This window comes from Triturus cristatus, chromosome 8 (assembly GCF_964204655.1).
Source record: "Triturus cristatus chromosome 8, aTriCri1.1, whole genome shotgun sequence".
Taxonomy (NCBI): domain Eukaryota; kingdom Metazoa; phylum Chordata; class Amphibia; order Caudata; family Salamandridae; genus Triturus; species Triturus cristatus.
Genome location: NC_140591.1, coordinates 1,101,408,910 through 1,101,480,998, shown reverse-complemented (window position 1 = coordinate 1,101,480,998; position 72,089 = coordinate 1,101,408,910). Strand labels below are relative to the sequence as shown.

General features: G+C 45.5%; 1 protein-coding gene across 1 annotated transcript; it reads right to left on the bottom strand.

Moving 5' to 3' along the window:
* Positions 1–28,646: 28,646 nt before the first annotated feature.
* Positions 28,647–71,453, bottom strand: RS1 (retinoschisin 1). The gene is made up of 7 exons (XM_085622649.1): positions 71,347–71,453; positions 55,828–55,905; positions 48,716–48,738; positions 41,475–41,583; positions 35,645–35,786; positions 32,082–32,277; positions 28,647–29,105 (listed from the first exon to the last, which is right to left on the bottom strand). Exons 1-7 carry the CDS (start codon positions 71,396–71,398, stop codon positions 28,953–28,955), a joined length of 753 nt encoding a protein of 250 aa, XP_085478775.1. The 5' UTR covers positions 71,399–71,453; the 3' UTR covers positions 28,647–28,952.
* Positions 71,454–72,089: the final 636 nt, after the last annotated feature.

Sequence of the window (72,089 nt, the reverse complement as noted above, 5' to 3'; positions counted from 1 at the left end):
TAGGGGACCTCTTCCATTACCCCTACTTTAATCAAATCCTGAACAATGTGTGCTAATGCTTCTTCACCTTCTTGGGATATTTTGTATTGGGGCAGTCGAGGCAATGAAACACCCTCCTTTACTTGAATATGTACAGGTGGAATAACCATTTGACCCACATCAGTAACTGATTTAGCCCACAAAGTACTAGGTAAGGACGCCAGAGTGACATCCTCATTGATAAGACAAGATCTCTCAACCATTGGATAATTGTCATTCAAAGTAACACGCACACCTTCCGTAGAACAACGTATTGTGGCACGAAAATATTTAAGCATATCGATAACCACAATGTTGTCCGGTGTGGTAGGGGAAAGCAAAAATGGACATGCTGCAGTGAATTTATCAAGTCTGAATTCCAGTGGCTGTGAAAGTGGGCTAGGTGTAGGTGTCCCATCGAATCCTATTGATGTTATCATTGTGCCGGACAGGGGAGCCCTAGGAACCAATTTTTCGGATAGAGCACTATGGGTAGCCCCTGTATCAACCAGAAACCGATCAGTAGATCCCAAGACGTTTGCGTCAACATAAGGACCCATTTGATCTACTGGCAACTCAACCGGTTCCTTACCCCATCCTAGGCATCCCTATGCATAATGGGAATCTGCAAGGTCATCAGCAGAATAATCAGACATTTGATATTGATTTAATCTATCAAAAGTATTAGAGTAATTTGGTCCTTGTTCAACTGCTTCAAATCTGGGCCGAGCTCCTGTACCTCCCCTGCTTCCTGAATTCCCTGGGCGTCCTCTAATACTTCCTCTTCCCCGCTGGTACTGCTGACCTCGCAAAAGAGGGCACTCAGAACGCCAATGCCCAGTCTCTTTACAATAAGCACACTGAACAGGAGACAAATTTGCTCAAGGGAGAGGGGGCACCCCAGGTGTATACATTGCACGTCCGCCTCTTCCACATCCCCTAAATGGTGGACCATATACTTGAGCCAACATAACTTTTGTCTTTAATTCTTTAACCTTCTTATCCTCCCTGCCTTTCGCTTCCTGTTCCTGACGTTCAAAATATTGGGCCATAGTCAAAAGGGAAACTGGGGAAGACGTGATCCAAGAACTCTCGCTGGCCTTTAAGCGACTAGCTATTTCTGGTAACATACTAGCAACAAATTTGTCAACAAACGAATGCTTACCCATATTATCGGCCAATGACTGACCACTAAAATCATGGAATGTTTCTTCAAATCTTGAAAAGAAATTTATTTATTTATTTATTTTTGCAGTTTTGTATAGCGTGAACAAGACCTTTACAGGTATCAGAGTGCTTTACAGTACAGAGATAACGACATAGAAAACATATGAATATCGTGAAATAGGTGAGGAAAGTAAGGATTAGCATACACTAGTATCACATAGTTACAAGGGAGAATCAAAGAGTCATGTGAATTTGGCTAGAAGAATAGATTTCACTTCTTTTTTGAAAAAGGCTGCCGATGGGTTAAGTCTCGTTTCTTGGGGCAAGGCATTCCAAATCCTGGGTGCCATTCCTGAGAAGGAGCGGTAGTATGTTTTCTGCTTGGAGAACCGTTGTGGTTTAAGCAGAAGATTGTTGTGGATCTGTTGCCACCAGATAGTACCAATTTCTCCGTTAAGTATCTCGGTGTTTTGTGATGTAAGGCCTTATGAGTCATACAAGCGATTTTCAAGTGAATTCTGGCCTCAAAAGGAAGTCAGTTGAGGGCACAAAGGTCAGGGGAGATGTGGCTGCTTCTTTTGGAGCCTGTGACGAGCCTTGCTGCTGTATTGATTGTGGCTCTTAAGGGAGCTGTCGTTGATCTGGGTAGGCCACAGAGAGCAATACTTCCATAATCCACTTTGGGCAATACTAGGGATTGGACTGTCTGTTTAAAGTCTCTGGCCGGTATGAAGGGTTTCAGTTTTCTCAAGGTGTTAATCTGGAAATTAGCTCCTTTAGTTGCAGCGCTGATGTGTTTCTGCATATTTAACTTATTGTCCAAGGTTATTCCCAGTGATTTAGCTGAGTCGATGATGGTAGGTGGGCAATCGAGTGCTGTAATGTGCTTCATCCATTCAAGGATGGTGGTTGTTTGGTTGGGGGGGGGGGCGATAAGGAGAAATTCAGTTTTTAGACTGTTTAGTTTTAGATGATTTTCTGCCAGCCAGATCTGTGTTTTGTGGAGAGTTGAGTTAAGGGACTTGATGTCGTCAAGTGAGTGAACTTTGATGTAGAGTTGTGTGTCGTTGGCATACATGTGATATTGGATGTTTGACGAGTTGAGTAGCTCCGTGAGAGGTTCCATAAACAAATTGGAGAGAGTCGGGGAGAGGGATGAACCCTGGGGTACTCCCAGAGTGACCGGGGAGGGGTTGGATAATGATTGGTTAATCTTGAATCGTTGTGTTCTGTTTTGGAGGAAGGACGTGAACCAGTTAAACACAGTACCAGATAGTCCCATCCTTTGTTTCAGGAGGTCTAGAAGATTGACATGTTTGACTGTGTCGAAGGCTGAGGATAAGTCCAGCAGGACTAGCAGGCATCCCTTGTTTTGATCCAGAATTTGTAGTGTGTCATCAATTATGTGGGTCATGGCAGATTCTGTGCTGTGTCCTGATCGAAAACCTGATTGGAATTGATCTAGCAGGTTTAAGTGATCTATGTGCTTACTGAGCTGTACGTGGACACATTTTTCTAGCAATTTGGCGAGGGTCGAGATGTTGGAAATTGGGCGATAGTTAATCAGGTCAGATGGGTCCGGCGATGGTTTTTTTAGGATGGGGGATATCTGACCAACTTTGAGGATGTCTGGGATGATTCCTTGTGAAAGAGAAGTGTTTATAATCCTGGTCCATAGGGGCAATAGCAGTGGCGTGAAGGTTTTTAGATGGGTTGCTGGGAGAGGGTCTGTGAAGTGATTGGAAGGGTTCAGTGCTGTGATTATTTTTAAAATGGTTTCTTCGTTGTAGAGGCTGAAGTCGGTCCAGGAGGCCATGTTTTTGAGTACGAGCTTTGGAGAGCTTATTATCGGGATACTGGGTGTGATCGGTGCATCACTCCTTTGTGGGCCAGTATGTGATAATAGATCGTTATGTAGGACTGTCTTTAAGTTTTCAGTCTTAGTTGAGAAGAAGGATGCAAGATCCTCACAGTGGGGAAGTGTTTCGGGATCAGCTTGGGGAGAGTGGGAGACACCCTTGGATTGAGCTTTGATAATTTCGAATAGTCTTTTGGGACGATTCTTGGCTTGGTCTAATTGTTGACGAATGAAGTCAGCTTTCTATCGTCTGATCTTTCTATAATAGGAATTTCTTTTACTTCTTAGCAATTTAAGGTGGGCTGCTGATGGAGCAGCTCTCCATTGTCTTTCAACTGTTCTTAGAGCTCTTCTGTCTTCATTTAGCCTACCATCATACGAGGGGTTTGAACCTTTTGTGGTGGCTCTTTTCAGTTGTAGTGGGGCTAAGTTGTCAAGAATCTGGTTCATAGAGTGAAAGTAGTGGTTGGTTAGAGCATGTACGTCCTTTAGACCCTCCAGTGGGGGTGTGAGGGTGTGAGTAGCGGTTGTGAGAAAGGCAGCGGTAATGTTTTCTAGGTTCCTCTTCCAAATTTTCTTTCTCATCGGTTTGATAGATAGTGGCTTGACTACCTTCTTGATGTGGAAAGAAATTATGTGATGGTCAGACCAGTCGCAAGGGAGGATCGATTCCTGCTGGGTAGTGTCTGTTTTGGCAATTACTAGGTCGAGGATGGAGCCCTTTTCAGGGTGGGGCAGTCACATATTTGGGCCAGATTAAGGTCTGACAGAAAGGCTTTGAGGCTATTGACCTCTGGGTCTTCCGGATCATTCCAGTGTAGGTTGAAGTCCCCCAGGAAGATTTGCGTATTTTGTTGGCCGACATTTGCGGCTATGATATCCATTATTTGTTCGATGAAGATGGGATTGTTTCCAGGAGGGTGGTAAAAGAAATGTAGAGAGCATAGGGGCTTGTTATTATTTGTGATGTCTAGGCAGAGGTACTCACATGAAGAAAGCGTCGGTGAGTTGACGCGGTTCACCGAGAGGTAGTTTCTATGAATGCAGGCGATGCCACCCCCTGGCCTATCTAGTCTGTCGAGTCTAGAGATGTAATAGTTAGGGGGAACTAGTATGTCTAAGATGGGCGTGGAAGAGTAATTTAGCCAGGTTTCTGTCAAAATTATGAGATCGGGTTCCGTGGTTAATATAAGGTCAGCTATGTCCGTGGCATGACGCGATGCAGATCTGCAGTTTAGTAGGATACATTTGAGCTGGGTTGTAGAGGAAGTAGTATTGTGGTTGTGGAGGATGGGTACTCTCTTGAGGTTGTTTTCAACAATACCTCTAGGAGTATGTCGTGTCGAGACTCGAGAGGCACTGGGTTGGATGGACTGGATAAAGGACACTTTTGGCAGGGCGTCTGTCTGTATAGCATCCAAGGAAGGGGGTGTGGGTGCGTAGGAGCGGAGTAGGAAGGTAAGATAATTCGCTGAGATGGGGGATGTTATCTTGTTGGGACGTGATGGGGCATTGGGGTAAGGTACTGTTTTCCATCTGGGGGGCGACTGATACCTGGGGCTAGTGCGTTGCTGATGAGTGTATCTAGTTAGCGGTTTGTGTGGTTGCCGAATCAGGTCGTGAAGGGATTGGATGTCCTCTTTGATTTGGTGTAGGGATCTAAGTATCCTGTCAAGTCTGTGATCTGAAATATGGGTTGTCGTGTTTGAGAGGGGACATGTCTGGGTATTAATGCGTACTTTCGACGTAGCTGGTTTAGTATAAAGCAGTGTATCTGAGTGGCCGACAATGGCTGGGGGGGGGAGTGAAATCAGAAATTAACTCATCCTTTTTCTGTTTACGGGACTCTAACGTAGTACAATCTATTTTTTTAGGGGGTATGAGAGTCTTTAACTTAGTCACAGTAGCTTTAGGAAGATCTAATATCTCCTTCTGAGGTTTCTGCGCAGGCTCCCTTTCCGCATCTATTTGTTCTAAATGTTCCCAGGTATCACCATATGCTACATTATCATCTATTTTACGTATTGCTCTCCACATATCAGGAGGCAAAATAATCCCAAAGAACATATTGATATCTGGCAAGGTCATAGTGCAAGAGCTAATGTCTCCTTCCACCTCCTCATAGAAGGCGGCGGGATTTTTCCAGGGGTCGGGCAAAGCAGCTTTAAGAGCCATCACATCAGCTCTACTCCAAGAACTATAAACCCAATTGTATATAAAATATCCCTTTGCATCATCCGAAGTTATATCATCATTCGTTCCCGCACCCTTCGGAGGAACATACAGGGGTGCAGCTTCACGCATAGGTTTCATAGTAACTATACCACTACTGAGTGCAACCTCATCCACCGGAGCATCTACGTTCTGTGCTTGAGTTTGAACTGCTTCTATACCTCTCTGTTTTCTAGCTAATTCTTGCTCCTTTCGTAAACACAGTGTTACGTCTCGTATTTTAACCACTCGTCTAATCATATCAGATAGGTCCGAAAAAGGAAAAATCCCCTCTGTTAATCATTTATAATCAGTATTTATATCAGCTAGCTCTAGTTCCTGAGAAATTTGTCTACAATAAAATATTACCTCCCAAACGAATTTTTCTACAAAATAAAATTGCTCTGTATTTTTCGACTGTTGAACCATAGTTACAATGAGCGATGCAGAGTGAGGCCGACGAGCCCCCTCTCTGGCAGCGGTTTTTAATTTATCTTTTTCTGCCTTAGGCTCTAGTTCCTGAGAAATTTGTCTACAATAAAATATTACCTCCCAAGCGAATTTTTCTACAAAAAAAATTGCCCTGTATTTTTCCACTGTTGAACCATAGTTGCAAAGAGCGATGCAGCGTGAGGCCGACGAGCCTCCTCTCTGGCAGCGGTTTTTAATTTATCTTTTTCTGCCTTAGTCAAAGTAGAGCGAGTCTGTCACCCATCTTGCTTGTCTTGTTCTTTGTCGTCTGAAGACAAGTGCTCGTCGCCAGAAGCCTCATCAGGGGCACTTGGAGTGGGAAATTTATACAGGGGTGGAGGGCATTCTAATAGGATGCAATCATCCTTAGACGTATCAAGTAGGGAATAGAGAGGGCGCCTAATAGGATACTGGCCATTTACCTCTAATCGATGTTCCCTATCTTCTTTTTCTATTTTTTCCTTCTTTTCTTTATTTTTTAATTCTAGCGCTTTTTGATCTATCATTTTTCGTTGTTCTTTTTCTGCTGTAGCTTCTGCTTTCTTCACTCCCCCTCGTACTTCTTTCTCCCACATACGCACACAATTAAACACTTTTTCTTTTAAATAAACACTGCTCTAAATATTGAAACTTTTTAGAATCAAATGACCCATTCACTGGTCATTGCAGATCGAAATCTTTCTTTGTGTATTTGTTACATAGTGGACCGTACATTATGGAAGAAATACCATATTTTACACACGTGTCTCTATTAGGTGTCCCTTCTGGGGGAGCCGGCTGACTTTGTTCCACGCTTACTTTGGTACAACCAGAGCAGCAACACCACCTACGGAGTGTGCTGAGAACAGGCATATTTTACATATATTTGTAAAACATTACTACTCCAAACAAATATTCGAAAAGGAGAAATATCTTGACATTACCTGCCTTCAAACTTTGCAAAGAATGAATAACAAATCTAAACAAAAACCCAGGCCAAACAAATCAAGAGTGCCGCTTCAGCGACCTTACCAGACAGAAGTCTCCAACTCCCACCTGCCAATCTCTGGTCGACCTAATGGTCACTGTATGGAAAGAAGTAGGAAAGCACCTGGCACAGTATGTTAAGTTTATAAAAACGCCAACTCTAGAAACTAACAAAACATCAAAATGAAAAATGCAAATACAAATGAAACAATAAAGAGGTTATTTTTTTGAGAATTACTTATTAAGAATGCATTCTTTTAAATACACAAGATAAATTTGTTTTGATATATGAATGATATACATAAATAGATGGAATAACCACAATTAGTGACATACATGAAAATTAGCCAAAAACATGAAATTATATTTTCTTAACATAAGAGTTAAATTTATGCATTTAAATACATTACATCTTAATCTGATACATTCTATTATTTGAATCAACAGTATTTAGTGCTAAACAATACAATCTTAGCAGCTTGATGAAAAATGGTCACTACAGAATTACGCCCAAAAAACCCCAGTCGAGACCGGCCACCACCTGGAGAGTCAAATCGGGAAAATCGGAAAAGTCATGTCGGCCTGCAAAGACAAAGGTCTCCTCTTGCAGTGCGCTTCCTCAGTAATATTTCGATCTTCCGTCGAGACCACTCCTTTGGATGGCTGCGTCTCTGATAGGGCCCCACGTGTCGGGCGCCAACTGTGGAAATGTGCCTAAAAGTGGGCACACTTGTGCAGGGTCACCCTCTTGTCCACGGGTCCAAAGACCAACAAAATAGAGATCGCCACTGGAGTTGGAATAAATAACAAGTTTATTAATCACTCATGAGAGGGACCACATCCACACAACAATCTCAAGTGCTTCAGGAGGTAGTACACTGGATTCACAAACCATCGTCCCTTTTATACCATTTTGTTGCAGTGTAAACATGTGAACAGAAATGGAAAGAACAGTATCTGAAAGAAACACGTTAGTTAGATTCCTCACCTTAGAATATCCCTAGGCGTTGCTAGGCATCGTCTGCGGCTCCGCGTCCGTCGTCGGCGTCGTGATCACCGGGATGACGTCGTCGGAGTACTTAGACGCCGCCCTCGCGCGCTGACGTCAGTTATTCTTTTTTCCGTGCCAGTAAGTGCCAATCCGGGAAGAGCATACCCTTTTAGTCACTTTTTGACTAAACTTTTTTGAACTCTTTTGGTTCCATTCTTCGTCGACCTCGACTCTGGTGCCGATAGGGATGCCTGGCTTCAAAGCTTGTGACACCTGTCACCGACTGATGTTGGTCACGGATCACCACCGCCGGTGCCTCTATTGCCTTGGGGCCAACCACGATGCCGAGTCGTGCCTCGACTGCCGGGCCTTGACGTCGAAGGCTAGGCGGGAGTGGTCCCGCAAGCTGCTCGAGTTTGGCAGTCGACTCCGTTCCGCTCAAGGTCCCGGTCGAGGAGGAGGTCGAGGGGCCGGTCGCGGAGCTGCAGCCATCACCGCTCGTCGGGGTCGAAGTCTTCGTGATCCCGTAAGTCAAAGCATAGCAAGAAGTGGAAGAGGCGACATCCCTCTTCGGACATCCCTCGCCGGTCGCGCGACTCGGCTGAGGGTTTTGGTCGGAGCCGCAGGAGTCCCGTCCAACCCCATACCCTCCGGTCCCTGGGTCTGACACGACTCCGGCGGAGGTCAGGGACTTCCTCGCGGCCATGAGGAACCTGGCTCCGCCGTCGACGCCTGCCGGTGCCCCTTCGGGCCCCGCAGGCTCGACTGGGAGGCCTAGCGAGCCGACGGCTCCGGCCCCGGCGCCGTCGTCGACTCCAGTCCCGACGCCGCAGGCCCCCGGGGGATCCAGGCCTGGATCCCAGTCGGCGCCGGTCGACCTCACGACCCCTTCGCCGGCGCCACCCCAGGCGCCGCCTTCGGATGACGCCATTCCCCGTTTTAGTCCCGGTCCGGACCCGGCGCCGCATCCGACCCGATGGGTGACAGATTCATCTTCCGTCCGGCTCCGATCCTTCCACCTGTATACAAGGAATCGGATGACGGTGATGACTGGGAGGGGTCTGAGGACCCTCTGGCCCGGCAGGGCCAGTTATCTCAGGACTGGGCAGACAAAGTGGAGGATGCCAGTGGTCTTGACACCTCCCCTGACACTGGCTTCATCTCTCCTCCGACCTTGGCTTCGGAGGAAGGTGCTACATTTTCTGTGGTGCTGCGCAAGGTGGCCGAAGCCCTTGGGCTAGAGCTGTCTGCGGTGGCCGTGAGGACTAATCTCCTCCCTGAAGTGCTTCAACCGTCAGCAAGCTCCTCGGAGCCTCTGCTGCAGTTCAATGAAGCACTGAGTGACGTTCTGAAGGGCACCTAGTCCAAACCCTCCACAGTTTCTCCTGTGGACCGGAACGTGGCCCGGCGCCACCGCCCTGCCCCGGGTGACCCCAGTTTTCTGTTCATGCACCCCACGCCCGAGAGCCTGGTTATCCAGGCCTCTACCTCCCAGACCTCCTTCCCGTCCGCTCCCCCGGATCGGGAATCCAAAAGGTTGGAACAGTTTGGGAAGAAACTGTTCTCCTCCCTTAGTTTGGGGTTGCGGTCTATCAACACTGCGTGCCTTTTGGACCGTTACTCCCACTCCCTGTGGGATACGGTGGAGGACGTGCTGCCCCAGTATCCGGAGGAGGCCCGGACACGGCTCGCCCAGGCTGTTGCCGAGGGGCGGGATGTGGCACGGCATGCTATCCGATGTGGACTGGACACAACGGGCTCGCTAGGCAGGGCAATAGCGACCATGGTGGCGATTTGTCGCCACGCCTGGCTGACGTCCATGAGTTTCTCCGGGGATGTCCAGAGCACCCTCATGGACATGCCCTTCGATGGCAGTCGCCTTTTCGGCGACAAAGCGGATAGTGCGCTGGAGCGCTTTAAGGACTCCAGGGCTACAGCCAAGTCCTTGGGCCTCTCTGCCCCGTGCCCGCAAACTTCCGCTTTTCGTCCCTTTTGTGGTCAGGGAAGGGGCGCCCCCTCCCGTCCGTCTAGCCACAGGCCGCAGAACCAACTTCAACGTGGTCGCGGACGTGGATTCCGCCAAGGCGGAGCAGGGGGACAACGAGCCGGTCCGTCCACATCTACCCCAGCAGCATCCGCCTCAAAGCCCTCCTAGTCTGAGCTTTCAGGCCCATTCCATGCCAGTGGGAGGCAGAGTTCACCATCACCTGCTCCACTGGCGTACCATCACATCGGACAGGTGGGTGCTGCAAATTGTCCGAAGGGACTACTCCCTCCCCTTCGAGGTGACCCCTCCAGCCATGCCACCGCAGTGCCACTGGATTTCGGGGATCACTTGCAACTTCTGCAGGAGGAAGTTATGGCCCTTTTGGCCAAGGGGGCCATCGAGCGCGTTCCTGGTCCAGAAGTAGGTCGTGGTTGTTATTCCCACTAGTTTCTGGTTCCCAAGAAGGGCAAAGGGGGCCTATGCCCCATCTTCGACCTCAGGAGCGTCAACGCCTTCCTCCGGAAGGAGAAGTTCAAGATGCTCACCTTGGCTCAGGTTCTGGCTGCCCTAGACCCTGGAGACTGGATGGTAGCGTTGGACTTGCAGGATGCTTATTTCCACATCCCCGTCCTGCCGGCCCACTGGCGTTACCTGCGGTTCACGGTGAGCCAAGAGCATTTTCAGTTTACCGTGCTCCCCTTCGGCCTCACCAGTGCCCCTCGGGTGTTCGCGAAAGTGATGGCGGTGGTCGCAGCTCATCTGCGCAGATTAGGGGTTCCAGTCTTCTCCTATCTCGACGACTGGTTGTTGAAGGCGGGCTCGCCCCAGGCAGTCGTTTCCCACCTCCAGACTACGGCAGACCTCTTGCATTTGCTGGGGTTCTCCATCAATGTGCCGAAGTCGCATCTGAGTCCCTCCCAGAATCTCCTCTTCATCGGAGCGGTTCTGGACTCGGCGCAGTTCTGGGCCTATCCTCCGGAAAAGCGGGTCCGGGATATTCAGGCTCTGATTCCCATCTTTCGGCCTCTATCCTGGGTTTCGGTCAGGTTGGTGCTGTGGTTTCTGGGTCTGATGGCCTCCTGCATCCTGTTGGTGCTTCACGCCAGATGGCGGATGCGGGCTCTGCAGTGGGACCTGAAGTTTCAGTGGGCCCAGCATCGGGGCAACCTGTCCGACCATGTCTTGGTCTCGGAGGGCACTGCAAGACAGTTGCAGTGGTGGCTCACGGACCGCGATTGGGTCAGTGGCAGATCCCTCTCCCTACCCCAACCGGAGCACGTAGTATTGACGGATGCGTCCCTCCTGGGATGGGGGGGCCACATGGGAGAGGCGGAGATCAGAGGCCTCTGGTCTCCGGCGGAGTCCCGGCTCCATATCAACCTTCTGGAGCTGAGGGTGATCCGACTTGCACTGAAGGCATTCCTTTCCTCTGTCCGGGGAAGTGTACAGCAGGTGTTCATGGACAACACCACCGCCATGTGGTACTGCAACAAACAGGGCGGGTGGGGTCGTGGACCCTTTGTCAGGAGGATCTGCGCCTCTGGACATGGCTGGAACATCAGGGCATCACCCTGGTGGTTCAACATCTGGCAGGCTCTCTGAACGCCAGAGCAGACGAACTCAGCCGCCAGTGCATGATGGATCACAAATGGCGTCTGAACTCGGACGTGGCGCAAGGCCTCTTTCAGCAGTGGGGAGAACCTTGGTTAGATCTATTCGCCACCGAAGAAAACGTGCAATGTCAGCAGTTCTGCGCATTGGGGTTTCCAAGGCGGCACTCCCTCGGAGACGCTTTTCGCCGCGAGTGGAGTTGCGGTCTGTTGTACGCCTTTCCGCCTATACCACTTCTGCCCAGAGTGCTGAAGATCAGACGCGACCGGGCCCAAGTCATCCTGGTGGCTCCGGATTGGGCACCAAGATACTGGTATCCCGAGCTACTCAGTCTGTCGATCGACCCCCCGATACGACTGCCTCTTCAGGAGGACCTTCTGTCGCAGCAGTAGGGGACGGTCCTCCACCCGAACCTGTCCAGCCTCCACCTCCATGCGTGGAGATTGGGCGGCGGCAGTTGATGCCATTTGACTTGCCTCCTGAAGTCTGTAATGTTATTCTGGCAGCCAGGCGTCCCTCCACAAAATCGGTATACGCCTGTAGGTGGAACTAATTTGTGGCATGGTGCACAGCAAAGGCTGTGGATCCCCTTTCCGCCCCTCTTTCTGAGGTTCTCCTCTTTCTTCTTTCTATGGCCCAGCAGGGCTCTGCTCTGGGCACCCTTAAAGGATATCTTTCAGCTATTTCTGCTTTCTTACAGCTTCCTGATCAGCCTTCTCTTTTTAAATCCCCTGTTGTTTCTCGATTCTTTAAGGGCATTACTCACATGTTTCCTCCTGTCCCTTTCGTAATGCCTCAGTGGGATTTGAATCTGGTATTGACGTTTCTGATGTGCGCTCCCTTTGAGCCACTTCATAATTGTCCCCTTCATCTGTTGACGCTTAAAACTGCTTTCCTGGTTGCCATCACCTTTGGTAGAAGGGTGAGTGAGCTCCAGGCTCTCTCTTCTAAACCTCCTTACCTTTCTGTCCATCCGGACAAAGTTGTTCTCAGGACTCGTCCTTCCTTTCTCCCTAAGGTGGTGACTGCCTTTCACATCGGATAGACTGTTACGCTGCCCACCTTCTTTCCTCCTCCACATCCCTCGAAAGAGGAAGAGAGGCTCCACCGTCTGGACCCAAAACGGGCGCTGTCCTTCTATCTGGACCACACCAAACAGTTCCGGGTGGACGACCAACTCTTTGTTGGCTACGTGTTCGCTAAGAAGGGGCGGGCCGTGCACAAGCGAACCATCTCTCGGTGGGTCATTTTGTGTATCAAGGCCTGTTACTCCTTAGATAAAAAGGACCCTCCTGTAGGGCTGAGGGCCCATTCCACTCGGGCTACAGCAGCGACCACTGCCCTGGGCCGGGGAGTCCCCTTGCAGGACATTTGTCAGGCAGCAACGTGGGCCTCGCTGCACACGTTTGCCAAACACTATTGCTTGGACAGCCAAGTTCGGAGAGGCGGCTTCTTTGGCCATTCTGTTCTCCAGGACTTTCTGGTGTGATCTTGGTTCGCAGACCCACCACCGGGGTTGGTATTGCTGGGGTATCTATTCTAAGGTGAGGAATCTAACTAACGTGTTTCTTTCAGATGAACAAGTTACTTACCTTCGGTAACGATATATCTGTAAGAAACATTAGTTAGTTAGATTCCTCACCGCCCCACCCATCCTCCCCGTTCTGCGAACCGATATCTAGGGTTGAGGTCATCCTTTTCAGGGCCCTAGAATTTTTGGCACCAGTATCGGTCTCTTGCATGGCTCTGCGTTCCTGGTGCGGAAAGTTATGTACAAGAACTGACGTCAGCGCGTGAGGGTGGCGTCTAAGTACTCCGACGATGTCATCCCGGCGATCACGATGCCGACGACGGACGCGGAGCCGCAGACGACGCCTAGCGACGCGCAAGGGTATTGCTGACGAAAAATCTTTACGGATCCAGCCTGACGCCTGGGGATATTCTAAGGTGAGGAATCTAACTAACTAATGTTTCTTACAGATATATCGTTACCGAATGTAAGTAACTTGTTCTTTAGAAATAGCTATCAGCAAACAAGGGCAGATGAATAACCACTTGGTCATCAAAGTGGGAGGGGGAACAGGAATGCTTATGGCAGCAGTAAATGGCCAACAGTTAACATCTAAGACCAGGTGCACTACTAGCTAAAAAAAACAGCACGTACATTGCTTTAGCTGAGTCATGAAGTCAACTGAAATAGAAAACACAAGCAGAGTGAAAAGATGAGCAGCAGAGGACGGAAGAATTACGAAGGAAACGAAATGGACACCACAGCCAAAATGGCTGTCGCTTATGCTAAGTAAAATATTACACATTACCACAGGAGACGCATGGGTCTTGTAGTTCCTGTAGTCGGGCCAGCGCTACATGCACCCGTTGAATAGAGTGGCAGGTAGTATGTCTGGTCATAAAGCTGCGTTGGTCCAGATGGACAAGGTCGGCAGAACGGTCTGTAGCCAGTGGGAGAGGATATTTGTGCAGATCTTTACCTTAGGTTTACAGAACGAAGTTGGGCGATATGCCACACATTCAAGTTCTGGAACAGTAAACTTAGGGATAACGGTGCTAGTTGCCATATAAGGTCCGCCTGGAAGGCTCCAGTCGAGTATGCTTCTTGGTAAAGGGCAAGTAAATGAGGACAGAGGATATCACAGTGTATACAGTAATACTCAAGTAGGATGCCATCCGGGCTAGGTGTCTTCCCAGAGTTCATCTGGAAGATCGATTCCTCTAGGTCTTCAACAGTGAGGGGTGCATCCAGGTCCATGCTAAATGCCCCGGAGCGTACAGGGTGAGGGATCTCTGAAAGAACAGGCTGGCGGCATTGAGTGGTGGGCGTAAAGGTTACAGTAGAAGACTGCAACTATTTCAGTGGAGAGGCTAGTGGTGTGTCCTGTAGAGTCAGTAAACACAAAAAGAGTAGATCAGAAACATTATTCTCCATAGAGTCCATCGACTGTTTTTGGTTTTAACGTACCTCAGGTCTTCACTAATAAAGGTGACAACCGAGGAACCTGAAGGCACTTTTAAATTAATTGGATCCCGTCTTATCCTGTAAGATTTATTTAAGAACTCCCTCCTACCGCCTAAAAGTCTTCGACAAGGTTGAGTCCGCCCTGGTGGTACCATCTTACCCGGGTGGGGAGAGGATGTCTATGTTGAAGCATGACACAATATTGTATGTGAGACATCCTCTTCCATTAAGGATGGCCTTCTAGACCTCCTTCTTAGTCTCAGAAAATAAATTTTCTCTGGATTTTGGGTGTGAATCGTTTTTCTCTCTCCCCTTTTTCTTTAGATTCTTGGCTACCTACTCTTTTTTTGTTTACTGATTTTCGAGTGTGGTTAGTAGGCCGGCTGTTACTCCCCCTGACTCTCTCCTTTTTGTGGTTTACGTGTCCTGGAGATTATTAGACCGCCAAGACAATTCTTGAGAACAGGTCCCTGGTGGCCAACCAGTATGGCAGTTTTCCTGTCTTGCCCCGTGCTCATCTACCCTACGTGTCAAAGCTCACCAACACTGCCGGGCCTTGTCGAGAGCGGTTTGGCCGTGGGAGTTTCTTGCAAGTTCCTGCCAGCAGTGGAGATTCTCTGTTTTGCCTTCTTGACACTGACGACCTAGTCAGAAGAGTTGAATCTTGAGGGTGGTAATGAGGTGTAGTCTGTTGTGCTCTTGGCTCTGAATCTGCATTTTTGCTATATCTCTCATAGTGCCTTCGCCTGCCACCCATGGGGAGGTCACATTTGGGAGATGCCAGGTGTTGAGGCGCCAGAACAGGTGCCTCACCTCATCCTTCGAACTGTGCAGAGAACATGGGGAGAGTGACCTGAAATGCCTCTTCAGAGGATGTGGACAGTTTGGGCCCGGAGTACGTCAGGTGCTGGGAGTGGGAGAAGGTCAATGCAGGAGAGTGTTTTATGCACTGCAGCAGTGTGAGTTTATTCCCTTCCTCTGGGGTGCCAGGCCCTGCAGGCAACACAGAGTTCCAATTAATCCATCCATATTTTGAGTTGTTTGCTCTATGCTGCTGGTCATTGTGGGAGGCCTAGAGATGGCCATGTCAGGGCTGAGTGAGGCGTTGAAGTCGCTGCTGATTATGGTGGGTACCCTGGGGAAAGGACTGGATGGCAGACTCACACGCCTGAAGAGTGGGAGTGGGCACCTGGGGTGCTATATGAACACTCTGAAAGTTGCATTGTTCAGCCTCTAGAAAGCCTTCCACACCAACAAATCTACTTTGAGGATCACTGGTGTTGGCTGTCATCGCAAAGGGAAAGTTCTTATGGAGCAGTATAGCCATCACTCTAGACCCTCGTGTAAACCCAGAGTATAATACATGGTCATATCCAAAGCCGTGCAGAAAGGGGCATGAGGAGCCCAACAAGTGAGCTTCCTGCAATATCAGGACAGATGGGTGGGTGTGTCTGGCATGGCACAGGACAGCTGTCCTTTTAGTGTAACCAAGTTGCCCATTTACGTTCAAGGACATAGGTGAGTAGGATGTCATGGGGGATGGAGAGGGCGCAGGATTGATGGATCGACAGGGACCTCGCAGGTAACCAGTTGAGATGGCGTGAGAACGCAGTGTAGGGCTGGATACTAGGCAAACGTGTGTGGGAATCCAAACTATCTTGGGCAATCATAGATCCAAAATTATAATAACACAACAAACACCCCATACCCCTAACATACCCCCACTCCACATTTCCTCACCAGAAGCATCTGTGACCCCATTACTCCCAACACAACCAACCATAGCTGTAACAGGTAGCAAGTGTTCGAGGAGTGACAGGGGTCCCCCAGGTGTGTGGTGAGCTTGTCTTCAAGTCGTCCATCTCGCCTCAGGACTGGAAGCAGTCCTAGGGTCTGTGGCAGTGCAGGCATGGGGGACGTTCCAGGCCATGCTCTGCGGTTGGCTCCAGCCTGGCCAGGGCCTTCTGGGTGGCTTCGCTGATCCGCAATCCATGGCAGCAACGATGGCAGAGACTCCACCAAGAGTGCAGAGACTGCACTGGTAACTTTACCACACGTAAGTCACTTTGTGAAGTGTATATGGCTGAATTTTAATAGGATTGCTCGCCTGTCATTGAAAATGAATGGTTATATCTCTGTTTGTGGTACATTAAAGGGAGCAGGGTGAATGCGGGAAAAAAGGGAGGAAAAGGGAGGAGGAGGACAACAAAGGTAGAATTCTGATCACACAGTTATTGTAAACCACTTCTTCTGTGTCACTCTTCCTCAATGCACATCACATACAAGCATGCTACATTGCATAGTACCAGTACCACAATCATACAGATATCAATCAGAGATAAAAAGGCCTTCAGTCATTCCGTGAAGCATTTTGCTTCCTCAGCCACTGTGAAAAGGAACATTTTGTTGCCATAAGACACTCTTGGTTTCGCTGGATTCCACAGCATGTCAGAAACACACATTGCAGGCAGGCTGCCCCATATATCTGCCAGTTTATTCCATCTTCCCTGGATGAGTGCACTTACATCAGGGAACAAAATTAGCCATTTTATTTTTATTTGAAGGTCCCTACTGTCTAAAGGATGGCTTCAGGACACTCTGGATCTGATCGGTATCACTTGGGGTGAGTCTGCAGATCCGGATCTCTAAGGCAAGGAATTGGCTTTTTCACTGTGGACAGCACGGGTCAGGTAGTCTGGATAACGATCGTTTGGACCTTACTGATATTATTATCTGGTGGCGTGTGACCCCACCACCCGATTGTTAATCGGTCTCTTGGCGTTGTTAAACACCTCATATTTCCCATCCAGCAACATCGGATCTTTAATGGATCCTTGCTAAAAATTTGCTTTAGGCACACATGCCTCCACTGTAGATACTGCATTCTTAACTCCCGACACACACAGCTCTACCTTTCCGGTTCTGGACTCCATTTCCACAATTGATTTTGCAACCCCTTCTAATTTTTTCATAAGCATCTAAATCGCTTCTATTTAACCCTGTTGGAGCTTTGGCAGTGACAACTTTTCTATTCTCTTCCTTCTTCAACCCCTTCCTTGAATGTTGGGTCAGAAAGCCTTAATATCTCTTGTGTTTGCCCTTCAAACCCTCGAATTCCAGCTGGCCAGGCAGTAAGAGCAATGTCTGGACCTAACTGCAAACCCTCGAATTCCAGCAGACCAGGCTTCAACACAAGTACTTGAATGCTAAGCATAAAATAAAGCGTTCAAAATTCAGGAAGTCCCTATTACTAAACGAAAGCCATGTCACCAGTGCCCCTCATCGCTCCAAAGCACCTTCCCCTCATGACCTCCTCCTCGGACTCCCTCCCTACCATCCTCCAACACTGCCCTTCATCTCTCTGTAGCCTCTTCCCCTCATGACCTCCTCCTCAGACTTCGTCCCTACCACCTTCCACCAGTGCCCCTCATCTCTCTGTAGCTCCTCCCCCATGACCTACCCCTCATACTCCCTCCCTACCACCCTCCACCAGGGCACCTCATCGCTCCAAATCCCCTTCCCCACATGACCTCCTCCTCGCATTTTCTCACTGCCACCCTCCACCATTGCCCCTCATCGCTCTATAGCCCCTCCCTCATGACCTCCTCCTCAAACTCCCTCACAAACAACCTCCACCAGTGCCCCTCATCTCTCCGTAGCTCCACCCCCATGACCTCCTCCTCAGATTCCCTCATTGCCACCCTCCACCAGTACCCCTCAGCACTCCATAGCCCCTCCCCCATGATGTCCCCCTCGGATTCCCTCATTGCCACCCTCCAACAGTGCCCATCATCTCTCCGTAACCCCTCTCTCGTATGCATTTTATTTGTTGTATAGCGTTACTCGTAGTGTAGGGTGTCTCAGTACTTTACATCACGCACACATTATGCAGAGACAATGAATCATACAAGTATGTAAATCAGCCTATAGGGAATGTCACATAAGCTAATGAGGATTACCAGGTGTAGGAATCACATGTCATCCATACTGCTGGGCAATATGTTTTAAGAGGGTTAGGTCTAGAGAAGCACAAACACAGGATGGTAGACCTGGCACATTGGCGCGGGTCTCCCTTCCATTTTTCGCTGTTGCCTCATATGTTTTTGCTGGTGTTAGTTGCTCAGGGCACTGTGCCACTGCTGTCCAGTGCCACAGTGCAAGTGCTCCCTATTGTAAATTGATGTATAAATTGTGATTCCATGATTGGTTGGCTTGGTGTACCTGTCAGACCCTAGTACAGTGCACCAGGAGTGCTCAGGGCTTGTAAATCCAAATACTGCTGGTGGGCTTGCAGCACTGGTTGTGCCACCCACAGAAGCAGCCTGTAAAAATGTATCTAAGGTCTGCCATTGCAGAGCCTGCGTGCAGTCTGGTACTGTCATACTGACTGGGCAAGTGCACCCACTTGCCAGTCCCTAAACCTTCCCTTTTCTTCATATAAGACACCCCTATGATAGGTCCAAGGGCAGGGTGCAATGTAAGGATAAGGTAGGACATGCCCTGGTGGGTGGGGCATGTTCTAATAGTGAATTACAGCCATTTTCGGTTTTCACTATTGCAAGGATACCGGTTCTCCATAGTCCAGAATGGGCAGTTTGGTTATTACATTTTATAATCCTAACTGACTCAGGGAACACGGTAGAAATTCGAATTTAGTTTGCGAGAACTCAGAATGATAACATACATCTTTTAGTGAAGTTGGTTTTAACATTCTGTGTTTGAAAATACCACTTTTAGAAAGTAGGTATTTTCTTGTCTAACCATTCAAATCTGCCTCTGCTAGGCTGTGTATTCCCTGTCTGGAGTTTGAGAGACAGGGCTGGGGAATTCCAGGAGTCAGGGTGAGGTGTCCCTGTGGTGAATAGAGAGATCTGCATCTAGATGGGAGGGAGGAGTTGCACCTGGGACCTGAATAGGGCTGTGCCTTCCCTCCACAATGCTGGCTCCACCTCCTGTGGTGCATCTGATGTCTCTGCCCTGCACTCTGAAAGGAAAGAAGGAGTCAGGTAAACAAAGTGCTCCAGGACTGACCAGAACCGGTTTGAACAAGGCAAAGGCCCCTCTGCCCTCAGAGGACAAAGGATTTTGGGGTATAAGTATTGGGACCCTGATCCCAAGAATTTAGATCACTTTGGGAAACAAGAAGAACCTCTGCTGAGGAGAGGATCCAAGAAGAAACTGAGGAGAGACTATCCCTGAAACTGGGGGATTGGCCTGCAGGGGTTGCCTACTGCCAAAGAGAGGAGAAAGGAACTTTGTGTGCACTTTTGCTCAACTTGTGAAGGATCTCCAAGGGCTTGGAAAAGAGCTTGCCTCCTGCTGAAGTCTCAGGAACAACAGACTTCACCCCCCAGCTCCCCAGAGTTCTTTGGAAGTGCCTGCTGCTGTTGTTGGGCCTTCTGAGGGACTGCGTGTCAAAAGGAGCTGGAAGTGCGACTCAAGAAGGAGAAGCGTGCCGCCGTCGGAGTTGTTGTTGTCGCATCTCGTAAAGTGTGTCGCCGCTGCAGCATCACATCGAGCGGAAGCGTCTCGCACCATCCAGTAAGTGTTTCGCAACGCCGAAGAAGCGTGTCGCCATCGCAGCCATCGTAGCTGACGCATTGCACCGCATCAAGAGAAGAGTCTCGCATCGAGGAAGAAGCGTGTCGCCATCGCAGCCATCGTAGTTGTCATATTGCACCACATCAAGAAAAGCGCCTCGCATCCACGGAGAAGCGTGCTGCCGTCGGAGCTGTTGTCGTCGCATCGCGTAAAGGGGTGTAGTCGCTGCAGCATCGCATCGAGCGGAAGCGTCTCGCAACGTCGGAGAAGAGTGCCGCTGCCAAGGCCGCTGTCATTGCATCGCGTAAGGTGTGTCGCTGCTGCAGCTGAAGCATCGAGTCGAGTCTTCTCGCAACATCGGAGAAGCATGCCGCATCTGAAAGATCTTCACGTCTTTATTTCTTTGCACCAAAAACTTTATCGCATCGCATCAACATCGTTGCAACACTTTCATTGCCCTGCGTGTCGCATCTAAAAGGTACATTGACTTAAAGTGTCGCATCTAAGAACTTAAGAGAACTAAGTTAAATTCTACCATCTAAAGTAACAGTATTGTGTGTTTTTGTCGCTTAATGGTCTTGTGGTAAATCTATATAAAGAATACTTATTTTTGATATAAAACCTGTGTGGTGTCCATCTGTAGTGTTGTCACTTGATTACTGTATGTGTTCACAAATGCTTTACACACTGCCTCTGAGATAAGCCTGTCTGCTCGTGCCAAGCTACCAAGGGGGTGAGCAGGGGTTATTTTAGGAGTGTACCCCCTTACCCTGACTGGAGGAGGAGGTCCCTATTTGTCACAAGTGCATACCTGTGCCAACTAGAGACCCCCAAGTCTAACATAGGATTTAAAGCATACCCCAGTGGTTGGGGGTTGGCTTTACTGATTAGAATGTATATCTGCCCAAACTCTTTATTGCAACATTAGAATTATAAAAGACTGGGATAATTTGAACTAACTAGCAATACAAATATATATATATATATATATATATATATATATATATATATATATATATATATATATATATATATATATATATATATATATATATATATATATATATATAACTATTCTGGTTTGAATACAGGTCTTTGATGACAGTCCATAGGTCACTGTCCTATGTTAGGATTGTAACTTCTGAACTGCAAGTAATCAAAGGATCTCTGTGACAAAGGCAGTAACCCACTGAGCTATCCACGTTAGCTACAGTTTATCTGCATTTAAAAACTACAAACAGACGAAAGATTGCTCTCCAGCAGGATTATTAATCCCCAGAGTTATCTGGACATTTTAATAGTTGTCGTGCATCCTTGGCAGAACCAGTCATGATGATGATACAAACGATTTAAACAAACGATTTGAATAAAATATACACAGCACACAAAGTATGTGTCTTGCTCACAGATGAAAAAAAACGCAACAATAGCCACACATTCTCTTACCTGCTCCTTACGAACTCTGTCACAGCCCGATCTGATAAACAGCTCAAGGGATCAGGAAGGTCAGGAAAATGAATCGGCAAAAACAAACTCCTCTTCATCAGCTGAAAAGAATGAAATATTCACGCAGCAGGGCGGTACACAAATCCAGTGCCAACGAAAGGATTTGTCACCTTCGCCATGCCCCTATTGTACCTGCACGAGTGCCCACCTTTCTAATAGGAGATGCGTGATTCGGGGTGCAAGCCCAGGCCCAATCACGCAACTCCTAAGGAAAGAAGAAAAATAACGTTCAGAGAACGTTTTAAATTGCAGTGGCCATTTTCTGTTGGCCTTGCTAATGTCACTGCCAGGGCCAAGGTTCATGTTTGGGTGGGCCAGGCTCATGTTTCACCCTCTAGAACCGGGCCTGCTCTACATGTGGCCCTAATCCCTAAATACACCATCAATGAGCCAGAATCCTAGGTTAATACCCCTCCTAGACTAATTTAGGTCTGGCTTGACAGCGCAGCTGGCTAAAGACCTATCAAATGACATCTCGACATGACCGATGATGAAGGACCCTGAAAACGATCCTTTGTATTCAACAGAATACAACACAACTATAACCAAATGTATACACGTAAAACGAGGTTCATTTAAGCAATTGTAATATCATTAACATGAAGTGCCACACAATAATCCACCATCTACTTTTGTGGCAAATAACTGAACAGATTTAGAATTTAGAAGATTTCATAACCCGTAATGAGAGCATATAGTCTGTCTACCATGCCTGTTGTGTCCTGCGAGACACGTTCTAGTGTCTCGACAGGCACTGTCTTAGTAGCCACTCCCCTATGGGAGTGGGCACACACACACCCCACACCCATCCATCACCGGCGTCACGCGTGACGTGACCCGGCCAATAAAAGGGGACCGAGTGCACGTGCTCGTGGCCAGTTGATTACCATTACTGACTGTGTCCGGGTCAGTCCTTTGCCAGCATGTGGGCCTCGGGCCCACAACACCACATTGGCGACGAGGCGGGTAACTGACCCCGCATGCCTGCTGCTCTCCTTCCTCGTTCTGCGTGGGGGAGGAATAAGCCTGGCAAGCGGCACCCCCGGAGAGCAGTCAACGACCACCCGTTACTACAGAGGGGTCTGTGCCCCTCGTGCCGCCCAGTCACCGCCTCCTAGACCTGCTGAGGACTAGCGGTGCCTGCACGGTGGCTCGCACTTCCCCATTGCCTGCACAAGAGCCATGGCCGTGCTGAGAGGGAGAAAAGGCTGCAGCCGCCCAGCGTCTGAATCGGCATTACAGAGGGGTTCACAGCAGATGTCCACACACGACCGCCACTGCAGCCCTGACGCCGGTCAACCCGACAGCTGAAGGACAGTGGCCCAGAAGGCAGACAGACGGGAAAAGGACTGCCGCTGCCAGCGCTGCGCTAGAAGCGCCCGTGCCCCTGGCTCCAGCCTGCCGAGGCCGAACTGACATGAGAGCGGAGCCCACCCGCATCAAAAGCAACTGCCGCTGGACCAGAGGTGAGCCACAGGGTCCGAGCCAGGGCACCGAGAACCGTCCGGCAGTGTGAGCCGGTGAAGAGGTGTGGCATCCCCTGAAGGGTGAAGGCAGGTTGCGCAGCCCAGAGGATTACTGCGGCTCTGCTGAAACTGCATCCCTGCGCGAGGTTCACGGTGGAAAGGGCAGGGTAGCGCGCTGAGAGCAGCACCCGCCCTGAGGAGGGAGGTAACCCCCGTTTGGCATCAAAGGAAATGCTCACCGGGCAGCAGGAAGAGTGAGTGGGGGGCTAGCCAGGCCGCGGATGATCGATATGGGGGCAAGGACATGGTTCCCCGCCCGCAACAAGCGAGAGCATCAGTGGGCCCAGTTTAAAAGTCAATGAGACTGGTGTAGCCCGCGTGCTCCACCCTCCCTCCCTACACCGACAGGACTGGAGTAAGAAACCTACCGGGAGAAGGGAAGGAGTTGCGGCTGTCCGACGGGAGGGCCTCCTGTGTGTGTGTGTAGGGGGCAGCTCGCAGGCAGAACAAGCGCGTGGCTGGCAGGCACAAAGACCTGAGGCCACACCCGCATGCCGCGAAGCCCTGCAGCGTTTGTAAAACGGCCGAGGCCGAACCAGACACAGCAAAGGTATTACCAGCCCAGGCAGCCTTCACTGAAAAGGGCCAAAGAGCAAGAGGGCTACCGGGCGCACAAATAACTGCAGCTGAGAGGCACCCAGGTCGAAGGTGCACCGGAAATAAAATAAAAGGATTTCAACAAAACAAATAGGGAATAGAGCCATGTAGGTGAAGTGATGAGGGGCAGCCGAGGTCACGAGAAAGTCCGTGCCGGCACACTCAGAGAAGAGTGCAGAAAGCGCAAGGCATTGGTTTCAAATGACTCAACACTGCCATCTAGTGGCCACTGTGCTGTACCGCGCCACTAAACGAAATACACTGCAACAAGGACTGCGACCAATCAAAGACTGTCAGGGCATACTTAGAATCCCTAGAGGGAGGCAGATCCAGGCAACCTAATGAGAAAAGAGAAGAGAAAAAGGACAATGGTGCCAGGCCACTACACAGCATTTGAGGATGAGGAAACAATGAGCAGGAAAGTGCCTGGAGTGCAGGAATGCAGCGCAGAGGCACCTGGGGCAACACAAAACCAACACAAAACAGATGGTACGGACAGTGAACAGGCTGGGAATGAAGGGACAGGCAAACCTCTAAGAAATTGTTATTAGAGTGTGAGCAGTGAGGAAGTAAGTACCCACCAGCAAGAGTGGACAACCAACCAGAAGTTTGACTGCATGGGCAGTCGCCCAGGAGAGCAAGACCTCCTCGAAGAGATGGGGAAATGCTGAAGGCATCAAGAAGAATCTCCATCGCCTCAACGAAGCCTGGAACAAGCCAAACGCAGCACAGTGTCCTCCCTCACACTGCCTCACGCCGGAGTCGTCAGTGACCCAAGGCTGACGAGAGGAGAGTCGCACACCGCAAGTGGACAGCCGCCACCACTAGCTCACTACTGCCCGCGGAAGCCATTCCCTGGAGAGGGAACACCCGGAGTAGGAACTTCAAGAAGCGGCCTAAAGAAGGAGCACCCAAGATGAGTGGCTGCTTGCCATGCAGCCGAGAAGAGCGACTGAAGGTTCGCCTGAATGGTCCGGAGACCATTGAAGTTAATGGGCCCGTTGGCCTGGTTAGAACATGGTGCATGTCACTGCACCCGAAGAAGAAGAGTGGAAATCGTGTCACCTAGAAGAGCTGGAGACACGCAAGTGCGTCAAAGACAAAGAGAGGAGAAGCATGAGGACTCGAAGCACCACAAGCCGAGAACACCTCCAAAGACACCAGACAGCCACTAAGGTGGACCGACGGCCCTGGTGACAGCACCAAGGGAGAACCACACGTAAGCCGCAGCAAGCGCAAACCGTGTTGCTCCCATCGCTTCACAGTGAGACCGTCTAGCCCCGAGTGTCGGCAGTTGGAGTTGAGTGGCATCCCTGCTCCTGACCGTAGATGCCAGAGGTGCAAGAGAAGATCCAGAAGAGGCAATCATGTGGCTACGACGTCCATCCAGAAGCTTAATCTCCTAGGTAATTGTCACCACCTGTCATCCAGGCCCAATGGCAGCTATGTCATCAGTGCCATGTGCATGACACCGCACTCAGCAAGAAAACGTGGAAGGGTGACCGGAGGGTCCGCACCAAGAATCAACTGAGGCAAAAAGGGAAAGTCATGATTGGCAGGGCCGGAAGATGAAGAGAACCCAAGCTACAACAGGAGTGAGTCCTGACACAGCGACAGCAAGGGAAGAGGATGATAGCCCGAGAAGGAACTGGCAGCCGCACAGCGGGAGTCCGAGAGTAAGCCGCACAGCCTGCGTGAACCGAGTCTCAAGCTTTACGTTTCTCAGCGTGTTCATCACTCCTCCGTCATCAAAGTTCCAACAGCCCAAGAAGCACAAGTTCACAAATGCCAGTGCCTCCCCAGAGAACATGGAGGTACCTGGCCACTCCCTGCCTCAGGTGATCGACTCCCGACTAAATGCCTGCATCCATCAAGGCAAGTCGTCACCCGCCATTGTCCAGATTCACCACACGGCTGGCAACGCCACCATGCCAGTCCTCATCAAGTGCGTCAACCGACACAATCTCGAAGACACATGGAGTGGAGTCCTACGCTATGGCCAAACTAGCCAACAAGAAAACTCAGAGGCTACCTGCTAACCTGGTCTGCTCCTGAACTGCGGCAGCGAGAGCATGTCCTGACCAAGATCCATACACCCTTGAGGTTTGTGCGAGAGACTGGCTACTAGCTCCTCGGCGGCTTGCAGCTGCCCACAGCCGGCACACACGCAGCCCCAATCGCAGCCTATCAGCAGTCCTGTGGCAAGCCCGAAGAAGGGCCTCCCCAGGCGGGAGAGCTGGAAAATACATTGTTCCCCCCGACAGGTCACCGGACACAGCAAGATAGCCTCATAGAGACTTACGGCTATACAGAAATAATCCAGTGAACTTTCACCATGGACTCCAACCATGATCTTGACGCACCCAGTTAATGAACAGTTGTTAATCACCACATACCATCCTCAAGGTCAGCGAAAGGAAGACAGCTGGGGCCAAAGGGCATGATTCCACAGACACATCACTAGAGTGCCGCGGACATCTTCGAGCAAGCATTCGTCTCCTGAATCACACAGGTTAAATGATGAAGGCCTGCCGAGATCATCCTGCTACCTTTGGAGTCACCAACCCTGGTCTGTTGTCTTCGGGATGCATGACCCGAGAAGCTGATGGACCCTGTGGTGTATATTTTCTTGTTATTTCTCCCTACAGGTTGGACTAGGGAACTTTTGTTTTTATTAATATTTGGGAGGAATGTTGTGTCCTGTGAGACACGTTCTAGTGTCTCGACAGGCACTGTCTTAGTAGCCGCTCCCCTATGGGAGTGGGCACACACACACCCCACACCCATCCATCACCGGCGTCACGCGTGACGTGACCCGGCCAATAAAAGGGGCCCGAGTGCACGTGCTCGTGGCCAGTTGATTGCCATTACTGACTGTGTCCGGGTCAGTCCTTTGCCAGCATGTGCCACACATGCCCATCACTGGCAGGTGACTACATAATCGGTTTCACAGCGAGCACGCCATACCGAGCACAAGTGGTGACTCACACTCCTCGAGGTATCTTCCATCGTTGGAAGGCTGTTCAACACGAGTGCTCGACCACACTGTTTGTTTATCTAAATGATTCTTCCTTCCTTTGACAGTAAGTGAGGAGGCCCACGCCTGACCCCCTGAGGAAGCGCAAAAGCTGTACTGGAAGGTATTTGGACAATCTGAAGCGCATGCCTTACTTTTTAAACGCCGACTAGCAAAAGCACTTCTTAAATTAATCGGACAGTACGCGCTTAAGTACATACTCAAAATGACCCCCCTACGTGCATTAATTAACAAGCACGCCACTTCCCGATGTGAGTTAAGCTTCATTAAATAGATGCAAACAAGCGCAGAAGCAGAACTGATAAACTACGTGCATTTTACAACAAACACGCTCTATTCTCTGTCTCCTTCGAGAACTAATCAGAAAAGTCCCCTCCTGGAATCGTCCATTAACCCCTTCCCCGCTCATGACGGAACCGCTCCGTCATGAGCCACGGTTGCCGTGTGCTAATGACGGAACGGTTCCGTCATGTCACGACCGTTGGCGGCCGCTCCGCCCACGCGGCGCTGTTTCCCCGCCTGTGCGGGGGGACAACGCAACTGGGCGGAGTCATGACGGAACCGTTCCGTCATGAGCACAGCTCAACTGTGGCTCATGACGGAGCGGCTCCGTCATGAGCACAGCGCCACCGCGCTGCCCCCCGCACCCCCCAGCGCCGCGGCGGAATTCCCGCCGCGGCGAAGGGGTTAACGCAGCAAGGCATCTGGCCAAAGCCTGAGTGCGATACCTAACAACAATATCCGCCTCATTTTAGTATTATGCAAGTTAGCACTAAAGCCGAATCATAAAGTAATGTTATTCAAACGAGCATGAACATGCTTTTCTAGTAATAGCATTAACCTAGACACACCGGTTTTAGCGGCTCACACGAGATCCACCGCACCGGCATATAAGAGACTACAAAGTGCTTTCAACCACCGCTAGCACATTCCTTAAACTAACAGGTGGAACTACATACCTTTTGATGGATGAATAGCACTGTGTGCCTTGCATACTATCCACCTCACAAAGTTGATGTTCATAAGAAGGCCGATAGGGACCCAGGTGGCCCCATTAACAGGTACAGCAATTAATGTGTGTTCCCTCACCCTTCCTGAATACTCTTTTCCAAATTAGTTAAAAACGACGATTTAGAAGCATCACCTTAGAAAGACATTGATCACAACAGATCTAAATTCATGTTCAATTAACGTGATAAACTGTCAGTATGGTCTTTTTACTTTTTTCTCTTTCTAGTTATAGGTACTATAGACCCATAACAACTGAGAAGAAGGGTAAGTGCCACCAATTCGGTAACCTGCATGACACCGGTCTTGAAGAAAGCCCGACGACCTGACAGGGCACCGAGAGGGCTGAAACATGTCGACCATCCACGTTTTTAAAGCAGGTGCTATAGAACAGTAGCCTTTCTAAATACGCACTGTCCTTTGATTTTATACTTGACCCATCACCAATAGAATAAAACACGTTGTTGAGTGATGGAGGTAATTTTAAACTCACTTTATTCACACTTTCACGATATCTGCTCACTGCTGCAATCACCAGTAGGTCTCCCTCCAAGTGGAGGCAAGCATATTGTAAGACCCAATGATGATGCTTTTCACGCAGGTACACAAGCGGAAAATCAAGATATAAAGCCACACTACCATTCATGTGAATGAGGGTTTTTTAAGATGGCTAACACCCCAGACCCTGGTAACAATACAGGACAAGTGATCCATTCTTCTATGATAACATGACTATTACCCGGAAGACGAATGGATCTCAGCTTCTGTCTCCCTTGATTGATTAAGAAATAAAGACCTATTGCTACTAATACTTTAAACTATAAATAGAGTGGTCTTTGTCTTTACCCCTAAGAGGGTTTCTCTAATATGCTATTTCCTGTTTTATGTATAATTCCGCCTTCTGTGGAATGCTTTTGTTGGAATGCATGAGGGCTATTTTACATCCAAAAGTAAACTCCGTCATCAAACATTACATTGTTTGTCTCATATAGGGATTTTAAATAGAAAATAATAGTCTGCTTTTGTGTGTTTTTTCACTGCACCACAACTGTTGGCTTTGCTAGTGTTTGTTGTCATGGTGGATGCCCACTGTAATATAAGGTTGAGATCGGCTGAACAGTTGGCAAAGGTGTGTGTTTAGCAGCTTTGAACAAATGGAGGGCACCGCTTGGTTTTTGATGCATTTAGTGCATATTTAATTCTAGTGTTCACATTACACAGATGACTCCACAGGTATTCACAGCAGCCTTGCATTAGACTTGAAACGACTACTGAGCTACCTTCAACATTTCCACACTGGTTGTCACATAGTATAGCTTCCTGTGACGTCACAAACGACAAAACAATGTCAAAAGGAACATATCTTCTTTTTATGCTTCCCGCTCCAAATTATTTGCGGACAGGCCCCACATTGCGGCTGATCACATTTGTAATCCGGAAAAGAAAGGGACTTCCGGCCCGCCCCCACGTCAGTCATGCGTCCTCACGCACATTTGCTCATGCACTCCAAGAGCTCCATTCTGATTGCAATGCGCACGTGCCATCCCAGCGGGATAATTCGGATGTAACGGGCCACAATCGGAGGGCGCAAGAAATTTTGGACAGATGACTGTCGATCAGAGTTTCCATAGAAGACCTGCAAACAAGACGGAAACAATTAAAATAAATAGGAACAGCAAGTGAGTTATGTCCACAGGCATGCATTAGGCAGTGTGATTTTTATTCCGATAGATCCCATCTGATGATATGCATCTTTCCTTAGCATGCAAATCACTAAACTGCAAAAGCAATTCTGTTTTTTATGTGTGGCAAATCAGGAAAACTGCACAAGCTGCAAATCAGAAAAGCCGCACCACATACCATCACTGCAATCAAAGATACTTTGTCATCACCACCATCAGGAGCTCAGTAAACACGTGCAACACAGAAACAACTAAGTGAGGGTGCCCCTCTCTTCCGGGTAGTGTTCTGTGCGTAGATTTTTGAGATTTAGGCATCCAACACCCAGTGACGTAGCTAGGTTGACATAGGCCCTAGTGCAAGCAAAGTAACTGGTCCCCCTCACTAGGGTGACATCCAGTGGTGGCTCCATCTCAATGGCGGAGGAGCGTTGCCCCGCTGCCTGGCTCCAAGCCAGCAAATGTAAAATAAAATGATGCTCTTGCATCGTTTTATTTTACATTCGCCTGCTCTGCCAGCGGTGTTGGGAGGGGCAGGGCTTAGGCATGGGAGGTGGGAGGTGGGAGAAGGAGTGCTACGTGCACTCTACTCCCTAAGTGCACATATGTGTTTTGGCCGGACCGTCTCAGGCCGACCAAAACACACATGCGCACTTAGGGCCTCTCCAGCCCAGCTGCATTGAGCAGCCGGAATGGAGAAACCCCACAGACTTCCTGGTCTGAGCAGGGCGTCTTTTCTGCCTCCTCAGACCAATCACTGCGCTGCTCTGCAGCACAGGGATTGGATGGTAGTTTGGGTCCCAGGGCCTGCTGGGACCCAGGAAAAGGAGAGGCGGCCAGCCGCGGCGGCAACAGGTAAGTTTTAGATATTTTTAAATATTGCATTCCCCACCCCCGCATGACCACACCCGCCTCACCACCCTTTATTACGGCCGCTGCAAGTTATTTTTTGGGTTTGTTTACCGGATTACCCTCCCCCCCTTGTCCCTTCGCCCCCACCCGCCCAACTGGTGCTTCTAGGCAGCAGCCGCAGCTGATTGCTGATGCCATTTTCTCACTGGGATCTGTTTCATTGTGCAGCGGCCAGCCTCCCGACCACCGTGGCACGTTCTCCAATAGTCAGGGGCTTGGGATCAGCTACCTTTGCCACAGACGGAGAACTGGTGACTCGGGTAGAGTTCCCTCTATGGCTCAAAATTCATCAAGAATTTCAATCCGTAATCCGCCAGAGAGGCCAGTAGCTCCCCTCTGTACATGGCCAGCCTTCATGTTCCTCTGACTTAAGGGCCCATCTCCCTCAGACTAGGTGGACCCCGTCCTCTTGTTACATGAACTAGGGTGAGCCAGGTCCAGTGCCATGGATATTGGACAGAATGAGAGATCGCTGGAGCCTGTTAGACTCAAGTGAGTGAGCGCTAGGCCCTTACATAGACCGCCATACTACCGCATATGGACCTTCTCATGATTGATGAAACACCGCGCCCAATAGATACTACTAGCCAGCTTGGTAGTGGAGACAGGAAGCTGATTGACACGGCTCGGAGTCAAACTGGCATAATTTCTGCACATGTTGTACCTCTTCTGCGTACATGAGGGCGTGTGCTCTGCTGGTGCCTATACTGTCTTGGTTCTGTCAATGTGAGGAAGCATGCAGTGCTACGGCACAAGCTGTAACGGTTCTGTGTATGTAAGGCAGCATGCACTGTTGCTACCTGTGGTGTACTGGTTACTGGTTCTGTGTGCGTCTTGCACTACTGCTGCTGCCACATGCCCTGTATCTGTTTTTTCCGACATAGAAACTTACTGCTTCTGGCCCTGGTGCTCCTATGTTGTATTTTAGCAAAGCTTGATGCTCATCATGGGAATCCCTCAATTTTATTTTATCTTCAGCTACCTGTTGCCTGTCTTCCTTTCGTCTTCCTCTTTGCCCTCCTATTTTTGACACACACGCTTTATTGCCTCCATGTCCCTGTGCTGCTCCTGTCATGGTACCTTAGAGTTATCAGAAGAACGACTCGCAAACACGTCAAAATGGAAGAATCAAGATGTCGTGGCCACAAATTTCTAGCAGTATTTGAAAGTCTGTGTGTGACTACCAGCTACTGACATTTAAACTCAATTTTACAATTGGCAAGTTAGAAAGTTTACTCAGTATAGGCACTGCACTCTCCCCTAAAGATAGTCTGACCATTGAGATCATTCCACCTAAGTTATGATTCTAGCCACTAGAATTGTCAATGATTTTAAGTACATCTTGAAAGTCTTTATCAACAAAAAAAAAAACAGTTTGTCTTTGTTTAGAGTGGCCACTACATCTATGCTAATACCTGGAATGTGTTGCATTACTGTAGATTTCTGCAGAATTAGCCAGGGCCACTGGAATTATGCGATTGTGCGGCCGCGACGGTTTTCGCTTAATTATAGATTTGATGCATTTGCTACATAATCCATCATCTGCTGCATAATCTACAGATTTTAGCAACAAACAAAAATATTGTTTCTAGCCCAAACGGTTAAAAAGTTACTAAAAATGCAGTGACACTGGTTGCCGTGCAGTGGAAAGCACTTTGCAAAGCTGGACACTTCACTTTTCTGTTGCTTATTGCTACAATTGGGTACTAATTAAATGCAACCAATGCCCAGAGAGTGTTATCAAGTTTAAACATGATGAAATAATAAAGTAAGGCTATTACACAATGTGCCACATTATGCAGCATAATTTTCCTTTTCTTGCCGCATATTTTACTCCACCCTGCCGCATAATTTGGCCCTCTCCTGCCGCATAATTTCAGTGGCCCTGGATACAGCATATAAATGGGAATAACTTTACAAAATGTAATTTTATAAGGATTTCCACCTTTGTGCAGTATTTTTGCCAGCAAATATCTTCTCGCAAAAAAAACACAGTTACCAAATCATAAAAATTCTCTCACCCGGTTGTTACCAGTCTGGTCCTTGTAGTAAACCCAGTTCAGGGTGTCATCGAACCGGTATTGCACGCTGTATTTGGTCATCCATTCGTCCGCGTCACAGCGCCCCTGGGTAAGGATGCCAGAAATGACCTTCAGCTCCTGCAGATCAATCTGCAACCACTGGCTGTTGTCTTGAAACTTTGAAAGCCAGGCACACCTGCCAGGAGCAGAGAGTGACAGACCAGAAAAGTCCCAAATAGCATCATTATTGTGTAAACAAGTAATATGTTGTCTTCAAGTGATTTGACCAATCGAGATTTTTGAGTGAGACCAAACCCTAGAATGTGACCAACACACACACACCATATGAGCCAAAAGCAGCGATTGTGTTGGCCCAAAAATGCATCTAAGCACTAAATAGCAATTCCCAAAGGCGTGCAGGGAGGCCCAATGGAAAGGGTATCTTAGGAATTCTATTAGAGAACTATTTTACAAGAAGGCAGAAAGATGGTGGACTCAGGATCCGACTAGGGGAGAGGATTCAGGAATAAGAATATAGGAGTTCGCGATACTACCCGTACTGAACACACAGCCTGTAAACGAGGGGTTTTTGAGGATGAAGAAACTCCTCTGACAACTGCATGGAACGAGGTGGGATGGCTACAAAGTTTGTTTTTTATTCATAAACATTATAAAGTATACAACTATGAATGTATTTCAACAACTGAAATTGAAAAATAAACATAAGAGCGGAATGCTGTCTCCCGCAGAGAGGTAAGCCAGGGGCTGCTGTGGGTTGATTCAGTGCCCCTTCCTGTATGCTGTGGTGGGCAGAATCCAAATGTGTGTGAGACACTCACAGACCAATTGATGAAGAGAGTTGTCTGAAAGACCTGATAAGCAAGTGTTTCATATTTAAATGTATTACAATAAAATGGATTTGGCTAACATCATACCAAAAACTCAAACTCTTCCAAGGTCTATGGAATGTGAGTAGGTTTCCTTTGACAGGAGGAGCAGTTATTATACTTGTGAAGAAGTGAAGAGCTCCTACCTTCTATGAAGGGATCAGGAAGGGCTGAAAAGTAGCAGGATTGTTGACAAAGGGATGTGGATTTAGGCAGTTGGCTTGGCAGTGGAAATGGAATGAAAGTGGAAAAGGAATGTGGGGAAGGGATAGGTTTTTAGGTGAGAAACATTACATAGTAGCAGTTGCTCCAGTTTTGATTAGGGAGCAGGAGGATAGGAGATGCCTCTTCCCAATAGTGGGGCATTAGAAAGCACAAATTCTCTTACCATAGCTTTATAGCTATTCAGCCGCGGTCCGTGCAGGTAACAGCAGTTGGGCTGGGTTGGGAGTGGGGTGGGGGCAGGGATTCCGAGGACGATGCTGAGGGAAAATTAATTATGTATTTCATTTTCCTTTGGCATCGTCCCTCGAAATCCCCACCACTGTTACCTGCACGGACTGCGGCTGCAGCTATTGGGTGCAATTTACACACCAGGCCAGTACTGCAGCGAAGAGTTTAACGAAGTATGATAGATCAGTAGTAAAACATTAAGGCTCAGGTTCTGGGCTGCAGTTACTCTATGTGAGGCATGATTGTTTATTTTGATGCTGACTCCTATACACATGCAATCATTCTTATAAGCATACAATGATATGCAATACTAGAATTTGTCATACATATGAAGGTTTGCTGATTGACACAAGGCTCTCTGTGATGCTGACACACAGGGTTTCAAACCATGTCCTACTCATCTTTCCATGCTGAGACACATCTTATCAAAGTCAAGATGAAATGCTAATAAATGCCACATTACAAACACAGCATTATGACCCTTGTGAGTGGTACTAGGCGAACACCATGAGAATGTACACTCAGAGACAAATGTGAGTTTCGGAAACCCAACTTGGAATGTGACGGGGAGTACATTTATTGCTGACAATGTCTCTCCTGACCCACAGAAGGTGAAAGACATAAAAGTAGCCTGCCCCTATAAGAATATTCCTGAACGGTAAAGCTTCCTACGCATGGCCACTTACTGTTGGAGGTTCATTCCCAACATGGTTACTCTGAGTCCTTCCTGAAGCTTCTGTGTAGTGGGTGAAGTCTGAAAGGGACCAAGAAGCCTTCTAAGTAATCAAAGATGCACTGCTGCCTGACACCGCCAGGGCCTTCTGTGATGCACATCGACACACTGCTTCCAGTCCACAGCACCTGCCATCAACCACGAGTTCAGTGTGACTTCATGAGGATCCATAAGCATGTGCACAGACATCGTGTACGCCAGTAGGACATTACAACTGCCAATCAGCAATACCGATAGAGCAGGCAGTGGTGATCCTCTGGTTATCGCAGCACTTTAGTCTTAACATATGGACATCTTTTGCACGTCTTGACTATTCACTTGCTCTTTATACTGCTTTCATCAGAAATCTGCAACTTGCCCTCCTCTAAAATCAAGAAGCAGATCTTCCAGTTACGGGAGTATTAGGTCAAGTTGTAATAACATCTGAGAACTGATAATCTTGCTGACTACCTATTCTGACCCCCAGATTAAATGGTGGGGCAGAGTTTATTGAATGTGAGGAAACTAAGAACATGCGAGGTTAGCAATGGAAGCGACGTCCCAGAAGCAATTGAATTCAATGAGGAGATTCAGGCTACCGTTCAGTATGCCAGCCTACAGAGAGTAAAGACAGACTAAAAAAATAAGTGGTGGACATTTTTTTTAGAGGACAATCCCTTTTTACAACATAGGTGGAGAAACACCTGCTAACCATTATCAATATCAAGTAAGAGCTACTTGTGTCTGCTTAGGAGCTCCTCCTCAGAGATTTTCACATTTTAGTGTGAGTAGACGGGATTAATAATCTGCTGGGCAGTAAACCCAGGAGATAGAGGATTACCTAAAGCAACCCCTCTAAGTCCAGGCGGGAAAAAGGGTAGATTGGGTGGTTTTCTTTCCTACTCATGCCTTTCCATATACCAGTACACTAGTCATTCAGACAGAAAATCCTCAGTTGGACAAAGGTGGTCACGTGTATCCGTTTCTGCAAGGTACATGCTCACAAACAGAAACCGCTCCTTGCCTCAGGAAGACCTGAAAAGACCCCTGAAATAGAGAAGGTGGTATTAGATCAGCAAAAGGCTAGTCTAATCGGAGCACGGTTCTCCCATTCTTGACTAGCTTTGTAATGTTCATTCAGCAGCTGAAGACGATAGAGGAATGGGGTGGGATTGCTTTCACACAGGGCGTCTAACGTGAAAATCCAGTTCTGACTACAGTAGTGATCAGTGGAGGCTCTCACCAACAAGGACTTTCTGCTCAGGCAGCCCCGGTCTCTCACCACTTGACTTTGTACAATGCCCGTTAATTCACTCCTGGGGCAGCCATGCCAATAGACGAGCAGGACCTACCACTGGAGAGAGAGCCAGTCTTCGCTGCCTGGAAAATCTGGAGTTGCCTGAACACTAGAGACTTAACAAATGTAACACATTTCCCAGTTGATCTGTTTTTTATTAAATAACACCTCAATCAAGATCTCTGATGGAAAGTGAATGTGTTTTCATCCTTACCCAAAGCCTTGTCCATTAAGACGTGCCTTGTTGGCTGTCCATGACGAATACCACCCAGTATACTGCTCCTGACCAGAACAGGATATCTGGTCTGCAGTTACAGCCCCAGACTCAAACCCGAGGGGCTTGTGAAATGGACACTCTATAAGGAAACAAACAATTTATCACAATATGGCCAGCGCATATTCAAAAGTAATTGCCATAATAGGGTTGGCATTTTAACATATGCCACTGTTTTCTTTGTATATGCAAAAAAATCCAGTTTCTCTCCTAGAGTTCACCTTTATTTAGTTCACACACTGTTAATGTCCAACAAGCTTGAATGTCTGTGTTAAATATTACCAGGTGTCCTTCTGGACTTTGTAGAAGGGTTACCCTGATATTCTCTTACCTGACTTAATTTATTGCTGAGTTCTGGGAAGTGACAGGACCAGGCTCTGCCATTTAGCAGAGGCAGCAATATGACTCGATAAAGCATTCCATAATAAGTCAAATTAGTTAGAAACATTCGGTAAAAAGACAGTAATAAGTAATGCAAAATAGATAAAACCATTACCACAGCTATAGAGGCAAAACAAGCATTACACAAAAAACAGATGACAATACTTGTTCACTACTTAGGGCAATGAGGGCGGCCTATAAGAAAGCAATGCAGGATGACAAACAGTTGTCTAAAACTAATTTTGAGCAGGTTGTTAACTCCATATGGAAGAAGTATTAAAGGTCTTTGCTTATTGACAAATCTATTTGAAAGTTGCGTCCCCTACTGAAGGATGGAGATAAGTGATGCAGGTATCCTTTGAGGCAAACAATCCTTGCTACCACACAAACCACCACACAAGGAGAGAGGGAGATTGGTAGTCCAACTCATTCACTCGGGACTCAGCAAATGACAGGATGAATTTCCTTCTGAACTGATACATCTAAAAAAGCAAGAGAGATTTTCAATACCCTAAACCCTGCTTCAAGTTTAGGCGACCCTTGTTCCTCAGCAGTCGTTAAACTCTGTAGCTTAGCAGCAAGCAGCTCCATAGAAGATTGAGGGGTATATTCACAAGAAAGTGTGATAACTACCGCAAGAGTAGTGTAACGCAACTTTCAATATTGCAGCCCATCGCGAGAAAATAACCCCGTGACAACATGGTATTCACAACAAGGCGGTAGCATGCGATAGTCTGCCGAAACCGCGGACAATGTCTGCGATAAAACCACCTCGATGGAGATAAAAACACAAACCACAACACCCAAAAACCTGCGATGGGCCAAAACGCGATGAGGAAATCAGCAATAAACAGGACCAGGTCTGCAACAAACACCTGGCGGGTGGGAAAAATCTCCATAAAAGCAGAAAAAACACCCACACACACATTGACCTACACCCAAGCACCATGGAGGCAGCCGGAGCAGGCGCAGAGGATGAGCGCAACCCCACAAGCACCCCGGACGACCAGCCTGGGACCACGGGTACAGGGAAGGGCAAGGACAAGAAGATGAGGAAGACGAAGTTCAGTCTGCAGACGAACAGGATCATAGTCACGGAGGTGATGGAACATCATCAACAACTCTTTGTCACCTCCAAAGTGTCACTGAGCACCAAAACTGCAATATGGCGGGATATCGTCGACTAGGTGAATGCCGTCGGAGAGCACAAGCGGAAAATGGACGAGGTCAAGAGGCGGTGGAATGACATCAAGCGGTAGACCAAGGAAAAACTCTCTGCCAACCAGAAGGCAGCAATGCAGACTGGAGGTGGGAGCCCAGCGCCACAGTTGGAGTTGGATGACATGGAGGAGCTGGTGTCGACAGTCATTAGCGTGGAGACTGTGGCCGGAGTCGGGGGACCGGACACTGCTCGACAGGACACAACTCAACCACAACAGGGTGAGTGACCACCAGGTACTGGGGGGACGGGTGGAGATGGCCACGATGGCACATATGCACAATCAGGCAGAGCACAGTGCACACCCACAATGACTCAGGGTCATCGCCCAGATCTACAGACTGTCACAATGTACAATGCCATGCTGTCTGAATGTCAACCTGTACAAATGGGGGGGGGAGGTGGAGGAGAGAATTAAGATAAAGATGGAAACACAGTGACAAAGGGAAAGAGCATGGTTAAAAAAAAGGACCTGAAAGAGTGAGAAACAGGGAGTATCAGGTGGTGGATTAAAGAGGCATGAGGTGGAAGCTTTGCAGACTTGATGTTTGGCACCCCTACCTTGAATAGCACAGGCCGTGGGCTTCTGAACAAAAATGTCAACCCAGATACATGAGGGTATTTTTTTCTATTATTAAAGAAATTAACTGTTTGGGTGTGTCAGGCTGTGAGGTGAACCTCTCATTTTAGTATTTTAGTATTATATACTGTGGCTCTAGCTAAAAACTGAATTTGGACTCCGTCAGTGCTTTGTCTAGCTTTCCCCATTGATTAATACCATGCAAGAGGTTTGGGATGCATTTGAAAACATCCCCAGCAGGAAGTCTCCTGGCCCAATCAGATCTCTTTGGATTTCGTTAAAAGTAACCTAGATCTGGGAGCCCATTTATAAATCTCATTTTGGACAAAACTTGCTGTTCAGAGCTTCTGCAGACCTGCCCCCTTTCAAAGATAGTTCCTGTTTTCAAAAAGGGAAACCAGAGCAATTCTTGCTACTACTGTCCAAGAGCCTTGTTAGACTTGCTCGGAAAGGTGGCCAGCAAAGTGTTATTAGAAAGGTTCTGTGAAGGGCTGGACATGGACGAAGGTTCCAAGTTTGGGTCCTGTCTGTCCAAGGTAAGGACAATTCTTTATTGAAGCCACTGTGCCTTCCGCAGTAAGGTCCACACACTAGAGGAAAAGCCAGTGGCACAAAAACCTTCAGGAAGTTGGCAGTAGACAGGAAATGAGGAAACTAGATGTCATTGAAGAAGAATGTAGCAGGTTGAAGACTAGAGTGAAGGTAACATCAATTCTCCAAGGAAAAAATAGGGACAAAATACAAGACTTAAGGGGCATTGAGTCCACCAAAATATACTACAGCTGTGTTGCAATGCAGTGAGAAGGAAGAAGGGCCATCCTTACATAGTATAAAGACAGGAAAAGGAAATAAAGCAACAATTCACTTGATCTTGGCCATAACAGATCGGGAAAATAGGAATACGAAAACAGCACACCGCCATCTTGGAATTACAAGGAGGAACATAGAAAACCTGGCCTGGATTTAAGTCTTAAAAAGGCTTCTATAGACCTTCAGACAAGTGAAAGCCCTCTTTGTCCAGGAAGGCCATAAAGCTGCTGATGAGTATCAGTCCAACCCCTCACCACCTTTCAGAGAAACTGAGTTCCTAGACATCGCATGCAGGGAACTTGCTGAATGAACTTCCACCAGGACCCCAGAGGCATACTAGGACCTGACCCCCTTGAGATGCAGGCGAGTGGTTTACCCAAATAGGTAGTCACATAGGAGCCACCTGGCCAAAAAGGCGCTATCCGTGAGCAGCTTAGGGGACAACAGGCTTATTTTGTGGGCAAACGAGAATAATGTTATTTTTGATATCAGTTTCATTTCCGACCATGTCTGGGCACTATTGAGCAATGCCTTGACTTGGATCTGCTGATCGATAAATACACCGTTGCCAAGCAAGGTTCAGTGCATATGGCTTTCATAGACCTTAACTCCGCTTTTGGTAGTGTCAGCAGATCCAAGTTAAAGTTGATCATGTTGTCCTTGGTGATACAAACTTCACTGGTGAGTTTTCTGAGAGAACTGCACTTGAATCTATCAGCCAAGGCTCAATTTAGTGGCGGAGTGAATGCTCTGATTCTTTTAAGCTGGAGAGAAAATTTCAAAATGGGGATTTTTTTTTAAGCAGTCTGTATCCATTAAAGGGATAGGTGCTGCTTTATTAATATGCTTCTTATTAGGAAGGTATTGAATGGAACAGGTAGTGGTCCCTGTTTTACTGCTTGATCGCCCCAAGGCTGCCTGATATGATTCCCAAAAGGGAGAACCTACACTTTACCAACCAGTTTCCATATTAACTTGGAAGTCAGAACCTTTTCAATAGTTTGTGAAAACAGTTAAGGTAACCAACCATGAATACATTTCATTGCAAATCGCAATTAGGAGGGATGCCCCCTCCTAACTGGGATTCGGAATGAGTCGCAGAACCCCTTATGCAAATCAGAACGACTTTACGACTTCCAAAACGGGTTTGATGTACTGTAAAGCATTCTTTTGCACTGGCAAACCCTGAGATTTTGCTAATCACAAGGTTGATGACCTTAAAAGTGCTTTGTACATCACGCACGTAGCAGCCCTGGCTGGTCCATTGGGGCTGAGGGGCCACTCCCCCTCACCTGGTGTCCCTCAAGAACAGTGTCTGTCAGGCTGAGCAAAGGTCGGCCTGACAGACACTGTTCATTTTCAGGTCAGGCAGCCAGAAGCTAGACATGTGCTAAATGTGCAGGCTCCTGGCTGCCTGCCCTAAACTTTGCAGGACTGAGAATTCCACGGCTCCTGTGGGCGTGACCTCCTCAGCTCAGCAAACGTCCTTGAGGCCCACCCCCTCAGTGACGAGGGCTAGAGTCACTCATTGCCTCGCACCTGGGCGCTTCAGTTTTAAGCCCTGAAGCACCCAGGGTCGAGTGTCAATCAGTGACACTTAGTCACAGAGTGGGGTGGGGTCAGAAATCTCACTGACCCCATCACACTCAGTCCTAAGGTCAGCCAATGAGGGAAGGCAGCAGTCCCAAGCCTCCTGGGACCTCTGAAGCAAGGCTGCAGGTAAGTGTGATTTTTCTTTTTATAATGTTTGGTGCGTGCGTGTGTGTGTATGTTTGAATATTTAGTAACTAGTGTTGTGAATAGATGTATGTGTGTGTGCACGAGTGTGAGAATGCTTGATTGTGAGTGTATGTGTATCTGTGCGTGTGTGTCCTGTCCGCCTCACTCCCTCCTATAATTACTGCCCGCCACTGGCACATAGTCATATGCTGCCTGCATAACAATCTATTTCGGAGTGAGATTACCTGTATAGGATGTTGTCTGTATGAGATTGTCTGTATAGGATGTTTTCCTGTCGTGTGAAATTCTGCATATGTGATTTCCTGCCTTAGCAATACTTTGCTGTGGGGAAACACGTTGCCTGTGTGAGATTCTGCCTGTTTGAGATGCTGGGTGTGTGTGGATCTGTGTTTGTTTGGTGATTGGTGTGTGATGTGTGAAGGAGGACTATTTTATAGAAAGAAATGCCCCTGGAACAAGGAGAGTGATGAATATAATGGAGCCAAGGACCATACCAAGGACCAATCACTTAGGCCTTCTGACCCCTGCATAAACCCCTGTTGGGCGGAGGTTGGAATTGTGAGTTGTGCAGACTTAACAGCAATTGAGAATTACAGGGTTCAGAAAAGTCCACAGCCTCCATTACATTTCAGCAGGTGAAACCTGCAGAAATCTAGAAGGGGAAAACAGTGTGGTATTTATTGTGGCATGCATATTGTGGTGCAGTATGCACTAAAATCTGCATGTTGTTTCCCCAAAACAATGGGGGCAAATTATAGTACGTGATACATTCTGGACTCAATGGAGTCCGACTTTATAAGGTGTGATATTACCACCTTGTAATCAGGGCCATATGTCAACACTGGAATTCAAGGTCTTATACCAACACAGTGTATTCCCCTCCAGAGAATAGTAAGATGTTTAGCATAGCTCTTCCAAGACATCAGCAAATATTTAGGTATGGAAAGAGCATTGATTTAAAAAAAAAAAAAAAAAAAAATCCAGTCATTCTTGATTAAGTTTACAGTTGTTTATACGAATTTGACACATCAAGACTTTACCTGGCATACAGTCTAAGACGGTGATTCCATTGGACCATGCTGATCTGGGTCCTCCTTGGCAATCACATTTACATGCTTTGGTGTGCCACTGTTCCAACTTATCATCGAACTGCAATGCAAATAAAACAATGATCATACATTACGATACGCTGTTTAAATTGGCATATGGGTTCAGTATAGCACACAACATCTTTATTCAGGGCCGGCTTTAGCACTGGTGGCGCCCTGTGCGACAATGTTTGTTGGCGCCTCCCAATGACCACCTCCGCCACGGATTCCCTCACCACCACTATTTGACAATGCCCCTCAAGTCTCTATAACCACTGTCTCTTAGATTCATTTAGTTTTATAGCGTCGCTCATACCCTTTTAAGCTGTCAGAAAACTTTACATCACACACGCATTGCACAAAGACAATCATCACTGTGCAAATCAGTATATAGGAAAGGTTATGTAAGACAGAGGCCTACAAGGAGCAGGAGTCACAGGTCATCCTTTCTGGTAGGCAGTATAGTTTAAGAGTCCTTGGACTGGGAAACCACAAATTCAGAATTTAAAATTGTTAGGGGGTTTCTTTAATAATAATTGATTTCCCCCCAAATGAATCCCTTTTGCAAAATGAGGACAACGAAAGACTGAGCAGAAAATATATAGCTCTAATATTATACCTGCAATTTACATGCAGCAGGCACATTAACACTCTGCACTATGATGATTCAAAACTTTTACTAGACAAAGCTCCAGTCTTTCTCCAGGAAGAACATTAAATCACCGGAGTTGTCATTTTTATTGATGTCTGGAATTTGTTGGGTCAATGTAGGCGGCATCAGGTGCTTTTGAAAGATGAACATGGCGCCCCCCACCCCAAGTCAGCGCCCGGTGCGGTGGCACCGATCGCACCGCCCTAGAGCTGGCCTTGTCTTCATTTGTCAGCGACAGCGTGAGAATAGAACTGCTCAACATCCTTCCTATCCATTTGCTTTATGGACATTACAATTGCAGGAAACCATTATGTAGATTTATTTTTGTACGGTTAATGGACCACTAACCCAGGTACCTGAAGCTCAGCCAGTAGGTTGATGAGTGATGATACTGGCTACATGAGGGAGGGGTTCATGGGCTATAGCAGGCTACATACTACTGTGGATAAGGGGGGGTGGGGTGTGAAGACTCCAAAGTGGTGTTGCAAGGCCTACACAGATCCGCAGAAGAAGTAGACAAATTTAGCAGTGCCTTTGGAGTCATGGAAGCTAAACTCTTCAAAGAGTAAATCTTAACACTTGTTTTAAGAATAAAAATTGGAGCTATGTTAAATATTAATTACACTTAGATTTTAAGACTTATTCCTTCAACATATATATGCACAAAGGTCAAATTGTTTAAAAAAACTTGTTTAAATGTTTCAATAGTCTTCCTATTTTTCTGAGTGATAATTCTGCAGTTTTACATTTAAGGAATGTCTACCACCACAGTCCATCCACAGAAGCAATAAATACACTTCGAGCAAACATTGTATAGTGGAGTAGTAACACTGAACCATTGAAAAGACCTCCTGAAATGGGATCTCAAATAATGACTATTGACAGTACTAGTCATTGTAGTGTAAATTATTTTAAGTGAAACAATAAAAAAGTAAATCTGAAATCTATATTGTCTCTTTGGGCCTAATTATGTTGTCGGGCAGATCACAACCGACAGGCCGTCGGTAGCGGTCTGTCTGACATCTGAGGCTGTGGTCCGACTGGCAGATTAGGATACCAGCCGTCGGAGCACAATGATCAGATAGACAGACCGATGCCTACGACCGATTTAAGGAGCCCATTCGGGTGTTGGTCGGATAGTAATCCCTACAGTGGGGGCGGTGTCTGCGCAGGCACCGCCGTAAGGATTACGATGTCCCTTTCCGACAGCCTTTTTATGGCAGTCCGACCCCAATGATAAGGCAGTCGGAAACAGACTTTGGGTGCCCCTAACACGGCCCCTGTCCCCCTTAGGGCTCTGCTATGTGGCCTGGGGGGCACTCGTGGTGCCCCCCCCAAACATCCATGCATTGTGTGCCAGGCACCACATGGTGCTTGGCACACAGTTCATGGATATTGAAGCTCGTGCTGTGGCCCTTTTCTGGGCCGCAGCACAAGACGCAATGGAAAAAGGGATGTTTACGACCGCCTACATGGCGGTCTTATCCTAATTGCACTATCGGGACCACCGACTCCTTGACAGACGGTCTTGAGGCCACAACGACGGCCGTCAGACGCTCGTCCGCCCACTATTGTAATGAGGCCCTTTAAGTCACATCCAGACATTAATAAAGGCTACTAGCGGAGATTACAAATATTATTCACAGTGCCTAAATCCTGGTAAAGAATAGGATTTTTCTCTCTCTTAACTACACAAAACAAATGTGGGTACTAGAACAGGAAATAGAGCATTTCATACAATACTCCATTTAAACTGACTCTGACCAATTTCTTAAAGGTTGAGAAAATCTTCCTATGAAATATACACCCATTCTTACTAAAAGGCAAAATATAGCAGATGATGCTTGGTAAATACATGAATTATTGATTTGTACTAGATGTTTTTGATGGTGGAAATCAGCATGCAGAAGGAAACGTTCAATAGAACCAGTTAAAAGAAAAGTTAGAGAACTTAGGTAAGGTAGAAAACACACTTTGGCTATTGAATTTTAAAGTAAAATGATAGAATGTTTAGAACTCAGAATTCATTATCATTTAATTAAGAAGGAAGGAAGAAAAGTGGATGATTAGCATATAACCTCTATAAATGGAAGTCTCCAAATGTATTAAAAATATGAAAGACAGTTAAAGCAGATTGAGTGTCACTAATTATATACATAAGAGGTTTGAAGTGTTTTACTGTAAGCTGTTTAGCCAATGAGAATTAAATGTAATAAATTAAGTTTATTTTAGAAGACAATAAACACCAATATTGAGTGAACAAAGCAAAGTTATGCTTGTTCAGCACTTCATTAGTGAAGGTTATAAATAAAATATGTTAATTAAAGATTCAAAGGGCACAAATTAAATAGTTATATTGGATTTCTTGATGCTTTAAAGAATATACATTTTAAAAATGCAAAGAAGTATCTATAGTCCTAACATTGAAAATGGAATGTTTCCAATGCAGATAGAAACTGCTCAGATTTCATTGTTCTAAAAAGAGGGGAAAGATATAACAAGTTGAGACTTTTAGGCATTTAGACTCATACCTCTGGAATTTTGAAAAGGCAGTCAATGAAATAACATGCCAGTGCATTTCTATTGTCAGAAATATGGCACAATTGGCAAGGTCAATTAAGATTTCTTATTATTCCATCAACAAAGCTGTTCGTGATTTTGGGGAATTGAACTTGCCTTATTAGTAAAAATGAAATTAACTTAGACATATATTTTCCCTAAGTTTCCATATTTGTTCAACAATTTAGGCCTTCAGTGTCAATATGCACGCAAACAGTATGTTGTTTACATACTGACTAATTTCACTGTAGGCTCTGATAATCAAAATATGTTATCTCTGAACAAAGTAGAGATCCGGGTGAGTGAAGGAGAGCTTGGTTTCCCTCAATTCAAAATATTTTATAAAATGGCTAATTCTCAATTCAAGTGAATGGTTAATTGGGTGGCAATATAACAACAAAAACTGGTACAATTGCTGAATGAATATCATGTGTACAGATGAATTTAAGTTGATCTTACAAGATATTTTTTGGGATCAGCACTTAAAGGGTGGAAAGTAAATGTGTATTTCCAGAAATACTGAGCCACCTGAGAAAACCCTAAATCAAAACGTATCGGGGGAAAAGGTGTAGTGGTCATTAGGAATTCTTCACTATGATGAAATCAGTTGCTTTTTTGACAAACAATTCTTCCATTTAGAGCTGCCAAGACAACATACTTACCATCGCCCAGTGATGGAATTACCTTAATTTAGAGAAAATTCTGAGAGATTAACTTCTTGATTAACTGGTGACTGTAGTAATACAAAATGTTTTCCATCATTTGAATGCCAATAAATGTGATTAAAGCATAGGGTGCCCTTGGATAACAAGGTTATAAATAGATAAATATAGACTACCTTGCTAATGAGAACTCAATGAGGAAATGAGAGATGGAAATTGGAAGTATTCTGATCAAAGAAACTAGAATGACAAAGTCAAATCTGAATATGCTTCAAACACTACATAAAATATTCAGGAGAGTACACTGAGCATATGCAGAAATGTCTAATTTATGGCCCAAAGACAACAATGATTGTTAGAAGTGCAATGAATCAAATACAGAATATTATTTTATGTTGTGTAATTGTGTCAAGCTACAGCGATAGTACAGACATGTTTTGCAAAGGGTGCACTTAATACTGTATATATGCATTACAGCACACAGGCCATGGATACTCTTTAAAGGTTTGTCAAGAATACTATAAAAATCTAAAGTTCCACAGGAGTGGATTGTAAGATACACATTGATGTTTACAAATAGTGACTACGACACTTGAAATTAAATGTTTATTATTTCTAGGATGGATTTCTAAAACAACAATTTTATCCTATTTAGGAAAGGCGACATTTGTCATCAATGATATGGAAGCTGGATCCCAAGAGATTTTGGTTTCTTATTTGGACTTATAACACTCATAGTTTCATTTAAGTCCTATTGTAGCTTGCTTACAGCGGGAGTAGAAGATTTCCCTATTGCATATATTAACGTCAATCTTTTTCCATCCCCCTTTCCTTTTATTTGTAACCCTTCTGCATTTTAATTGTGATACCATTTTATTGTAGGTTTATTCTTACTATGGTCTGGTTTATGTAGGATTTATTTTTTGTTGATTGGCTCCACTTTGTATTGGTTGTCTCTGTTTGTGTAATCATTCAGAATATGTTATAGAAATAAAGAACATGGTAAAACAAACAAGGATCTGTATTTTAAGAAAAATGACAGAAATGATAGATAGCCATTAGAAATATTGTATTAAAAATGTTCAGTTCAACGGTTTAAGAAGATGATTTTAAAAGTTTATTTTGTGGGATCCTTAATTTTTACATAGAATCGCTCTCCAGAGCAAATCAATTATTTAATTGGATACTTTTTAGTTTTATTGTATGTTGCTATTTATTCCACTGCAGTGAAATTACATGTAGTCCAACAACACAATATTTAGGGAAATTGCACTAATAAACATGCATTCATGCGTTTATATAATGGGCAAAGGTCTAATTCGACTTTATTACCACAGTACAGCAAAAGTGAAATGAGAAATACACAATACCGCTTGAGTGTGATTTATCTTGCTGTCCAAAATTAACTCGCTGTATTCTGGTTTTGGTTATATATTTGGTTATATTCAAATATACATGAAAAAATGCCATGGCATAAACCACATGCGCAGATGCATAGTTTTACTATTTATTGCCATTGTTGAGAAAGGGGATGGCCATGATAACTCACTTGAGGCTATGCCTCTTCAGATTCTTGGCCGCGCCCCAAACTCAATAGTGTAAATAATACCATATTACACTCTGCACACACACATCTATCTATCTATCTATCTATCTATCTATCTATCTATCTATCTATCTATCTATCTATCTATCTATCTATCTATCTATCTATCTATCTATCTATCTATCTATCTATCTATCTATCTATCTATCTATCTCTATCTCTCTATCTATCTCTATCTCTCTATCTAGCAGATAGTTAAGAGTGAAAAGTAGATCTAATCATCATACTGTTTGTTATTAGGCTTCCAATGTGCCAACTCCTGTTCCATGTATTTCAACTTTCATGTGGCGAGTTGTCAGTACATCCTAGCAGGGGACTATTTCCTATCATGAGCACTGTCTTGGTCGCGCAGTGCAGACTATGACAGTATGCTGGATTATGAAAAAAAGGGGTGACATAAGGGCAGGTGCGAACTTGCTGGATTGGGGACAGTGCTGCAGTGACAGACGGACAAGTGCTTTCAAACTGCCAATCCGTCTGTCAATGCAGAAGGCAAACCATTGGATCTTGAGAAGGGGCAGTGCTGCCCGGGCAGGCTGATGCTGTGTGTACTGCGCCTGCCGGTGGGAGTACATTTACAACTGTTTTGTGGCATTTTTGGCTGTAGTAACTCTAGAAGTGTGGTTTGTGAATAAGAATAGGCTTAGTCTTTTGTGGGTGGGTGCACATCTCTCCCTAAACCACTCCCTAAATCCTTCCTTGCTTAACACTTTCCTAGAGTAGTAAGGATTCCCAATTTTCCAGACAATCCCCTCTGTCCTTCCCACGTTTACTTCTAAATTTGTACTTATGTGTGGACACTCTGTAGTCAGATTGGAGATCTCTGCACAGAAAAAGGAAAGAGAAGTGGAACCTTCCCATATAGGTTTGTGAATACCATTGTGCAATATGTTAGTAGTAAAATTTTAGCAATACTAAAGTATTAGAAAATGCGGTTTGAGACTATGCTGCACTCTCTGTTAGCACACTAATTATGCACCCCTTCCTATGTGGTAAGCGCTTAGTACACCTCCTAAATTAAGTTTGCTTGGGCGTGTACATCATTATTGCAGGGGCAAAGGCATTCCCTCATTTGCATAGGGCCATGATGTCCTCATGTATATGAGGGCTTTACCCCCATGAGATTGCACGGGGGCAAAATGTGCATCCATGCGATCCTTGTTACAGAGGGGACTGAAAAAGCGTATGTGCCCCCTTCTGTAATTTGTAAATGGCGCCAGGTGCACTAACAGCAGGTGCAAGTGTTCATTATGCCTACGGCATATCATAATATGTCCCCAAGTTTTTCACTGCATCATTTTTAGACGCCTCATTCCATTTTGGACTCAGATATTTTCAATTCTTGGAAGGAACACACTCTTAACTTATCCCTTTCTTGCAGCGGATATTCTCTATATAATGATTGAGATGTCTTTATTCGATTATTGGTTAATAATCATAAAAGTACAGATAAAAACACAAGCATAAAAACACAAATCATGCAATAGAGATAAAATAAAAGAATTGTTGCTCAGACCATTAAAGTTAAATCATCAAAATAAATTATTTAAGGCACACTTTATATAATAGTTCTCCAGAAGAAGCTGAACATCACGCCATTGAACTCAGGTCACCTAGTTCTGGTGGAACTTCCGCGCCTTTGTATACAAGTGACAGTAGACAGCAATAACAGCAACAAAAGCAAAGCTTCCATAAATGACAATATTGTGCATACCTCAGAATTAGGAAATGCTGTTACTGGTGTCGCCAGTTCATCCAAGGTGAGAGATAAGGAGAAAATAGAAAGTGTTACGCAAGGGACAGACTTCAAACACACACTTTCATTCAGAGGGCAATGCAGAGCAGTGGGAATGCTGCAACAGATGTACCAGTTTTCCATAAGAAAGATGATTGTAATTGTATCTATCTATCTATCTATCTATCTATCTATCTATCTATCTATCTATCTATCTATCTATCTATCTATCTATCTATCTATCTATCTGTCTGTCTGTCTGTCTGTCTGTCTGTCTGTCTGTCTGTCTGTCTATCTATCTATCTATCTATCTATCTATCTATCTATCTATCTATCTATCTGTGTGTGTATCTATACACACACACACATACACACTCTCACACATTGAATCATTAACATTCTATAGGTACAAAATACATTTTATTGTGGATAATCTCAAAGTACTTTTTAGAGGACATTTTATTTCGCAAGATCATCATTAAGATAGAGTTCTGTGGATAAAGCAATTTGGTGTGTGGTGTCCGGATGAGAATGGAGTACAGAAACCATTTGCATCCGTTCTTCACACCTTCCAGGCACTTCTGCATTCCTGCCCTTTCCCGGTCACACAGTGCAGCAAGGTAGCTTGTTGCCATGAGTGATTCTTTGTTAAATATGGGCCTAAATCTTTTGCATGGACTTTGCAACATTGTCCCTCGGGCCATGCCTTATTACTGGTGCTTTTTTGCAGGGGCATTCAGGCTGTTGAGAGGCACTTTGCTTCAGGTGGGAAGTAGCACCCACCTAGAGGCCACATTGGGTATCACGGCCCTCTGCCCTGCAATCCCTTTACCCCTCAGGCAGATGCAGTTACACACTGCACCTGCCTGCTTTGTGATCCCAGTCCCCTCTATCAAAGCAGGACTGTCCCTCTGCATTGAGAGACTGACTGGCAGTTTCGAAATGGGGTACAGTTTTTCTATGCTACCCACTCTTGATTGCACGCGCAGGTTCATGCTAGCAATGTGGAGAGTGATATTATTATAAAATGGCGGGGGCCTGGTCTGTGCCCGGTGCGCTCAATAAGGTTGTGCCCGATGCAGACCAGGCGCGTGCCCATATCAATGCACTGTGACCAAGCATGTGACTATAGGAGGACTGGAACCGTAATTGACACAGTACTAGACATTACACCGTTCAGTTTTGTTTTTGCATATTATATTACTCGTATTTGCGATCTGAGACGCGGGCAGGTAAAGTGATGAGTTCAGGATCAGATGATTATCTGGTTCAGTGCCAAGGTGGGATAAGAACCCAGACCTCCAGCCTGGCAGAGTCCCTATGAACTGGTCCTCTTATAAGCCATAGTCCATGTTGAACTCACTACGAGATTCTGAGCAAAATCTCAGCGATGAGATATTTCCCCTTGTTACTGCTGCGCGTTCATACCTAAATATAATGAGGCAGATTTACACGCCCCTTGCGCCACTTTTGCGTCACTTTTCCAATGTTAAAAGTGACGCAAAAGTGACGCAAGGGGCTTGTAAATCTGCCCCAATATGTTGTTGAACTTGCAGCACCTGTTTACAGTCCTAGTGGAAATGCCCAGTGCCCAGAGATTCTGAAGATTGACCACGAAAATGCAATTGACATTCTTTCTTGGCAATATTTTCTAGTAATTCTGAAGCAATTGGGACTCAGGGAGACCATAATCCACTGGATCTTTGTATTGTATTCTTATCCCAAGGTGATAGTACGTACAGGCAAGATTATGTCCACCTCCTTTGCCGTACTTTTCCTTCACCCCCCTATGTTGTTTGCGCAAGCTGTGGAATTGTTGCCCACCTACACGAGCACAGAGGGAAGGATTAGAGGTATAACGTTACCAGATGGTGTGCGCATCATGTCAGTATATGTCAGTGATCTTTTTGTATCACTCCCCGATGAATGGTCTGGACTGGACTGGAGCACACGGTCTTGAATCCTTTGGCTTATCTCACCTTAGGGTAACAGGAGCCAAGACATGTGTCTTCCCTATTGCTCCAAATGGGACAAAGGCAACTTCCCTTATGAACTTAAAGTATTGTTTGGAGCTCAGTTTGTTGCGTCACCGTGCAGTCTGGATTTATCACGCAGACTCCGTCTACTTAGAAGGGAACCTGGAGAGGCTGCTTGCAGTCCTGAATAGAAGCACTGAATTTTGGAAAACACTGCCCCTGTTGGTGATGGGTTGTGTTGCTATGCAGCCGCGGCTCCTCCATTATGGCGGAGGAGCGCCGCCCCGCCCCCACGTCAGCTGCCTCAAAACGGCAGGAAAGGAAACATATAACAATAATAAACACATTTTATTATCGGTTTATTTTTTCTTTCCTGCCGAGTCTTTGGGGGTGGGACCGTGGGGGATGACAGGCGCAGGAGGAGTGGTAGTGCAATGTTGGCAGTGTGCATGACAGTTTGGCTAGCTGTCTCAGGCTGGCCAAACCATCATGCGCACTAAAGCTCTCTCCAACCTGAGCTGCTTTGCCGGGTTGGAGAGAGCAGGCACAGGCTCCCAGCTTGTCTGGGAGCACAACTCGAAGTCACTCAGGCCAATCCTGAAGCTGCTCTCTTATAAATGAGAGCAGCCTCAGGAATGGGTGCAGCGCAGTCTGGGAGCCTCTGCGTGCAAATAGAGGAGCAGAAGAGCACATTGTGGCCTGCTGCAGGTACTTTTTTTCATCTTTTGTCTTCCCCGACCCCTTTCCACCCCCCGCCTTACCACTCTTCCTCAGCACTAGCCGCTACTGTTGCCATGGCAATGATGGTGATGCTCCCTCACTTACTACACTTCTTCATTAATATACCGTGTTGGTCACCAGGATTACAATTCAAAGACCTGGACAAATTATTGTACTGCATGATTTGGGGGAGTGAGAGGCATGGAGTGGCACTTGTCAAGTTGTGTCTCCCAAAGACAGAGGATAGACTTAGTGCACATGACTTTGAATTTAATTTCCTGGATGCACCACTTCAGTGGCTGGCTAGATGGCTGGATAGGGTGCACTTGTCTGAGGTACGTATTACTGCATAGGGCCTTCACCAGGTCACATTAAACAATTAAGTGTTTGTAGGAGGATCAATTCAAGCTGCATGATCCTGCTTACTGTGAGTGGCCCTGGGGTCCCTGAAGAGGGATATGCAGGAAACACTCCACAACCTGCCCTATGTGTCAGTCATGCCTCTGGTGGGGCTACTCGGGCTATCGGGCACCTAGCGGTGGGGCAGGTACATGTCTGGACAGAGGTGGAAATAGATACAGTTGGAGACTGCCACACATTGAGCTCCTTAAGGCCTTTCCAGTAGGTCAATCAATCAATTTTCTTGTAAAGCGCGACTACTCACCAGTAAGGGTCTCAAGGTGGACAACAATGGCTTTCCTAGTACAGATGGTACATGCGAGATAGGCACCCATCATAGGTACCACTGTTCATGCCCCAATAATTTACGTGCACATGTTTGAGATCCTATGGGTTCCCCCCTGGCAGAGACAACTTAAGGATTTTGGGGGGCCGGGGCCAAACGTATTTTGGGTGCCCCTGTCCGGAACAGTTTTGAACAGTTTTGAATTTATGATCTAATTTTAACTCTTTAATGCCCTCTTTTGCCAGGTTACTGAGTGCACAGACACACTCATCCAAATTCTAAATGTGTTTACATCTAATATTCAGGGGTAGTGATATGTGTTTTTAATATTGTAACACAACAGCAGCACACTAATATTACTGTAAATAATATCTGCAACACGATCTAAAAGAAACTTTTTATGGATATTGCATGAAACATAAACACAACATTTCTCTGCAAAATGTCTGTAATGGGCTCTCACACATCACCCACATTAAAAATAAAGGAAAACAGGTATTTCAAACAATCCGTTTAACAATAAACTAATGTCACAAGGGCAAGATTCTCTGCAGAACAGAGCTGTCTCCATCAGGGGCCCGCTGAAAGGTTGGGTCCCTGGGCCAGAGCCCACTTTGCCTATGCCTTAATACGTCTCTACCCCCGGAAATGGAAATTCATACACTAGTCTATTTCTCCAGAAGTTAACCGACACCCTTTAGCCTGTACAGTTGTTATTTTTTATCATGTTTGTTTTTCTCTAGTTTTACATGAAATGTTTGGCTCTATCTGAAATGCGGATGACGCTTTAAATCATGCATGATTTTGGCTTCAGAACTACATACATATCGGTCAAGCGCCCAATTAGCATATTGTTTTTGTGTATTACAACACATTACATTGAGACTACCCTAAGAAGTTACAAGGTTTAATGAGACAAGGATCAAAACAGGATTTCCTCTGGGTGTATCGTGATATTATAGCCCTGGTTAGGGGAGTGGCCTTTCATTTTCGTTTTGAAAGGGAGGGCATTAAGGGGCCCTGTCGTGGGAGGTGGAGCGCATCATAGTTGAAGGACAGGATGAGAGATGAAGTTGTAATACATTTGGCAGCACGGGCCCTCAAAATGCACAGGGTCTGGGGAATAATGACAGCTCTGCATCTCCTCCTGGTGGGCCTGCACTGGGCATTCGTCCTGTGCCCCCTTCAGCAAAAAAGGCCAAAATGGCCAGCAGCTGCATAGTGGAAGACACTCTACTAGCCCACTGGACAGTCCCTCTCTTGCACCTGTCTAGTACCACCTACCAGTCGGCTCACAGCTGGAAAAATATGGAGGTTCAGCCACCCTGTACAGAGACCTCCTCTGTCTTCTTATTGTTATTGTTATTAATATAGCCTTAGAGCCCGCCGTAGCAGGCTCTACTGGCCATTAGAGACCTGCTCGGATAGGTCCTTTAACAAGGAAGTGGGCCTTTAATGGCAAGTAGAGCCCACTGCGGAGGGCTCTAAGGCTATTAGAACATTCCTTCCCATATGTTATAATTTGTCAAACGAATGCATCACGGGCCCCAAGGGGGTTGAAATCCCCTCGGGCTATGTGAGGCCTTTGTTCACAGCGAATGTTGATGCTCCAGGCTTCTACCAGGCATTAGAAGCCAGGAGCACTCCATTGTCTTGAGTGGCGCTCCCAACATTCCAATGTTCTAATAATTGTAATTGAATGATTTCTAGACTCTTGAGTATATCTAGCAACATTGATTGGGATGAAGTGATGTCACCTCCTGACTGTGCTCTGTATCCATAATGTGCGCTCTTGTGTCCTCTTACCGTTTTGTAAACCCGGGCCCTTCCCAAGTACACTCTGCTCCCCATGGCCAACCCGTGAAACTCTTGGCATAGAGCAGACTTGTATTTAGGTTTAACCCACAGCGCACATGCACTGTCAGCGGAGCTATTGTTTATTTTTTAGAAAAGCTTAGAGCCCACCCATTAATTACCAATACTTACCATTGGTTGGCTTCCACGTCACTCGTTTCCTTGCCTCTTACTGGTCATGTCTCCTGCTTCCTGGTGGCTGCTCACCTATTTCCTGCATTCTATCTCTGCCCCAGAGCATGGACCTAGCACATATTCCTATTTGTGGCCAGTGACCTTCCAATGGCTGCATGCTGTTCCAGGCACTTTAAAAACATTTTTGACCATGCACTCTGCATGGCACTGTACCGCTCCCACCTCCTGCCCTTGCACCTCACCCCTCCCCTGTAGAACATTTGTGTTGCTCCCTCCCCCAACCCTCCTCCTGCTGCGATGCAAAATGTCTAAAAACACAGTGGCAAAACTAACAGATCTTGCATGGATGAAGCCTATTGGCTTTTCCAATGCTTGTTTTTTGTTCTAATCACATTGACTCACTTCATCATTATTTCTATACATTTTTAATTCTTCATAAGCTTTACATTTATTCTCCATTCGTTTTGTCTTGTTTTAATTTATCTATCAAGACAGAACAAGGGACTTAACATTCTCTTTATAGATCTGTATCTTCTGCAGGTCATGAGCTTGAATCCGTCTCACTTGAAATTGATATGATATGCCTTAGTTATTTGAAAGTTTTCATTTTTTACCGATATCACTGGATATTTCTCTATTTTGCACTGATATTCTGAAATTAAATACCCCTGCCTCTCTGTTCTTTTTCCTTCTCCGCAATTATTTAGGAAGGGAATCGAAAACCTACGCGTTCACCATTCTTCTGCCGCCAACTGAGCTACCTGTGCCAGTGCTTGATTTGTAAAGAAAATGAAGTGCCAGGGATCTTATTGGAAGGCCACTGCAGCCTGCACCAGGCATTGCCCCTGCCAACGCTGCCAATTACAGTACCAACATATCATCTAGCCAACAGACTCCTACAAGTGTGACAATTCAGACAATGTCAGGCCACACAAAGCTGTAATAATGTCGTGAGAGGCCGGTATTATTCATTTTCAATGCCATTTTGACATAATAAACACAGCTGTTGTGCTCATCTCAGACAGCGTTACCATGTGGTGAACTGTCACTAGAGCCGGTGCTGACAATTAAATGCCAGTGCCAAGCATGGGAAACCACCAGCTCAAATTAAACACTGACCTGTCTACTCCCACAAGTGAATTCAATTGTTAGAATGTGCACCCCTTAAGATAAGCAAAGGCGCTTTGCACATCTGAAAACCACACATGCCAAGCACATACCTCCGGTGTTTATGCAATCATCCTCTACCTTATCTGAGCTGCATGAATAGTCTCATTAAATAACAATAAGTTAAATAAATGAATACAGAGGCAAATGAGTTGGTGCACGCCAGAACTGCAGCTTGTGGTATTCCTGCTGAGTTATACTGGAATACTCAATGTTACTTCCCAATTACAACCGACTGGATAAATCAAATTAATAACTAATTCATTAGTTGAGGCATGTGCTATAGACATATGTGTGTCATCCCTGCTATACCAGGGTATTTAAATGAGCAGTAGTGACGGTCCAAGGATCTTCGGTGCTTCAGAGAAAATTGCATTTTGCTGTTGGAGCACTCAACACGACCTACTAAAAAAGATTCTGAACTTTTCTTTTAGTTTGGCACCTGCCGCCTTACTACACCTTATGGAAACTCCAGTCCCGTGTGTACAAAATGAATAGGCACCCATGAGAATTTTGATTTAATGTGGATGTTTGACAGATTGTTGGAGTCAGACCTTTCCTCGTGGCATTTTCCATGTCAGGTAATGTAGCCTGTTCGTCAGCTTGGTCCCCTGTCCTGGCACTGCTTGTTGCTTAGGAAGAAAGAGATCAGATTATTACTTCTCCACAGTCTTTTGCCACATTGCTTAAATATACAATGCTGTGTGTTACATGCAGAGCCGGCTTTAGCACTGGTGGTCCCCAGTGCAACAATTTATTAATTTTTTTGAGAGTTTTATATGGCGCTAGCTAGACCCGAAGGTATCAGAGTGCTTTACAACAGTAAATGTTCACATGAAAGATAACAAGTCAATACAAAGAATCTGAGCCAGAGCGCTTTACAACAGTAAATGTTCACAACACACATAACAAGTATAGTAGACATTTATGTTGCACAATGTGAAATTAACCGCCTCCAGATGTAAGGTGTAACAACGAAAGGAAAGAGAAGGGTTTTTTAATTCTATTTCCTGACTATAACGTCCCTGTAACCTTTGTTTTTTTCAGTGAATGTATATATATAGATATATCTGCAATATGTTGCATCCAGCTGCATACATTTCCTAACTATAACGTCCCTGACCTTTGTTTTTTTTCAGTGAATGTATATATATATATATATATATATATATATATATATATATATATATATATATATATAAAATAACTTTCACCACGTGTTCCCATCCGGAGTAAAAAAGCCTAGAAAAAGGCTAACGCCGAAACACATAGTCTTGGTGCACAATAAAATTATTGTGTGCAGTCCCCGGTGTGCCGCTTTGTTTTTTTTCTGGAATTCCAGATAGGAACATGTGGTGAAAGGTATTTATGACGGCTGCTGCCGCCATAGCAGGCACCGACACCGTTCGAAGGTGAATTGCCAAGTGCAACAACTAAGGATATTATGTGTGTGTGTCTATATATAAAGGTAAGTTCAAATCTGCCTTCTTTAATTACAATAAACAAACAGCATTATGCATTTCGGCACTCCGTGCCTTCCTCTGATGCCTTTGCTTGTTACATTATTGTAATTAAAAAAGGCAGATTTGAACTTACCTTTGTGGGCTCACGTCTTTTCTACCGGAGAAGTTCGTCTTGTCGGATGTTATGTGCGTGGCCACTCGCACTCAAGCCCCCACCCCCAAGAGTTTGGCGGACCGTGGCAACTGTTGGTGCATCTCAAGGTGCTTGAGAAAACGCCGAACCACCGCAATTCACAGCGTAATGCGAGGCCAGAGGACTGGGTGATTATTGTATTGCGGCGCCCTTGCTTACTCAGGCGATGGCACACCTGCACACTGTGATTACTGTTGGTGGGGTGAAGGTCAGCAGATCGAGCCACCAGAACACTACAAGGACCATAATTCTAAGGGAGCTGCAGTCACCGCCCACTGGGGTAAGGACTTCCACATGTGTAACTGCAGCTAGTTAAACTCGGGCAGCGAGCTTGAAAATCATCCCCTTTAAATGTGGTAGGAGTGTCTTCGTGTATTTCAGAGAGACGCTCTTTACTTGAAGTGGACAATTTATTTGAAACAAGCAAAGGCATCAGAGGAAGGCACGGAGTGCCGAAATGCATAATGCCGTTTGTTTATTGTAATTAAAGAAGGCAGATTTGAACTTACCTTTGTGGGCTCACGTCTTTTCTACCGGAGAAGTTCGTCTTGTTGTATATATATATATATATATATATATATATATATATATATATATATATATATATATATATATATATATATATATATATATATATATATATATATTCACTTAAAAAAACATAGGTTTCACACATGTTATAGTTAGCTCTACATTTCACTCGTAAAAAACCAATGAAATTCCACGTTATAGTTAGATCAGGTAACTATAACTTGCGCGCCCACAATAAACTGCTGATGACGTCACATATTACATCACTCATGACATGGTCAGTGACATCACTCATGACATCAATGATGACATCTGAAATTACACATTGTGGATTGCGGTCGCGCAAGTTATAGTTACCTGATCTAACTATAACGTGGAATTTCATTGGTTTTTTACGAGTGAAATGTACAGCTAACTATAACATGTGTGAAACCTATGGTTTTTTAAGTGAATTTGCAAGGTTTTGTAAATGATAATCCCTAACTATAACGTGTGTGAAACCTATGGATTTTTCAGTGAATTTGTACGTTTTTTTAAATGCTGTTATGTATTTTTTTTTTTTTTTTTTTCTGGTTTTTCACTGTGCGCACACCCTGCGCTTCGCGCACCGAGCGCCCACGTTGCGCAGTCCAAGCCGTGCGCGCCTCACCTTTTTTTACACAGTAACATTTGTTTTTTTCTCCCTTGTGGGTCCTTTAGTTTATTTAATAAATGTGATTGTTACTTCTTTATTTATTTTATTTTTTTTTTTTTTCCGTGCGCGTACGGTAAGCTTACCGTACGCGCACTCCGCGATTTTTTTGAAAAATTATTAAATGTATTTTTCGTACTTTTGGGTCCTTCTTGGACCCCCTGACAAACACTAGGGGGTCTGCAACTCTCTTCGTTGCCCCCTTTTCACGTTCCGCCCCTCTGTTTCTCAGTGCGAGAGACAGAAAATGGCAGCCGACACTTCCTGATTCCGACCGATTCGAATGTTTACAGTCATGTAACCACCAATCAGAATTGAGCTCGCGCACGGCACCGTACGCGTACGGTAAGCTTACGGTAAGCGCACGGAGCGCGCTTACAGATATATATATTGATTTAAATGCTATTTTCTCAGGACCTACTGAACAGATTTACACCAGACCTACAAAAGGCACATCCTTGACCTGAGGACTACCTCTCTGCCAAATTTCAAGTAATTCTGTTCAGCCGTTCGGGCTGTAGCTCGGACTAAAGGTCCTATGGGAAAATGCATGGGGAAAACGCGTTTTGGGACCCCCCTTTTTTCTCAGCCCCCGCTTGACGAATCCCCCCGAGACTTTCAGGGTAGGAGCGGAGTGTAGCGCCCCATTAGTTTTGAAAATTTCGCAAGGATTCGTCGACCGGCGCCAAAGTTATTCCAAATAGAATGTTGCGGATTTCCTATGGAAACATGGTCCTAACTATAACTATCTACTGGCGACCGCCAGTAGATAATATATATATATATATATATATATATATATATATATATAAAAATACCCTTTCAGGCATAGAGTGACGAATAAATTATCCAAAAAAGAAGCAGAGAACTCTGGGTAGTTCTCAAGTTTAGGTGGAAAGCAGCTCCTGTATAGAGCACTCTCAACACCAGCGACACTCTAGATCTGCTCAGGAGCTGCTTTCCACCTAAACTTGAGAACTACCCAGAGTTCTCTGCTTCTTTTTTGCATAATTTATTCGTCACTCTATGCCTGAAAGGGTATTTTTTTGATTTATACTGGGTGCTCCCTTGTGTCTGGACAAAGCTATACCTCTCTGAAGAGCTCTAATTAGAGTGAAACACTGTATCAGGGGTTGCTGTTAGTCATTTCAGGTTGGCTTGGTTGGTATTTTACCAATTCAAAGCTGTAATATTGTGCCTTGAGTGGTAAATGGCTTATGTCATTTTACAGCTCGGCAAGGACAGCACTATGCTAGTCCTATGCTTAAAGACTTTGCTGTAGAAATAGCAAAAGACTTTGTCCATTTCTATCTTTGCGTGGATAGCACTGTGCTAATCCTATGCTTAAAGACTTTGATAGAAAAGCAGACATTTGAGGTGAGCAGATCTAGAGTGTCGTTGGTGTTGAGAGTGCTCTATGAAGGAGCTGCTTTCCACCTAAACTTGAAAACTACCCAGAGTTCTCTGCTTCTTTTTTGTATATATATATATATATATATATATATATATATATATATATATATATATATATATAATTAAGATTGAAAGTTTGATCTGGGATGATGACATGGTCATGATAACACTTGATATCTCAAGCCTCTATACGAGTATTGACCATCTCCAAGGACTAGAGGCGGTGAGATGGTTTCTAGGAAGGAAACCTATGAATCTAGCTGAACACAATAAGATGATCATAGAATTTGTGGAATTTTGTCTGTGGAATAATATATTCCTCTTCCAGGACCAACTTTTTAAACAGATACGCGGTACTGCGATGGGCACCTGCTTCGCCCCCAGTTACGCAAATCTTTTCGTGGGCTGGTGGGAGGAGCAGGTGGCCTGGGCAGCAGTGGGCAATACGCAGTGGACCCATAGTGTTCTAAGCTGGAATAGATATATAGATGATCTATTCATCATCTATAGAGGCACAGAACAATCAGCTAAAGAATACATTGATTTTTGAACATCAATGATCTCAATCTCAAGTTCACAGGTGAGGTGAGCACAGAGGCTGTGAATTTTTTGGATCTTAAGGTGTTCCCTGCGGGCGGAAGACTATGCACGGCGTTGCATAGGAAACCGACTGCAGGGAACTCCGTATTACATGCAGGCAGTTGCCATCCGGGAAAAACAACAACTAGCATCCCGTATGGTGAACTATTAAGAATTAAAAGAAACTGTACACACCCCTGTGACTATAAAGTAGCAGCTAAGGAGAGCATGAGCAGATTCAGAGTGAGAGGTTATCGTATGGAGACTTTAGATGAAGCCATGTCAAATGCAGAAAGGAACACAGAAAAGACTTGCTAGTTGACAGTACAGTGAGTATGGAAGAAAAAGAAAGGGTAAAAGACACCAAAACTAATAGTCTAAGGATGATCACAGACTATTCAGGAGATGCAGCAGCAATTAGGAAAATCTTTGCAAAAAATTGGCACATTTTGAGATCCGACCCAGTGATAGGGAAGGACCTGCTAAAGGCACCCCTACTTACGTTTAGAAGAGCTAAGTCCCTACGAACTATATTAGTTCAGAGTCACTGTGAAAATTATAATAAAGTCCCACCGTTTGGTAAACCTATGGGATTTTACCCCTGTCTCAAATGTAGGGCTTGTAGAAACAGTAAGAAAGTACTGGAGTACAGAGTACCGGGAATGAGAGAACCCAGAAAGATAAAGAGCCTGATGAACTCTAACACCACCCACACGGTATACTGTTTGGTATGTCCGTGTGGGTTGCGCTACATTGGAAGTACTATCCATCCCACTAAGATCAGAATTTTGGAACACCTCAGGGCCATACAGAATAGGGATTCCACCTATCCGGTGGCGAGGCATTTTGAGGTGTTCCATCAAAGTGACAGAGATCTTTTGAGTTTCTTCTGTATGGACCAAGTGCCCATGAATGTTAGAGGGGGCAACAGGCAATTACAGTTACGCAGACTGGAGTCACGATATATTATTGACAACCAGACCAAGAAGCCAGGTGGTCTTAATAGTGGGGAAGAAATGGCTGTGCATTTATAATGTTTTCTGTATTAATGTGATTCCAGAGGTTTGTGTGATATTGTGACAATTAAATGATGGGGAAGCTATTGAGGTACTCAAATACGAGGGAGGCCACTTACCCTTTATTTTAGAGGTTGTAGAAAGAGGACTAGCCCATCCAGGGCGAGATCGATTTAATGTCCAGTACCTCCAGTCTTACTGGCATATAAGAAAAGGAATAACATTTATGCATAATTAATGTTTTATCCAAGCCCATTCAGGGCAAATAATAGTGTATGCCATGAAAGTTCAGGATGTAGGACTCGGAATAAGACAGTTTATTTGAGTGTGAATAACTTTGAATGTAACCCGTATGAAGTTACCTGTTTAACAATGGCAGACACCCTGACTGAAGTAAGTCGAGGTGTCCTCTTTCTATGTCAACTATTATCGCTGTATTTAAATCTGTGGCATGTCGGCGCCGGCCTCTATTGACAAAGGCGGCAAGCCGAAACGCGTCTAACTGTGTATATTCTTTCCGATTAAATTTTGAAATTGATACGTTCCTGTGAGTGCTGGTATAGTTTTGAATACCGTGAGCTGTGGATTGAAAATCCGCGCGGTGTCCGTCACCGCGAATGAAAGCACCCGATCGCGAGTGTAAGGGAAACAAGACGGAGAGTGAGCGTGATATATATATATATATATATATATATATATATATATATATATATATCAAAGTGTTGTACACGCATGAAGACGCACTCGGTAGCTGTTCATTCAACTGAATTTGATTTTGGCAATCCGGCATTTCGTACCCAGATAAAATGATGCCTAACGCGTTTCGGAGCTGCCTCGCTCCGTGTTCACAGGCTGAACGTACACGTTGCAGGAAAAGAAAACTCGTTTTTTTCATTCAATTTATTGCCCACCGATTGGCTTTTCAGGTAAGTTCACTCATGATGCAGGCTGGTCCCTGTAGTTTCCTTTTGTTCAATTATTACCCTCTGGTGGGTTTTGCCGCGTGTCGTGATTGTTCTCTTCTTGGTTTTTTCATTGAATATCTTTTTGGGCGCTCCCCCTAATGACCACCTCCTCAGATTTCCTCACTACCACATGGCAAAATTGCCCCTCATCTTTCCATAGCCCCTCTCTCACATACATTTCATTTATTTTAAAGCGCTGGTAAAGGCTGGCTTTACTAATCCACTCAGCTATCCACTTTAAATACAGATCTGTTCTTTGCAACTGGCATATTAACCCTCTGCAGTACTTCATGAGGAATCAAAATTGCCACTAGACAAAACTCCAATCTCTCTCTTCAGCAGGAACATTAATCACAAGAGTTATAATGACAGTTTTATTGCTGTCCAAAAGCTGGATGCACAAGGAACTCTGCAGCAGGTGCTTTTAAATTCAAAGTTATTGTTAAGCATATTGCCACCCCACAAGAGGTCAGTGCCCCCTTGAGGTCAGCTCTCAATGAGGCCCCACTAGTCCCACTACACTAAACCCGGCCCTGGTTACATGCCTACATTTGAAAATAAGATACCTCTGAACCGGAAGTAATTATCAGCAGCTGTTGCTATTTGGTAATACACTTTTTAATAAATTCACTGCATGTACGACTATCCTTAAAGCAGATATGGCTTGGCACACTTTACACAGTGTGTATGGCCTCATTTTATAAATACATAACATACAATATTGAATACCATACAGTATGGAGAAAATAATCATAAAATACCTGTCACGAAGAAATGCACCGTGATATTCCAAACGCCTCTTAGGTGGCTTTAAATTGTAATTAGAACTTTGGAACAATGAGAGCTCCATTGAAGGCAATGGAGTAGCTCCGTGCTTATAATGGCTGTTATAAGCCCGGAGCTCCAACTTTCCAAGATTGGCTTCTTGTTTCTCCCGCTTTAATTTAGAACATTCTACCCTTAGTGGGTGAAATGTTCAAATAGCATTATAGCCCTTCTTCCTTGGGCTATACAGGTTGTTAAAGGCCTTGTCCCTCGTTATATAACTCAGATTCAGCACCTTTAACAACCGGTATAGCCCTCAGCAGCCGGCTATAGGGCTAAATTATAAATACGCAGCAGGGCTGGTAGAATGATAGATATTGGCTAGCCCTTGGCATCGATTGTATTGCCTTGGTCATTGTTTGAGTTGTTGTTGGCTACCGGGGGTGGGGGTTGGTGGTAGCTTATTAGATGCTTTTTTCTCACTACCTTGCATTACCACATCTGGTATTGTCATGGCACAACACTGTAAAACATAAGAAAGCACTTATGTTTTGAGGAAAGAAAACTGTGTTATGCGTGTTCAATAGCACAAGTGTTGCAATTATTTAAGAGGTTATGCTACCTCCCTATAATGCATAACAGTGACTGTTTAAATATGGCCTAGTGACCCTTGCATTTTTGTCATAGACTTCAATATTCAACCTGTCATCAATCTGTCTTATTTTTTGTGTTCTCTGTTCCCTATTCTCAGGTCTGTCTTTCTTTTGTGTTCTCTGCAAAAATGTTTTTTGGGTATGGCTGGGTAACCTGGTGCACTTTAATATCATTATTCACTATGCTTTAAAAGTTAGTATGTTAAATATATAATGAAAATGTGTTGTAAAATGCACAATTTTTTCAAACTTTTCTTGAGGGAGAGTCCCCTGAGCCCTCTTGCATTGGTCAGGCTTGCTCACTGCACTCGCTCACCCACCATGCAACATATAGGGACTGGTTTGCCTTATTTTTTCTGTTCTCTGCAAGAATGTCTGTGGTTATGACTGGGTATCCGGATGCACCATAAGGTCATTTACTAAGCTTTAAAAGTTAATGTACTTGGATGTATAATGAAAAATGTATGGTAGAATGCACCATTTACTATTTTATTAAAAAACTATTTGAGGGGCGGACTCCCCAAACCACACTCGCTCACTGTGCACTGCATGGGAGCTGGTCTAACAAAATATTTGCCAAGGCTGCTTTGGGTTCCCAATCCAGCCCTGGTGGGCACCTTTGCATTCAAATGTCCTTGGAGACAACACCATCCTTAACACCTAAGTACACCCAGCCTGGGGAACATAAGAATACAACCACACCACATTTCCCCTGGGTCACAAGTCCCCATTAGGGGCAAAAGGAAAATGAAGGACCTCAGATATGGGATTGGGGTCTGAATAGATTTAACACGCATGAGGTCAGTAGACACCCTTTCGCTGGGTAAGGTTAAAAAGACAGGTGACCCTCTCCACAATCTTCGCTAGCTTCCACCAACCATCAACCACCCATCTCCCCAGAACATGTAGTAGCGACCCTACACTCATAATAGTGTACTCATTGGTTTCAACACTTGCCTCACAAACCTTTGTGGTCTGCTGGTGAGCTACGTAAAATCAACATGGAGCACATCCTTTGGGGTCGCAAATGTCAAGTTCACTTTGGAGCATACAGAGTTGCTCAGAAATTTAAATGAAAGTGCAGACAAAGATGTCCACCCCTCCTTACTGCAGTTTGATAGATGATGCCATGTTGCTGCCCAAACATTAAACTGCATCCTCTGTGTGCCCTGCTGCGTGTTTGGGCCTTTTTACTAATTATTTCAGGTGTGGTGTTCCTCTGTTTGTGTGGGGGGGGGGGCCGCATGGGATTGTTAGGTAAATTGTAGCAAATATTGAAGTCCCATATGATAGTGATTTGTAGGGGATGCTTGCAGTAGCGGCTGCGGCTATAGTAAAGTGGTAGGGCGAGTGCAGGGGGTGCTTGGGGTTCATTTTAAAAATAAAATAAAATTTTAAAAAACATACCTGACGCTCTGCTCCCGCTATTGGCTGCCTTGTTTCTCCTCTCATCCCGGAAGTGGATGGGCTACACTGCCCAGGCTCTACACTCAATCCAGGCGCTGCTCTCATGCTACACCTTGCATGATAGCAGCGCCTGGATTGGCCTGAGCAGGCTGGTTTAACGCTTGCTCAGGCACAGGGAGCCTGCAGCTTTTCTCCAACCCAGCTGTACAACACAGCTGGGCTGGAGAAACCTAAGTGCGCATGTCTATTTGGCTGGCCTAAGCCACCGGCCGAACTGACATGCACACTTATAAGTGCCTACCACTCCTCGCTCGTCAGCATGGCCACGCCCCAACCTCGGCTCAGCAGACAATAAGGTAAGAAAAATAAAATGATAAAACCATTTTATTATCATTTTATTTTTCAGTGGGGCGACACTTCTCTGCCATAGCGGAGGAGCCATCCCTGGATGCTTGCTGCTGAGTTTGTACGAGTTCCTAAGAATGTTGGGCTTTGTGATGGGGGTGTGTTTATTAGTAAGAACCGGTGACAGTGTTGTGGGATATGGAGCAGTGTAAAAGACAATCATAGTCTGGTATGGATTTTGGGTATGTGTTTGGTGTCAATGCTTTCTTTGTGATCAAGAGAGAACACTACCTATATAAAATGAATATCTGTATGAGGTACTTTATCCTTCAGAGACCTCTAACAGCAGTGGCATAAATGATAGTTACCTGGGTCCAATCTAGGGAAAAATATCCAAGAGACAATGTATCCATCTGATAACCTTTCAGACTTGACCCACGTTAACTATGCGCCTCAAGTAACCTGGCACTAATCGTCTAGCAAACGGTTGTTTAAGAAGTCATACATCACCATCTCCTAGTAATGCTCTTTAATAATCTGATTGGGTCAATTTGGGGATCTTTTCTGTAGGGGTCTGAGACTGCATCCTGCATGCTCTTGATGCGGTCTTTGGAGACCCAGATTTTGGTTGCGGACAGCAAGTCAATGTTACCATTCAAAATAAGCCAAGCAATGCTTAATGGACATTAATTGTTACACTGCAATAGGGTTTCCAACCTTTCTTCCAGCCAGACTCAAACTAATACATTTTTAGCTTTCTCAATCCCTAAATACAACATAGGCTCCAATGAGTAAGAAGTTCTTCCTAACTTGAACAACAATTTCTGAGGCTTGAACACAGCATATGTCCCTTTGGAAACAACAATTACAATGATGGCCGAGCCACGCGTTGCCTTTGCAACGCGTTCGGAACATCGAATGCGTCTTAACCACGCATTCCATTAGCACGCATGTCATTACAACAACATGCCTTAGGTAAAGCGGCGTTGGGCTTTAAAGTCCAACACGTTCCCTACTGTTGCGTGGACTGGAGTTGGAATAGTAAATTGAAGTCCAGCACTTTACCTAAGGCAAGTCATTGTAAAGACTTGCGTAGTAAAGGAATGCGTGGTTAAGACGCATTCATTATTCTGACTGCATTGTTAAAGAACGCGTAGTTTAGGCATGCATGGTTGTGTCATACACCCATGTCCCTGTGGGGAGGAGCACCATCTAACTTGAGTCTTCGCATAGGCCCCCTTCCAAGCAGTTAGGGCAGGGTGCAATGGGGGTGGGGGCAGCTTTCAAGGAGCCTATACTCGACCACAGGGTTTTGTTCGAGTGCTCTTACACCTTCCTGTTATTTAGGAAATGTATGTATTATGATAATGGGGATTTAAATCTGCTGGCTTTCTTGTAAATGTTGTGTGGGTAGCAAACTATTCAGGTTATAACCTTATGTGTACCTGACTTTACAGCTGGGAGGAGGACAGAGCGAGGATTTAATAAATATTCTGATAGACAAGAGAACCAATGTCTGTAAATATACAAAATGTGTTTGATGTTTGGAGCTTTCGGCTGTCAATCTTGTGGCGGAGGATATTTAAGGAAAGCCATCTTAAGCCAATTTGTCTGGTTGGAGGCGCTAAAGATTCCCACGTGACTTTGAAGGGAGCATTCCTTCCCCATTCACTTATATTCACATCACCCTCGCATCAGCTAATAGGATCAAGCGTTTGTATCCCTGTCCTTAACACAGATTAAGGGGGATTTATAGGAAGGGGTGTTTGTTATATAACTGAGGAATTTCAAATACGCCTGGTACCGAGTCGTGCTATATTTGTATTGAATTAAGTAATGGCTAGTTGTAGCGTATTTAAGTAATGATGACACAGGCACAGTGCCCTGATTACTTACAAATGGAAGAGTCAGTCATTATCTTTATTTCGGCCTAGAAGACCATAAAAGAGCAAAATAAATACATAAATATAAAATATATAAAAATACAGAGCATATAGAAGAGAGAAAAAGATCCGACTAAATATATTACAATAAAACCAGGTTAAAATATGTTAAAACGTTGAGTACACAGCAGCATTAGGGGGACACCTTTTTTCTGTCTTAACCTCCACATAGACATCAAATACCTTGAGACTGCAAAGACAATGGACTTACGTGTCTTACTTCTGAGTATTCTAAGGGTGATGCTGTAATTCCTCAGAGCCAAATTACGACAAAGTGACAAAATCCACTTTTTCCTAAAATGATGATAGACTGGACAAAATAGAATTACATGTTCAACCACTTTGATCACACCAGGGCAGAAAGGGCATGTTTTGTCAGACCCCAAGTTCCCAGACCTCCATGCAGTGGTAAAGGCTCGAATTGGGAGGATCCCTGAATGGAACTTTAAGTACAGGGTTCTGGCATGGGGGGGGGTCCACCTCAACCAAAATGATTCAAAGCAGTAGTCAATTTTGAACTCCAAGAAAGGAGCAGTGAGGGAGCCCACCCTAGATGTACTCCCTAGATGTACTCGCAGTACTTTGGTCCACATATTGCAAATAGGCTCTTTTTAATGCCTGTTTGGAGACCAGTGCAACATCAGTTGGTGTTGCATAAAGGACCCTCTCTGACCAAACTTCTGCATGTGCATTAGGAAACCTGTGGTGATCACCCCACACCCACAATATTCCCCTGTTAAATTTCAACAGGTTTCACTTGCCAAAATGTACTGAGGGGAAGACGTGGTAGAGTCTAACACGTGTGGAATTCAGGACGGAATATGCACTGCTTTTACATATTTTTTCTAATTTTCCAAAGGAAATTTTTTGAATCAGAGGTATTGAATGTATCTCATAAATACAGTACCCCAGGGTGTCATCTTACTGATTGCTATAACTACCTCTCCCTATACCTCTACCTCACAAGCAGGGTCTAGGAAGCGGTATTCTTGAAGAAGATGCACAGATGTAGAGCTAAAGAGGTATCCTTGTGTGTGTGTGTTGATTCTTTAAAGGATAGGGTTTTGCTTTTGAAGGGTGTAACCATCAAAACCAAACCTCTTTTGTGCCTGTCCATATGCTTGGAAATCAAGCATTGGCAATGCCAACTGTTTTGGCCACTTTTAGCAAAATTGGTTTTACTAAGCTTGACTAACAAATAAAGTAATAATAATAATCTTTATTCGGCATATAGAAAAATATGACCATAAAAGATACACACTCCGCAACACAACATTACAGTACATTAATCATCATATATGTTACGGGCCAATCAGAGCACCGCAAACGTATAAAACACTACTATAAACATGTTAGGATATTATAAAAAACAATAAAAACTCTAAAAAGGAGCGCCAGCTGTTGTCCCCACTTATCAGCTGGAGAATTAAAAGTCTCCTCCTATTATGAGCCCCTCGTATTTCTTAGCTTTAGGGCGGATCTTAAAACATTTGTGACACATGATAATGTATAGACATCAGGGCACAGTTTTAGGAACAGTAAGGCCACCCGAGCCTGCTTGAGCTTGTGTTTCCTTAAAAGCCCCTTGAGATACACTTTTCTCTGGAATGAGTAATATGGACACAAAAGGACAAAATGGAGGGTATCCTGTGGAGACTTATTGTCGCAGCCACAGGGCCCCTTTTGTTCTAATTATGCCGTATGCCCTGCCGGGGCAGCCAGTAAGTGGTGTAAGAAGTCCAGTCTGAGCCGCGAGATTAAAAATCTATCGTGAGCACTGGCTATAATAGCTAGATACGGTTCTATGCTTTGTGTGGATGTAACTAAAATATAGTTCCTGACCGAGGGCTTTTTTAGTTCAATGTCCTCCCTTTGGGCCCCAATTAGTTTAAAAAACTGATTTTTAATAAGATCTTTGTCTCGTGGGCTCCCCTTGGTCGGGCAAGAGAACAAGTCTGCTCTTGCTTGACTAACAAATAAAATAGATACAGCTTGGGCAGAGGCAATGCAAGATTCCCTAACACAAATAACAGTTGTGGGCAGAGATCTGGACCAGCAGTGCATGGTTCATTACATCACAAGAAGCAGAAGTGTATGCAATCTCAGGTGCACAGTACACTAGACGTGTAAGCTTCTGTTATACACACAGAACTATTACATCCGGGGTAACAACAGTGTATGCTTCCTCTCACACACACAGTACAGGAGCAGTGCAAGCTTTAGTTACACACAGAACTATTACATCACGGGTAACAACAGTGAATGTTACACACACAGAAATATTACATCCGCGGTAACAACCCTGCATGCTTCCTCACACACATAGTACAGTGGCAGTGCAAGCTTCTGTTACACACCCGGAACATTACATCACAAGTAAAAACAGTGCTTGCTTCCTCACACACATAGTACAACAGCAGCGCAAGCTTTCGTTAGACGCAGAGGTAATAAAAGTGCATGCTTCCACACACACACAGAGCAGCAGCAATGCAAGCTTCAGTTACACTCACGTAACTATTCCATCGCAGGCAACAACAGTGCATGCTTCCTCACACACAGTACAGCAGCAGTGCAAGCTTCAGTTACACGCACGGAACGATTCCATCGCAGGCAACAAAAGTGCATGCTTCCTCACACACAGTACAGCAGCAGTGCAAGCTTCAGTTACACGAACGGAACTATTACTTCACGCGTAACAACAGTGTATGCTTCCTCACACACAGTACAGCAGCATGCAAGCTTCAGTTACACGCACGGAACTATTACATCACGTGTAACAAAAGCGTATGCTTCCTCACACACACACACACAGTACACAACAGTGCAAGCTTCTGTTACACACACAGAGAACTATTACATCACGAGTAAAAACAGTGTATGCTTCCTCACACACAGTACAGCAGCAGTGCATGCTTCAGTTACACGCACGGAACTATTACATCACGCGCAGTACTCAGGTAACAACAGTGCATGCTTCCTCAGACACACAGTACACAACAGTGCAAGCTTCTGTTACACACACACAGAACTATGACATCACGGGTAACAACAGTGCGTACTTTCTCAAACACAGTACAGCAAGAGTACAAGCTTCTGTTGCGCACATAGAACTATTACATCGCAAGCAGCAGAAGTGCAAGCTTCCTGACACACAAAATTGATGCAAATTGCAACAGTGACAATGTAACTTTCGCTAAGTGTATGTGTGTCTGATGGTACGTTAACGTAAGATGTAAATGTCTGATGGTGCGTGATGTGCAGAGACAGAAAGGTAGGAAACAGACAAAAAGTATTTTAATTTCCTTAATTAAGTATCCCGTCGACCTTCAAACGGAACACGTATACAAAGACAATACAGTTTTAAGCATGCTGTCTGAGTTAGGACTTTTAAGTTATTAAAATCATTTATTTCCCATATCTCATAATACATGAATTAAGATATTTTTTGTCCAATCTCTGATGTATTTTTGGTGTAGACCATTCATATGTAATAAATGAAGAGTCATTTTCACTCCTCCTCTTTTAGATTTATGCTCATTGTGATACTTTTTCGAATACTTTTAAAGTGACTATTTTTTTCTTCAGAATTTACATTTTTTGTTTTAAACAAAGTTTTGCCGTCTTCCCCGTTCCCCAGCACACCAGTACTAACGAGTGAATCCTCGAACGAGTTGGCTGCACACCGCAGGAAAGGTAATCTTAGGCATTACCATGTTGGCTATGGACCTCTGGGGATTTCCAGAGTGCCTCACACAGCTGCGCATGTGCACCAGCGTGTGGGGGATCCTGGGTGTCACATCTGACGGCACTAAGACCCTGCAGCACACTTGCCTCCCTTGTCCACAGGACACTGGACATCCTTCCTGCCACTGGGCCTGGGAGGGAAGTGTGGGGAGGAACAGGGCAGTCCACAGACTAGGGTAGCCTGTGTGGAGACAAACCAGTGCTTAATTTGATCCGGTGGTTTCCGGTGCTCCGCACCCGCACTTAATTGTCAAAGACGGCACTCACAACAGTCTGCCAAGTGGCCCATATGGGTCCTCGTGAAGGGCACATCTTAATCTCCACAAAATATTGTTGCGGACCAGTGAGGGAGACGCTGTGCTTACCTCCATAGCAAAGAAGGAGAACCAGGGGGAGGGTTTCTCTCTTGAAATGCATCCTGTCTCCACCTTCGAGCGTCTGTTATGTCTGTCTGGCGGGAAGCAGAGCTCAGTAGGAAGTAAGATTAAGTTAAGCGCCGCCTCATTAAGCGCCTTACATCCCTTATCTTGTAAGGTAATCCAGAGCTAGTGGGCAACCGCCAGAACTCACGCAATAAACACAAAGCACCCAAAATAAGTTACCAAAGATCTTAAGAAGAAATAGCACCATGCAAATAAAACAACTGTAGTGTGGGGCTCTCCAATTCCATGCAGGGCGCGTCTTCTTTTATTGTCATGTGGAGCAACACAGGTTTGTTTGTTAGTTTATTTATATAGCGCCGTTTATCACCCGTAAGGTGTGAGGGTATCCAGGCGCTGTTCACGGGCACGACGAGATCAAGTGCTTTGCTCGGAATCACAGGATGTTGCGTCGACGCCGAGACTCGAACCCTGATCCATAGCTGCCGGGTGAGCAGCTCTGCGCGCCGCGTTACATCCTTTTCCTATCTTGTGGGCCTTGCATCTTCTATGGACACCCCAACCGTCAGTCCTCGCTTACTCTTTCAAACCAACTGAGCGCTCATGATAGCATCCTGTCAAACATCTTCGCTCATCCGGCTACAGCACACAAAGACACATAAACATTCTGCTCATTTCACCCCCCTCCTCTTGACAAAACAACAAAGCTACTGTGACCGGACACTGTC

What these genes read in the sequence shown, in the direction of transcription:
- RS1 (XM_085622649.1), bottom strand. Translation starts at nt 71,398, where the DNA reads ATGCATTTCAAGAGAGAAACCCTCCCCCTGGTTCTCCTTCTTTGCTAT. An exon ending in TCTCCTTCTTTGCTATGGAG is followed by an intron (nt 55,906 to 71,346) that starts GTAAGCACAGCG and finishes TTTCTTCCTAAG; the next exon opens with CAACAAGCAGTGCCAGGACA. An exon ending in CAGCATTTCCTAATTCTGAG is followed by an intron (nt 41,584 to 48,715) that starts GTATGCACAATA and finishes TTTGCATTGCAG; the next exon opens with TTCGATGATAAGTTGGAACA.